Source organism: Saccostrea cucullata, unplaced genomic scaffold (genome assembly GCF_032062105.1).
Source record: "Saccostrea cucullata isolate Sc308-1 unplaced genomic scaffold, CSIRO_AGI_Scuc_v1 ctg1554, whole genome shotgun sequence".
Classification (NCBI taxonomy): domain Eukaryota; kingdom Metazoa; phylum Mollusca; class Bivalvia; order Ostreida; family Ostreidae; genus Saccostrea; species Saccostrea cuccullata.
The window spans coordinates 23,667-95,755 of NW_026921847.1; the positions used below are offsets into that span (position 1 = coordinate 23,667).

Sequence of the window (72,089 nt, forward strand, 5' to 3'; positions counted from 1 at the left end):
TATGGACTGTGGCAGAGTGAACAACAAGTAGAAGAAGGCATGGAGAGAATAAAGGACGAGAAGGAATTGATTAATGCTTTACAAGCACAACTGAAATTCCGAAAGAATGTCTTGAAACAGAAGCACAAGGATAACAAAATATTTAACTTATCAAGAAAGAAACCTGATGGTAAATATGAAAAACTATCTGTCCAGGACTTCAAGAAAAATATTTTGCTTTTAATAGCATCTGCAGCAAGTATTCACACTAATGAAATAAAATATTCAGATGCACCCCCTCTCGTTGGAAAACTAGTAGAACATACATTCGCAGACAAACAAAAGTACAAAGGAAAAGTCCAAGGAGTTGTACCCGGTATTCCAACATGGTACAACATCAAATATGAAAATGATGAAGCTATTTATGCTTATAACTTGTTAGATGATTACAGAAAACTGGAACTAAAAATTGTCTTTTCATAGTGCAACAGGCACTACATGATTAACAGATTAAGATGTACATATTTACTTTTTTATTGAACGTTTATGAGGATTTTATAGACTTTTTTTAGATATACATGTATATGGCAATGTCAAGTCCCTTTTTTATGTGTAAGGATCGTCAGTTAAAAACTTTCAGTGTTTTACATTTGTTTTATTATTGCATGTCCTCACAGGTAGTGAGTTTTTATAGCATATTTCCTCAGATGACAAAGTTTCTATTACTAAAAATCTATATTTACATTTGCAAATGTTTTCCTTTATATAACACTACTGAAAGCAATGCGTGTCTATAACTGTATAAATACAAACGTTCGACGTAATTTCTCTGTGACGTCATAAAGGGTCGACGCGCGTTCAGTGGATAAAATACATGCCGTTGGGTTTGAAAAATAACGCATTTCACACGTTAAAAGTCACAATCAGGCAAATATAAAGTATGAAGAAGTCACAAATGAGTTGCGTCAAGCGAAAAGGGACCATCGTGACCAAATGTTCGAAAATCGGTTTTTTGCCGTTTCTGAAAGAGCTACTCTTTCTGAATATTTTGATACCAAATATTTTATTATACACCTCCTAAATTCTAATATAAAATCCAGATAAAAATAATGCAATTCTAACATGATAACGCTGTAAAACGTTGAGTAACGTCACATAACGTCATTGATAATTGGATCGTGCAACGTGATTACGTTTTGTATTTATTAGAAATTATTTTTTCTATAGATATATTTTAGAATTTTTTAAATATATATTTCTCCAAATATTATCATTTTTAAGATCGTATACGTTGTAAAATAGTGATAACTTAAAGGTCGTTGATGGAAAAACCATCTAAATGTACATGTATATTGAAATAATAAAGTAAGTAGTTAATTTTCAAGGAGTATATTTAACGTCATCATCTCACCCTTTTTTCTACATCATCAACATAATCATGCTTCAACCACTGGAAATTATTATTTGAAAGGATCCTTGATCTGCGACAGATCGCTGAGCATAAAAAACCAAAAATGTTCCTACTCTGAAATCATCTCGCAAGGTATTCGTAACAACACGGCCATTTTCTAAGAGAAATTATCTATTGTTGACGAAATTGACCGAGTTACTACGATTGCTCGCAATGGGGTAAAAAGAATATCAGACATCACTGTTCATGAGTAAGGTATTAAGGATTGATCCCAGTTAGAGAATTATAATTAGTTTTCTTTTCCGGTATAATCAACAAACCAACCTCCCCGAAAACAAACCATTACCAGTAAATGTATTTTTTATGGTACTTCTCTGAACTAAATTTAGGGGGTGGATGGGCTGCAACCTTCAGGCATTGTAATTTGTTTGCCTATCAATTATTTAACACTTCTTTCAAAAATGATTTCCCTTAGTTTTATTTCAATTAGAAATTGTACTGAAATGTGGAAAATCTCTCAATTCAAAATAGAATACCCCCCCCCCCCCCAAACGATGTTACTTGCCCCTGTATGGCAATGATTTAAGATGCTAAAATTAAATTAAATATGCGGTTTACACATAATATCAATTTAAGTTATAGCTATACTCTAGGTGGACTTGACCTAAAAAAAAAATGATTCTTCTGGCAAATATACCACAGTAACATCAAAGCGAAATCTAAATTTACCATCAGTCTTGTGGCACAATTGTCACTTAACTAGATGTATATACTAGTAACAGTGAAAGAAATAAAGTTTTTGTACATTTGATAAAGGTAAGTAGGTAAATATTGTGTGTTGTACAGTGTGTTTTTTATTCTCATTTAAAAAAAAAAAAATAAGGAATTTAATATGTTCTGCACTAAAAAATACCGATAAAAATGCCTAGGTTACGTATATATCTATAGTCTTGATGCAACACAATCACTTCAAAGTCTGACGTTAAATTTGACTTTCAGAATATAGTACAATGGATAATGTATAATTTCTTATGTGTCACCTATTCACGAGTTGGTGTGTTGTTTCACGCAATATTTGTTTGACCATGTCAAGGGTCCCGGATGACAGTCTAACTTACAGATGTACAATTTAGACATACTTGAATTAACAAGTTTATGCACTGTTACATATTGTAAATTAAATAAACAGTTAAATTCAGTGTCAATGAGAACAAGAAAATATATGTTTAGATGGAGTGAAATCGGCCCCACCCCTGAAATTCAAAACATTATACATATACAATATTAACGCTGTCATCCGTAGAAATTTCTATAAATTTATTCCCAGCATGTGATTGTAAGCAAAAGTTTCAATTTTTTGCGTTTTGTTTTTATGATAGATAGATTTCATTATGCATAATGTGCACAGTCGCTAATCTCGGCTTACTCCGCTACACTCCATCCGAGGAGCTCCGAGTGATGTGTACGCCATACCATACCCCCCCCCCAAAAAAAAAATCATAAATAAATCAAAGTAAGAAATAACTGAGGATTTTAGGATATTATTCACAAAACGTACCAGTTATGATTAAAAAAAAATCCTAACTTTTTTTCTTAGAGTCAGGATATGATAGGGTGGGCAATTCTTAAAATAAAATTGTCAATTTTTTTTTATTCTTGATTGAAGAAAATTAAATCATATGCAGTAAACAGACAAGTATAGAAAGCAGCTTCATTTGTAAGAAGGGGCTTAATAATTTAAGGTTTTTTACAGAGATCAAAAAGGAGTCCACAAAACTCAAAAGACAAAATTAAGAGTTCGTAAATATAAGCATTAATTTTTACAATCGCAGAGTGAATTGAAAAGGGTTGCACAGCTTTCCAGAACTCAGATTATCTTGATGCTCTGCAAATATAATCTATAATTGAGAAAGAATACGGAACTATCAAAGTTTGAAAAAAGACAATGATCCGGTACTTCATTCACTGATCAAACATATGAACATTTTTTTAGAAGGAGGGTCGGTGATCCGGTACTTCATTCACTGATCAAACTTTTTTTCTTAGAGTCAGGATATGATAGGGTGGGTAATTCTTAAAATAAAATTGTCAATTTTTTTTTTATACTTGATTGAAGAAAATTAAAGCATATGCAGTAAACAGACAAGTATAGAAAGCAGCTTCATTTGTAAGAAGGGGCTTAATAATTTAAGGTTTTTTACAGAGATCAAAAAGGAGTCCGCAAAACTCAAAAGACAAAATTAAGAGTTCGTCAATATTAAGCATTAATTTTTACAATCGCAGAGTGAATTGAAAAGGATTGCACAGCTTTCCAGAACTCAGATTATCTTGATGCTCTGCAAATATAATCTATAATTGAGAAAGAATACGGAACTATCAAAGTTTGAAAAAAGAGCACAAAACAGGGGGTGGGGGTGGGGGGGGGGGGTAATCGAACCTTTTAATTACAATATTATGTAAGATTATAAACTCAAGATGCGCTCATATTTATTGTCGGGAACTACTGTTTTTGCCTGAAATAAGACCAGTAATGATACATGACCTATTTCGCTCTTAATTTTCGACTTCAACAACATTAGCTTACCTTTTAAAAGTTACCGTTTTTAGTTTTAATTTATTGCAATTAATTTAGGCAATGAAAACAAGACAAAAAATAATTTTGAAAATGACCACTGTTTATCATCTTCACATTTTATTGTGTCATAAAGTTAAATTTTCAAACCTTTGTTGCGCCAAAGGTGATATGACGTGTTAATTTTAGTAAATACGGAAGTCCGTAAGGCTTTTGCCGCTTCATCCTTTATGATATGGCTATAAAAAAAGTTTCTTAGCTGCTGCATTCATATTTTTTTCTCAATATTAATTGACAAAATGCTATTGCAACCATGTTAGAATCATTCAACTTGATTTGAATATTTAATCTCTGATGACAAACTTTGGGCACTGAGTTGCCAATTCTCGGGCCTTTTTGTCTAACGGAGAAACAATCTGGAATGTGTTACATGTGCCCCCCCCCCCCCCAAATAATAAAAAAAAACAAAAACAAAAAAGGCAAAAGACGCGATTGTTTTCAGAGCCTATGCACTACGTTGATTTGTTGGTAAACATTTTGTACAGCTCGCGAATAAATTAAACCATTCATAAACATTAAAAAAATAAATGAGTTTATATTATGTTTTGAACAAAAATTACCAGTAAACCGATAAATTGACGATATCGAACATTTTTTTTTCAAGACAGTTTAAGGCGTGTCTATTTTTTAAAAAGTATGTATCACGCAAATATATTTTTGTTTTGCTTTATCGTATAGTTTTTTTTTTCATCGGCAAACGCGCAGACTAGACGTCACGTCTTTGTAGCGCTATTGTGACGTAATTACGTTTATGTCACGAAGGTCCCTTTTCGCTTGACGCAACTCAAATGTAAATATAAGTAATAAGGTATCATTTAAAAACATCTATCAGGCTATAAATACTGGTTGGTACGAGATTAAATTCCATAAAGCCCGAAGGGCTTTATGGAATGTGACCAACCCGTAAATGTTTAAAAATGATACCTTATTTCTTAAATAATATACATCTCCAGAAAGAGAAAATTTACATCAAAAAAGAGTGTCTTCTGTACCCTCTTCTCTTTTATATGGCTAATTTATTATTATGTCTATAATAAGCTTTATATATATATTTTTTCATTTGATTTAAAATTCTAATATATTATTTTTATGTCAATAATGAGGTATCTAATTTTTTAAAAAGTAGAATTCTATTTGGAAAAATTTTTTTTAATGCATACTTAATGAAATTTGATCCATGTATTAAAATTTCATTCTTATTTCATGCATTAAATAAATATTTTTTTAACTTGTAGGGGCCCTTATTTTTCCATGGTTGCAGATATCTATAGACACATTTCTGGTTTCCTCCATAATTTTAGAATTACCTTGACTTGGTAAGTATTAAAAAAATAATTTTATTCATTAAAATTTTGCTATGGTTTTATATATGTATGTTATTATACTTCTTTTGAGAATTACAAGAAATTAATTAGCATTGCACTTTTCATACAGGAAATTAATTAACATTGCACTTTTAATTATATGAAAAGAGGTTGTGTATTAAAAGGAAAATGTTTAACATTAAGTTTTATTAATATTTCAGAAAGAAGATTCAAGTACCATTGACGGATTTAGGGAAAATGGAATATAAGTGGACAATTTTCGTGACAAAGCATCAGCTAATTAGCTGAATTATGTCATTTATAGACTGTAAAATCATACTTTATCAGTTTTTTCTTTGAGCTTACAATCTAATGAACAAATCCTGAAAATTGAAGAAGAAACATCCATAAATAAAAAAGTTACAGACATTGGTTACTTTTTTTCCCTTTTCTAAATACGGCTTAAAATTGGTTAGAAATATTTCAAATGTTCACTTACCCATAACTTTGTCATTTTTGAAGTTATTAAGTTCAAATATACTGTAATACGTTTTATTTGACCAACTTATGAAATATACATGCAGAAAAACTATTTTAGAAAAGGTGAAAAATTCATGTGGCATTGCTAGAATTTCTGGAAGCCCTCGAACCACTCCTTTTCAGGCCCTTCCCTTACAGTTTAATCTCCCGGGCTAACTTACTGACCCTTCGAAGTAACTGCCGCCTGGACACTCCCATTCCTTGACGGGCAGACTCCGCCAGTGCACTGGCGATTTTACTTTCTACTTTCGGTATAAGTGGTCTGCGCCCAGGCTTTCCAGGGTTCTTTTACTTCCCCTCGACGGTATTATAGAGCGTGCTTTACGAATAAACATCGCCCGATGTTACTGCATAAACTGCTCCTTTCATGTCTGCAATGTCTGGTTTCTTTTTCTTTAAGATGTATTTTCGTGGCATTCTGAAAATTTATTAACTAACAACTTTGGAAGAAATTGAAGGGGGGGGGGGCTAATTGAAAAAGAGAAAACATTTCAAACCTGGAAAAAACTTAGTAAGCAAAAGAAGAAAAAATAAATAAAGGTAAACTGCCCAAACTCGAAAATACTATATTTCGGGGTTTTTTTTTAGCAACTAATGACATTTTCCTAAGGGAATATGTTCAGGTTTGCTTTAGCTAGCTAGTTTTGAATTTAACTGTTATATACAAACAATCATGTTAAGTGTTTAGTACTCTGTGAAATCCGGCAACAATTTAAAACATTGTACATGTACAGTCGCGGATCCAGGATTTTTTTCCGGGGGGGGGGGCACAAAAGTCAAGAAAAAATTCCAACCTAGATATTTAAAAAAAAATGTAAATTTCTTTCTTAAACGTTAAGTACAACAGCTTGTGCGCGCGCGTGTGGAAGGGGGGTGGGTATTACTTCGCTCTACTTCACTTCTGAGACTTTTCTTACCAATTTAGCATTTTCTAGGGGATAGGGTAGTCCAAGGTCACTTTAAGATATAGTATATACTAGTACTTAAATACACTGCACATTCCAACTGATAACACTGGAACCTCATTGACTATGCAACCTTTTAAACAAGTAATGACGTGCGAGTGAAAAAGTCGATGTGTGGTGCTGACAGCTGGACAGACCACCGCCTTGTCAGATGCAAACACAGTTTCTTCGTTCAACCACTTAGGCGCCCCCAAGGAAAGAAACACTGAAGCGACTTAACATTGAAAATCTTGACAAGGATGATATAACAAGCAGAAAGTCGCTATGCTTTTGGACGAAAAACATTTTATTGCCTTTGAACACTGGCAATGTTTAGCAGGACTGGGCAGTGTTCAGAAACATACACTCTGTATGTGTTGACTTATAAGGTCCTGAAATGCAGGCAAATCAGGACTGGTGTGATTACAACAGCGAGGCCATAGACAAACTGCTTGAAGAAAAGAACATACTTGAAGCAAAACCTTTCAAACAAGACTCAGCCAGTTCAGCTACTCTTTTCAAAATGGATCATGAAATACAGGCGGCTGAGCCAAAAGGCCAAAGGAATAAAGGTTTATGCTGACACCAACAACTCCAAATGCTTATACCAAGCTAAAATATGCTGTTTGGACCTCAGCCTGCTGATACATCACCACTGCTATCAGCTGATGGAACCAAAGTCATTACTGACAACCCTGGTATTCTTGACATCTGGGCAAAGCATTCAAATCGGTCCTAAACAGGCCATCATCAATCAGCAATGATACAGTCTACCTCATGCAGATCCCAATAGAAACAGCACTTAATTCAAGACCTTTCTTCTGCCATGGAAACTCTGAAGGCAATATGGTAATTCTAAGCAGGCAAAGCTCCTGGAGCCGATGCTATTCCAGCAGGTTAATAATGGAGAAATTTGGCTGTCCAACAAGATTCATAAACGTGGTGCGTCAATCTCATGATGGCATGCAGGCCCACGTTCTTGATGATGGCAACCAATCCGCTCCTCTGAGGTCAAAGAGGTGTCAAGCAAGGCTGTGTTCTTGTCCCAACGTTGTTAAGCTTGATGTTCACAGGTATTTTTAAAATACCTTCCTGGATGGGGGGGGTCTTCAATCCTCAACGTCTGAGAGCGAAAACCAAGGTCAACATTGGAAGACTGTGAGAATTTCTGTTTGCAGACGATTGCGCCCTAAATGCGTAAACAAAGGCTGTCATGCAAACAATTCTGAACGGGTTTTTGAATGCTTTAACAACTTCGACTTGACATTAGACACTAAGAAAACTGAAGCCATGTTCCAACTGGCACCAAATATCTCTTGTAACACTGAGAATAACATCTACGTTAAATCCCTACGTACGTGATCTGACACTCAAGTTACCAAGATATCGTTAGTAATAAACACAGCCACTAGTACCCTTCGTGTAAAATTATGCTTTTTAGGAGACAAATGTTGGTATTCTTGAAGTAGCTGGATTTTCACATCGCAGATATCCACTGATATTGAACAATTGCACAATTTTACACAGAAGGTACTTGTAGCTGAGTTTATTACTAACGATACCTTTGTAACCTCAGTGCCAAATCATCTGGAAAAGCTGTGAGATTGTTTTTATCAGCAATATCAGTGGATATCAGCGATATAAAATTCCAGCTACCTCAATGATATCAACAAATGTATCCCAAATTGCACAATTTTGCACAGAAGGTACTAGTAACTGAGTTTATTACTAACTATATCTTGGTAGCCTCAGTGCCAGATTATGTCCTCAAGCACCTGTGCCGTTTACAGGTTTTAGATCAACAACTTAATAAATTGAGACTAGATGTTCCCGTGAATGATCTACATAATTATGTATTTTTAAAAAGTTGGATTTACAATGTATGTAATTTATATAATCGTGTTAATTCAGGATTACAACATTGTCAGTGTTGAAAAGATTTTGTAAGAGATTTTTTTTTTCATTTTCCCCCACAGGTTTTGTAGATAGCCTGTCTGCGTCTCAAATGAGAATAGGGGCGGGTCTGCCTTGCACACCAAACTGTATGGAAAATATTTTAGAACATGGTCATGCCATGTACATGTACCACCTGGTACGATGAGTTAAATGTGAAAGAACAAAGATTGGTCACAAACCTGCACAGGATTAAATCAACAAAAGTGCCAAGTGGTGTGTCCCATGTATGCACGTCTGAGTTGCACATGACTAGATTTCAATGATTTAATTATCATGTTTAGAACTCCAATTTTTTCAACTACATGTGTATACTGTGTATATCCAGAATGTGATTATAATTAACTTTTGTATATCATAACTCAAAGACAAACTGCATCAATATAAATATCAAATAATTTAATGTGACTGTAATGAAATATTATTAAAATCATTGTTATATTTAATTTTAGACTTTACCTTTTCTATAGTGAGCTTATATTGGTGAGCACTGTTTTAGATATACATGTATGGCATATTTGGGGGTGTGTGGTAGGATCGAACTTCTTGCCTACATTATAATAAAAAAAAATGGGGTGGCTATAGGCTTGCCAAAGAATACTCCTATTAGTACTCATTACTTGTGTTACTGTACCATAGTCATGCATAGGGGCCTGCGATATCAGCGTTGTCAACCACTGCTATTAAGCATAAGATGTTTCCTCTTTTAAAAATTCACGTATCAATAGGCCTACCTGTTTCTTATATATGAACTTTTTTTCATCGAGCAGCATCTTGAGCAACCTCGCATGCATTTTGACAGCTTCTCTGTGATCATGGTCATCATCTGTCATGTTAAATACTCAAACTGTATAGCTTTTTTAACACATTAAAAACAAGATAAATACCTCAAAAGCTGCTCAAAGAACTCTTTAGTGTATTAGTAAAAAGAAATTGGTACATTCGGCAAAAGTTTAATTCATTCCATGCTAAAATTTCTCGACAATGTAGATGTAAATAACGTAATCTTTGTACTGCCGGATGTTTTCTATACATCCCGGTGAGGGTGCTGCAATCGGAGGGAGATCGTATGGTGATATCTATTGTGACGTCATAGATGTCGGCGATCCATTCGCTTTAGGTCTATGGGAAAAGCTTAGAGATTGTTTTTATCAGCAATATCAGTGGATATCAGCGATGTAAAGTCCAACTACTTCAAGAATATCAACATTTGTCTTCCAACATAGCATAAAATTACACAAAAGGTACTAGTAGCTGAGTTTATTACTAACGATATCTTGGTAACCTCAGTGCCAGATCATGTGAAAAAGCTTATTGTTTTTATCAGCAATATCAGTGGATATCAGGGATGTAAAAATCCAGCTACTTCAAGAATAGTAATATTTGCCTCCGTAAATAGCACAATTTTACACAAAAGGTACTAATAGCTGAGTTTATTACTAACGATATCTCGGTAACCTTAGTGCCAGATCATGCGGAAAGCTTAGAGATTGTTTTATTCAGCAATATCAGTGGATATCAGGGATGTAAAAATCCAGCTACTTCAAGAATATCAATATTTGTCTCCCAAAATTGCACAATTTTACACAAAAGGTACTAGTAGCTGAGTTTATTACTAATGATATCTTGGGAACTTTATTGGCACGTCATGTGGAAAAGCATAGAAATTGTTTTTATCAGCAATATCAGTGGATATCAGCGATGTAAAAATCCAGCTAATTCAAACATATTAATATTTGTCTCCAGAAATAGCACATTTTTACACAAAAGGTACTAATAGCTGAGTTTATTACTAACGATATCTTGGTAACCTCAGTGCCAGATCATGTGGAAAAGCTTAGAGATTGTTTTTTTTAGCAATATCAGAAGATATCAGCGATGTAAAAATCCAGCTACTTCAAGAATATCAACATTTGTATCCCAAAATTGCACAATTTTTCACAAAAGGTACTCCCGTAAATCTGGAAATTTTTGCTGTAGATAATTTTTTAGCAAATTTGCGAGTTCATTGCATTCGCAAAAATATTTTTCTTAAAAATAAATTACCAATAAGAAAATATAAACAAAGCAGTGGTAATTCGCAAAATTTTGAAACGTAAAAATTAATCAACACCATTTTGACCCGAATTCGCAGAATAAAATCGACGTAAAAATTTCCAGATTTACGGTAGTAGCTGAATTTATTATTAACGATATCTTGGTAACCTCAGTGCCAGATCATGTGGAAAAGCTTAAGAGATTCTTTTTATCAGCAATATCAGTGGATATCAGCAATGTATAAATCCAGCTTCTTCAAGAATATTAACAATTATATCCTAATCCCATATAGCAAGACATAGTTGGGCCAACGTTGGCCCAATTTCTTTTCCAACGTTGGCCCACTGTTGGTAACCTTACGTTGGCCCACGGTAATATGCCAATCGGCCCAACGTTGGTCCAGCATGTTGGCATATTGTTGGGCCAACGGAGGTATAATTGTATGCCAACTAACAGCCAACCTTAATAACTGCTTGGCTAGGTTGGCTCAACGATGGCCCTTTGTTGAAATGTCAGATGGCATATTGTTGGGCCAAAGTAGTTACTGTATACAGGGAAATATTCGTCCCCGTTTTATTTTCGCCCCTTTCGCCCTTACATTGTTTGGGCGAATTTAAAAAGGGGCGAATTCAAAATATACAATATATTTTCTTAAACAAAACTGAGCCTGGGCGAATTTAAAACGGGGCAGAATTGATTACAAATGTGAAAGGGCGAAAATAAAACGGGCCGAAAATAACCCTGTATACAGTATAATTGTATGCCACCTAACAGCCAACCTTAACAACTGGTTGGTTAACTAGATGAGATCTCGTTGCGAGCAACGAGTAGGTTTTCCGTCCGATTTTTTGATAATATGAGATATGATTTTGACTATTGTCTTTGTTAAAACATAATGATATCAAGCTTTCTCTCTTTTGATGAAATTCTTTTGATTAAGATAACATTACCAAATAGTTATAGATGAAAGTCTTAGCCCTTCTAGGCCCCTTATTGAAGAGGTCAGACTATTAAAATTATTTTGTCTTCATATCAAATGATAAGACTCGTAATTTGAAAGATTTTTCAATAATTATTCATAAATTTCTCTTCATTTTCAAGCTATGTAGAATACAATATGAAAGGGCCGGCCCTTTAAGTCCTTAATGTGGTCCGTTTGCAAAAATTGAATGGTTGTATATTGGTAAGAATAAGATTCTAAGCATCTTTTATTCAATACTGCTTATCAAAATATTTCTCCTTTTCGAGATATGAAGAATCCGAGAATGAACATTTTGGCCCCTTATGGCCCCTTATTACGTAACATATGATCATGATTTTACAATATATTGTTGCAGATTGTTAAGATAAACATATTTTGCTTCAGAAAAGTATAACAAAATCTTGATAGTTAAAGAGTTATATATCAAAACGTTCTGGCCCCTCTATGCCCCTTATTTGAGGGGTCAAACCCTCTTTCTCCTTATCAAATGAAAGAACTTGTAATTCTGAACAACTTTTATTATACATCCTTTAACAAATTATTTACAGGTACAAAGATATCAAAGAAAACGTATTAAAATTTGCGAGATATTTATGAGTCTATTTTTCAGCTCAGGCGAGCTTCAACACCTTTTGTGCTGGAAAGATATAGACTCAAAAAAGCAATTCAGCAATCCTTCCTCTACCTTCACTGAAAATCTCAAGTCAATATCTTCATTCGTTTTTTAATGATTGCCAGGACAAGCAAACCCTCTGAAAATCAGTAAATCGTCCATATCTCACGACCAGAAGTGACATCGTACGTACAAAAAATTTCCAATAAGGTTCAGACCAATATCTATCAGTTCTGAAAGTTTCGTGAAAATCGACCGAGCCGTTTCCGAGAACTCGCGTGCACAAAATCGGTAAGAAAAAAATAATAATAGTAGGGAAAAAGAAACCGAACGAAAACAATACGGTCTTCCGTTGGAAACGGAAGACCTTAATTAGGTTGGCCCAACGTTAGCCCTGTGTTGAAATGTCAGATGGCATATTGTTGGGCCAACGTAGTATTTAGTGTATGCCAACTAACAGCCAGCTTTAACAACTGGTTGGTTAGGTTGGCCAAATGTTACAATGTCAGATGGCAAATTGTTGGGCCAACGTAGTTATTACATAGAAACATTTGACATTGGTTAAGTGATTCTTAACATAAACCTATTTTATGCCTGTTTAGAAAATTTAATACACAATTCAACCTGCATTCATAATGCATACACGGACATGTTCAATGAAAACATTACTAATGATTCACTGTGAACTGTGTTGTCCCAACGTAAAGCCCAGCAGCTAAAATTGACACCATCATTTTAGTTGGCAGTATAATAATTGGGCCAACATTGGTCCAATATAAGTATCCCATCTTTGAAACAATTAAACAAAAGAACATTCGTGCTAACATCGGCCAACGTTGGGCCAACATATTACTACCAACTTGATAAAACATTTTTTGAGGGTGTATTACAAAGATTAGGCCAACATACCACTACTAGCTTGTTAAACACTTTCTTTAAGGATGTTTTACAAACATTGGGCCAATGTTGGGCCAACATACTACTACCAACTCGATAAGACACTTTCTTTAAGGGTGTATTACAAACATTGGCCCACGTTGGGCCAACATACTACTGCCAACTTGAAAAGACACTTTTTTAAGAATGTATTACAAACATTAGGCCAACATACTACTACCAACTTGATAAGACTCGTTCTTTATGGGTGTATTACAAACATCAATCCAACGTTGAGCCAACATACTACTACCAACTTTAAAAGACACTTTCTTTAAGGGTGTATTACCAACATTGGGCCAATGTTGGGCCAACATCAACATCCCTCCTTCCTTGGAAAGTAAAGTGAATGGAAGTGAATGGCCAAAGTTGTGTCGAGAAGGTTGGCATGGTAACATTGGTCCAACGTTGTTCCCCCAACGCCAACCATACAACCTTTTGCCAATGTTGGCCCAACATATAGTCATGCTATCTGGGAAAATTGCACAATTTTACACAAAAGGTACTAGAAGGTTAAAGTCATCTACATGTACTAGTAGCCAGTTACTAGTAGCAAACTTTACTTACATGTCGTAGCCAGCTACTAGTAGCCAACTTTACTTCTTCACGTAGCCAGCTACTAGTAACCAACTTTACCCACTTGTCGTTGCCAGCTACTAGTAGCTAACTTTACATATCTTGATTACACACTATCCACAAGCGTCCACATTGACGATCAAATCAACGTAGGCATGGCTATAAAGATAGTTCTGCCACAACGCAGCGATCTACGGGTCGTCCTGGCATTACCACAGCAACAAAACTTAGCGTGTACAGAGCAGTTGTACTGATAATCTTCTTTACATATCTGAGACCTAGACGGTGTACCAGACTTCAGGAAACTAAACCACTTTCATACAGACACAATACAATATGTCTCCGGAAAATATTTGGCATTAAATGACAGGACAAAATCCCAGATACTGATTGAGGTTCTAAGGGAAGGACCATTTGATTCTGAAGGGGTAGGAGCTGGAAGGGTTTGGAAATAAATAATCTATCCTCGGAAAGGTTGAAAATAAATGATCTGTTACATACTCGACCAGAAAGAAAATAAACAAGCAAATTCAAAGAATTGTGGTTCCCTGCTTTCGGTGTCTAATTGTGGGTGAAATGTGAATTTTTATGGCATATTGTGTCAAATATGAATGCCCTTTTATATGTCATTCAGAAGTTATCACTGAAGTTGATTTTTTCAAAAAATTAGGTCAGTTGTGAAGGTCAAAGTCAAGGGGGCATTAATCAAAACATGCTCCGAAATATCTTGTCACAGGAAATGCACATGTCAAATATGAAAGTCCTATCTCTTCTCAATCAAAAGTTATAAGAAAAAATTAACATTTTTGAAAATAAGGTCAAACTTCAAGGACAAGGTCACGAGATAACAAGATGTTTTTGTGAAACACTGATGCCCACTGATGGCAACATAGCGAAGGTTAAATTTTCTCAAATGCAAATAAATCAAAAAAATTGTTGATACCCAAAGTAATGCCTCACAAGAATACAGATGTATTATAAAACCATAGAACCACCTGTTCAAAAGTTATGACCTCTGACGTCAAGGTTGTTGAATTCAAGGTCAAAAATCATAGTGTAGTTAGAAAGGTCTTGTCACAGGTAATAGACATATCTGATATGAAAATCTTCTTATTCAAAAGTTATAGCCAATTCAAAGAAATACTAGTAATTACTTTCTTTTTAAAGAATTTCAAACTTCAAGGTCAAGGGGTCAAAAATCATAGTGTATTCAGAAAGGTCTTGTCACAGGTAATATACAAGTGTAATATGAAAGCCCTATCTAAAAGATATGACCAAGGTTGATGTTTTCGTGATGGACAGAGAAAACTACAGACTGATAGACTTATAGATGAATGAGATCCCTCGCTTTCGCAAAAGCAGGGGATCGACATGCAATAATCTGTCTTTTGCTATGACTGAATCTACATTATACAATACAATATGGAGATAAGGCTGATTGTAGTCATTTAACAGTTTAAAGCAATACAAATCAGGAGCAGAGCACAGACCTCTAAAAATATCATAGGAGGGATCAGGTGCCATGGACATTTTATAATACATTCATTCAATTGCTAGATTACATGCAATTCACTTAAAAGTTAAGCTGCCACCACATTTTATGTTATCAATTCACAGCATGACATGTAAATGTTTGTTTCTGATAATAGTTTATCATTTACAGTATGTGCTTTTATTGTTGACAGTTTTAAATATAAATATACCATCAAATCATATTGATTTTAAAGAAGAACTTCAGCAAATTAGTACATCCTAATATTTTTATTGTTTCATAACAAATAAAGTGAACAAAATGTATATTTCTTGATTATGAAAATAAAAAAAATTACACTTACACAGTAACAAAAACACAAAAAGGCAAACTCATGCACCTTAATTATTAAGATACATTTTATCCTCTCATTCACAAGAATCATGCATACATAGTTTGTATCACATGGTGAAAGGTATATAATCCAAAAAATTTTTTTAAAAAAATAAATAAAGAAATTATTAATTTTAAAAAGATTAAAATAAAAGCATCCTCTGATTTCTGCTTACAGTATAACTCCAAACAAAGAAAACATTTTACATGATGAAACAAGCATGACTGATTAAAAATTGAAAGTTAACAAACTCCAGATATAAAGGCAGTTTCAAGTAAACAAAGAATTTTATATGCATAAAATGTTATTCATAAATCTAATCTTCAGTTTAAGTTTTTGCTTTAATTTGCAAGTAAAATAAGAATCGTCAATAAATAAATTTGAACAAAATTTTAGCTTAGGAACAAAAATGAAATCAACTTGAAGAGGGTGGAGCAATAGAGGTTCCTGGCATTTCCATTCTCTTGATTTCATTGGTAATGGTAGTTAAATCCTGCATGAACATTTTTATCTGAAAGAAAGCATATGAATATACATATACAAATTTATTTTTTGAATAGAGAAGAATGGAACTCTTCAACTTGAGGAGGGAGGAATGTATGTTGAAGTGTAGGTGTCTGATCTCTTTAAATCTCGAACAATGTCTGTCAGATCTTCCAAGAACATTTGAATCTGAAAAAGAGAAGAGAAATTTTTAAGTTCTTTCTGAATTTCACAAACATTTTTGATTTTAAGGTATAGTTTTGAACTTTTATCTTCATAAATAAAAGAAATTGCACAACTTTTGTTTACAATATACTCATATTTAAGTATTCCCATTTCAAAGGATGATATGCAAAGCTGCATGCAAGATTGCTTTAAAGCCGCACATAGATTCCAAATTTCTGGCTTGTAAATTTGACCTATTTATTTATGTATTAAAGATTTAAAAATGCTTTTAGTATAAACAGTAAAACTCAAGTTTATAACAAAGTCGGTGGGACCTGTTAAATTACTTTGCTATATCCGTTAATTTGTTATATCCATATTAGGAATTCATTAATTTTATATAGTTGGGGATTCAAGATAACTTAACTATATCCATAAATTTGCAATATCTGTGTTCGAACAAAACGAGTTTTTCTGTACAGTAATAAGTCTTAAAGGAATAAATGTGTATTTCCTTCATAAATATTACGTTAAAATGTCTTATTTGTCTAATTTTGCCCTAAAAATTATGCTCAATTTCTTTGCATTTTACCTTTAAAACTAATTTTCTTAATTAATTGTCCTATATATATACAAATTAATGCACTACAAAGTATGTGCATAATTATTTTTTTTCTTTCCTATATCTATGTTTTTTTAATATTACATGTACTAAACTAATACATGTAAATAGTATGTGATAGTCATATATTCAACTTCTGACTAAAAATTACTGACGATCTAGTATTTTTGTTACAATATTTTAGGCAGCATATTGCACACACTATGACATGCAAATGAACAAGCAATGTCACTACATGAAATCTCACCTGAAATAAATCTGAAATTGTGACGCCCCGATTCTGGTCTGGAGTGTGGCCAGGAGAATTAATTAGTAAGTGAGGTTATGTGGGTGTTATATATATATTGACAAAAAGCTGCACCACACTAGCTCAGACACAAAAACAACTACCAGAGGCCCAAAATTCATATACATGTACACGTACACATGTGTATGCAATCCATTTAATTGCTTATTAGAGGATCAGGTACCATTTAAATTTATTTTGGAAGCAAACAAGTTCAGAATTCAGAAGTTCAAAATATTCCAATAGGTATTAAACAATTTTAATTGAAAATTTCAGCCTTCAACCTTTTTCCATCCCAGCAAAAATTGAAATCTTGTTCCCGGTTCATGTAGGAATATTTTTAGAAAGAGACAAGCACAAGAAAAGTTTCATTCTTGAAAATATATCTATATACTTTTCTCTGAAAATGATCATCATCATCATATTCATACAAATGTGTAATTTTCACAGATAAATTGAGCAGTACATAAAATTAAAGATGTAGGTTTTGTTAATGAATTTGCAAATATACAGGTATATTCCAGTGAGAAGAAAGAAGTGTTGAATATTTTCATTAAATACTGTATACATAAAAAGCAGATACCGTATAATCCCATTAGAAAATTGCAAAAAGGGGGCTGTATTCTCCTCTTAATATTTAATGTCATTTTTTAACTTTAAAAAATTCAAAGAACCACTGAAATTATGTTGAACTATACTTTAAGTGAAGATAATTCACCCAAATTATGCTACATGATTAATTTTTCACCCAGAAAATGGATAATAGACAAGTTACAAAAATTATTTCAAAATTTTAAAGTTTTAATAATTTTAATCATAATGATAATAGAAAAAAGACATAGGGGGCGCTTATAGGGGCAGGGGCGGTTAATAGGGATTATACGGTATTTTCAAGCTGTAATGCTTTGAACCCATGCCATTTTTTTTTTATTTTGCAAAGTGCAACTGAAAACTTAAAGTTTTGATTTAATAATTATGGCTTAAAATAACGTTTTGCAGATTATTTTTGGAAAATACAGGCATATTTGATGACATACCCCCAAAAAGGTACCATAAAATTTTTAAATATATTAGCTAATAAACAATGAATTTCAATATTTTTATAAATTATTTATGATCAGTACTGGTTTTAAAAGCCAAAAAAATGTTTAAAATGATAACTTTACTGTCACTTTAGGTCACATGGGTAATGCATTAATTCTTGCAGTTATTAATTTTGCACAAATATAGCACATAAATACACTATACTTCAACATAAATACAGTACTATAGTACAAACACAGCAGTACTTTGTGAACAGTGAGTATTAGTAACCAACTATCACAATTTGTCAATATTCTGGAACTCAATAACTGAAAGAAAAACTTGAATATTAATACAACAAATATATATGTTAACAGATTTGAAGAATTATAAGCTGAAGAATATCAAAGCTTTTGATAGAATCTAATTATATAGAGACCTTAAACCTTATCAGAAAAATAAAAAAAAAACCTAGGGATGTAAATTTTCAAGAATATAACATGCATTGCATAGATTCTTAAATTTTGACTGGTATTTCATAGGAAAAAAGTAAACAAAATGATAAATAAATAAAACCGCAATAAAATGAAACATGATAGAGAAACCTAATGAACACATTGGTTGGTAAAAATCGGTGCATATTGAAACTGGGTGATTTCTCATAACAAATAGAGATTAAAAATGTTATGAAATCTGAACAGGTATTTTTCAAATTAATTAAAAAAAATATCAGATTCAAAATATTTGGATACCTATTCAGCTAAATGTATATATATGTAATGAAAAGGGGAGAACAGAAAATGTTTTGGCTTTAAAATTATTTTTGTATTACTTTTATGTTTAGTAAAATGTTATAACAAAGAAAACAAATGGACAAATATAGTGGATAATACGGGTTAATCTTATAATTGATGGAAATTATGATTTTATTCAAAAAATCTGTTCAACATAAGAAATATCCAATAGTGAAAGACAAAAGATTTTAGACACCAAACCCAAAAGAGGAATTTAAGTAGAGGGGGTTATAAGGCAGAATATGATTGGGAAAAAACCAGGAAAGTGAGTTACACAACATAGATTTGGGAACGAAAAGCTCCTTATTTTTCCTGGAGACGATCATTCAGATAAAATCTGGGATTCAGATTATGATCACAACAATATGTAACCTTGGATTGCTTACCTGATTTAACTGTTCTGAGGTTTCCTCATCATCGGCAGATTGCTTCTGGTGGCGTTTGACTAACTGGTACAAATTATGGGCAGCCCTGTATTCATAAAGATTATATGAACTTGTTAAATAGCACAAGCAGACACTGTTTTAGAATTAGGAATTAAAAAGCTTTTCAAAATCTTGAATATGGATGTCTCAATTGTGCATAATGGGAGATAACTCTGGAAAAGCTTCATTGTATACTGTGAATTCACCATAAAAAAAATAGATGAATGTTGTTTTCCTTAAGTCTAAAATGTAAACTTTTGTCCATCAAAGAACATGCAATTTATAGAATTTTTAATACTCATTCTCAACACTGTTTTTAAGAATGAAAACTTATGTCTCTCAAGGAATGTGAAACTCTTCAAATTTTAATACTTTCCCATTCTCTACACTGTGGCCTTCTTCATTCAAAATCTTAATTCTGTGCAGTCATAATAACTACATGTACTTACATTTTGATTCTTCCAAGTTCAAGGGTTTTCTCTGCAGATGTATTCTTGATACGAGTCCATTCGTTTTCCCACTTGACAGCCTCACTTTGGGCTGTATCTAACCTTGTCTGAAGTCCTGAGAGCTCATTGTTGAAAGAAAGAATTTCGTTGTCTTTATCCTGAAAGCAAGACATTCATTTTCTTGTACATGCAAATTATGCCAACTGCAACTCATATTTCTTTTAGCTATCATTATACAAATTTATTAAACATCCTTACATTGTCATTTAATTTAAAATGTAAATCAGCAAAATTTATCCCTTTCAAATGAAAATAAAAAAATCCTCACTTGATGTAAGCAACATACATTTTATGAGTTATCTCATTACAAAAAATATACTCCATGATGAAAAATATTTATGACCACACACAAACCTCTATGTATTTTAATAAACTTTGTCTCTGCTTTTCAATAATCTCCTGGTTTTTTGTTTCTCTTTCCAGCAAATCCTGTAAGCAGAGAAGGATAATAATTATAAAAATTGTGTGAAATATTTTTTAAAGATAATATAAATTATTAAACATAAAATACTTTTGAAGAAATGCATTAATCATTTTTTTTGTAGCTTGAGTTTCTACTAACTTATCATGTCTGGCTATAAATAACTACCAGTTTATATATATTTACCTCATGAGTGGCTACCAGTGTATCATGTCTAGCGATTATATCCCTCATTTCATGAAATTCCTCTCCAGCCTCCAAAGCTTTCTCCATGTATCTGTGATAAATCTTGTATTTCTCTAATTTTGCCTGAAGTTTTTCTTTGGACTTTACAAGTTCTGCTCTTTCTTGCTTCAATCTATTTTAAACATCATAGAACATGTAATAAATATTAACAAGCATGTATTGTTTTTCAAAGTCATATGTTCAACTTCATTCACTTGTGCATCATATTTCTGACAATTATAGACAGGTGCATGCAAGTAGATCATAACACTGTTCCCAAAAAATGTCATAAAAACAGAGGTCTTTTTTTTCTTTCACCGAATAAAAAGGAAAAATTATTAATCTCTTACTTTTCAATTTCTTTGTCTTTTTGCTTTTTAGATTCTCTCTCCTCTTCTGCTTTCTTCAGGGCTCTGGCCTTTTTAGAATCATTTTCCTACAATCAAACAAGTGAAACATTAAAATAGTTGTTAACTGAAAATCATACTTTTTTAAGAACTACTAAATGGATAATTCTAAATTTGTACACACATTGATTCAGAAGCAAAAATAATTCATATATACACTGTACATGAATACTTTTCAGGTTAAGAACAAACCTTTAAGAAATGATCAAACTTTAACAATGATTCCTTCAGCTGACATTCTTTTCTTTCAAGTTCTTCTCTTCTCTGTTGCAAACTTTCCATTTTCATTTGGAATTCCTGACAAAATAAACCAAAAATAAATAAATAAAAAAAATCACAGAAACAACAGAATGATGTGCTTACTTCTTAGATCATGTAGATAATACTGACATTTGTTACTAAGGATTTTGAACAGATATCAAACAATTGAAGTCTTTGCATTATTCATAGAAAAATTTACGAAAATATAAATTTGGTTTTATTATAATATATTTTCTCATAACTTGTTTAGAAGTGGTGTACAGTATCAATAAGTATTATAAAAGTCACTCTATGGTCATTTTCATTACTGGACCTCTCACATCATACAAGGATTAAGTAAATTAAAATTCATTAAACTATATGTTGCATATTTCCTTAACATGGTCTGGAAAAGGTCAACATAAATTCAGTGCTCAGAGGACATATAATGAGGACTGACATACATATCATAAAACCTTCTGTAATAGATCATCTTCAAAAAATGAAACTTTTCATTTACCAGTGTATTGTTATTTGACATATACAAACCTCTTTTTGTGCAGCTAAAGCCTGTTCAACTTCCTGCATTTCTCTCCTTTTCTCAAGGAGCCTTGTTGCAGGGGTGAGATGATCATCCTCCCTTTCAGGCATTTTACTATTTAAAATAAAAATATATATATTCATCTATGTACCTGTTAAATAATATATCACCATAAGTCTCCTAAAGCAGGTTAAAGTTGCAAATTTTATATATTATCTTTGTTCCAAAACAATGCAGTTATACAATATGAGGAATCCTAGCTATACTGTATTCAGGGTTAATTTTTGCCCTGTGCTATTTTTGCTCTTTCACACTAAGGACTTGCAAACAATTTTGAAATTGGCAGTCACATAAGTGTTGAAGGAGTTATACTGTCTTCTTTGAAATCACTCCATCTTAAATTTGCCCACTTGTGTCTTAATTGGGTGAAATGTGCAAAACTAAAACATATAAAAAAATCATCGTAAAATAACTTGTACATGTATATATTTAAAATCTAATAAGAATGAACATATTTTGCACAAGATATTGGCTGTGAGGAATTTTGAAATGAATTTTAGTCTGGGAGATCAATGAAATGGAATTCCTAGCTTCTCTGATGAGTTTGCCATATTTGATAATGGCCATGCATAAACCATAGAGGCCCAAGGCTCATCATATTAATTTTTCTTCTTTTCACTTGACCATCTCTATACCATGTACTCTGTAGAGCAGGGGTGGTCAAATAGAAAGGAACGAGCTGCTGTGCAAGTGCAATAAACAGACTAGAGTGTCATGATCCATAAGAGCATTGCAATAGAAACTTTTTTTTACAAATGAAAATATAAAGCATTTACAAAGATATAAATATTGAATCATCTGTCTTTGCTATAAAATTAAATCAAATGCATAAAGATTCATTTAGGAGGAAATTCGAACTCGTTTACAATGTTCACACATTGAATTTATACTTACACGAGGAGTTTATCCTCGAAGGTTGTTCGGAAATATTCTTCTAAATTAACTGTCATCTTGATTGTTTATGATATGCCTACTTCATAAAAAAAAAATCTCTAAGACTTTTGATTCAGTCTTCTGTATTTTTAAATTTTGTTTACCACCATAGGCGCCATTTGCAAACTGATTGGTTGTTATGGATAAGGTTAATCTAATATCAGTATGGGACAATTATCCAGAAAAGAAAACCCAAAATTTTGCGAATAGATGTAAAACAAGAAATATTCTTATTACAAAAATAGTGCAAAATAATTATCTAATCTCTTATTATTTTCATTGTTATGAATAATCAAAAGAATAAAAAAGATTTGCAAATACACATGTAAATAAAATGTTAAAACAGGAACAACCAAAAAAAAAACCAAAAAAAAAAAAAAAAAAAAAAAAACAAAAAAAAAAACAAAAAAAATAGAAAAAAATTTCAATGGAAAATGTTAATTAAAAAAAAACAAAAACAAAACATAATAATATATTCCATAGGGTCTTTTCGGGTATTTATAGTCCTATTAATTTTTAAGAAAAATTTAGAAAAGAAGTTATTTATGATAAATTAAGCAAAATTACAGATTTTGAATTAATGTGGAAATTAGAAAAAATATTTGCCGCACTTGAAGCTGTCAAATGATTTGACCTTCACTTTCGTTTTCATAGCGAGGCAATGGAAACATGAACACTCCGGTCATGGCAAGGCTACTGAGAAGTATAGGTGTTTGTGGAAAGTCCGTCCGCACAAAACAGCTGTGCGAAACATCTTTCAATTCACACAGGTAAAATGCTTAATCTTTTGTCAAGACCACCTTCAAAAAAGAACTTGCAATGTTATTTACGACAGTTGCCCCAGTCAGAATGAATGGTAGTAAATTTTTGTGGACCTGATAAATCCGGTTTAATAATAAAGGGCAGTTACATACAAAGAGGTTGTTCAAACTAAATTTTTTCATAAAAAGTACCTTTGTTTCCGATTATTTAATTTAACTTTCCAACATTCCATGTTAATTTCAGTTAAAGCTATTATCATGATTATGATTATGCACTGTTTGTTTTCATCCTTACTTGGTAAATACATAGGCATAATGTCAGGTGTAATATGTAATGAATGCAGGTATTCGGTCCATTTGCCCCATCTATGTGTTCGCATGAGTTCTTTGCTCAAGCCACAGGGACTTGCTCCCGGCGTGTAATAATTATTTATTGTACACAAGAGAATGACCTCTGTTTTGTTATGCAGGTATTCTTCTAAGACCTAATGCTAAAATTTCCCCCTTGGAGCCTCTTCAATACACATTTCAGACTAAAAATAATCCAAACCCGCTCGTCAGGACAGTTGTTGGTATGGACAGAAAGTGAAAACACATTCGGTTACCTCGGGGTTTTTCCATTATTTAAAACAACTGCTAATTATAAATTTGAAAAAACCGCGTTCTAATTCCGTATTTGAATGTAAAACGCTGAGGTTACTTTCGCTTTCTGTCCATACCAACTGTCCTAACGAGCTGGTTTGGATTATTTTTAGTCTGAAATGTGTATTGAAGAGGCTCCAAGGGGGAAATTTCAGCATAAGGTCTTACAAGAATCATTTCTTGACAGATCCGTGGCAGTGAGTCAGTAAAATACGACAAAATATAACGAAAACAGAGGGGCAAACATGGCGTCCTCCCTTGTGCAGTATATGTGACATCAGAATTCTTGGACACTGGGCGAAAAAGAATTAGGGCAAACAGTGCGACATCAAAGATGAACACATTTTAGGGCAAATGAACATACATTGATGAAAACATATATTAACAACCATTTCATTGTACATGGTTTTTGTTGTACTTTCTGATTTTTTTTTTATAAATGTATGCATCAGTAGGGACTGTTGCTAGAACACTTTTATACACTATTTTGCCTCCATGAAATGCTAAGATAAGGAGAGTGCATGGTTATATACTAATGTAGTTTAGGGGGTGGGGTGAGGGGTTGGTAGTTATTAGGGTTGGCTGTGAAAGCCTCTGCATGATTTCATGTAAGTCTGTATTATAATTGTATTGAAGTTCATTCTACTCAGACAAAATCTGTTGTTCAGTTGTGTGTTTTCATTTCTGATGATCCTCATTTGAAAAATGCAGAAAAAAAATTAATAAATTATGCTTAAAATTGTAGATGTCTCTCAACATCAGCAGTGTTACAGACTGATGACAATCATAAGAGATCCTTTGGGGTGAAACAGATACAGTTTATCAAGTCCATATTTGACAAGTCGGACTTTGGACCCTATGAAATTCAGAAGGAATCTCATTCAAGCCAGCTTTCAGACAAAGAAACTGTGTATGAAATTCAGCGTAAGTTTTGATTTAATTTGTATCCTCCATCACACATTGCAGGATGCTTTACAAATGTAACAGTTTATGGTAAAACCGTATGTGCAAGCTTTTTTCAAATTTTACTGAACATTAGGTTTAAGCCAAGACATGCATTCAGTCATTTAATACCTACTCATATTGATTATTTTTTCATGCTGAACGTAACATTTATTTCTATATTTTATTTTAATTTTTTTTTTCAGTTCATGCAGTAAAGCCTGAAAATATGGAGGAATATTTGAAACAGTTGTAAGCTTTTAATACCAAAGAAATTTATCATATATTTAATATTTTTTATAATTATATCTTTTTTCACTTTTATGAAGTGCAAAATATAAATTTAATCACTTGGTTATATTATGAACATTTGTGCAAAAACAATTGTTGTATTATCAAAATTATATGATCCAATCGAAATACAGTGTTATTTTCACACAATCAATAACTGCTTGTATATATGTCTCTCTCTCCAAAAATCGTGTTTTTAATGTGATGTCAATATGAAATTATTTTTATGTTGGTAAAATGAAAACAATATTTAATTTGCTAAATTCTGAAAACGGCAACAAAACACACTCAAAGACATGATTTAGATCGAGGTCAGGTTGAAGAATACAATGTAACTGCTTTCACGAGTACACTCACAGGTGGACATCACATGATGAATTGTAATATTTCAGTAATATCAAATTGAACATGTTTTTTGATAAATTAACATGGCTCTTCTCCTTTTAATATACCATTATTTTGTTAATTAAAAGAAAAGACATAAAGGATATTGACACCTGATTATCTATTGATTTCAAAAAACAGCAAAACAGAGTGAGCATCCTACCATGAATACACGGTTAAGATATCGGGGGTTTGTATGATGGAAAAAAATAAACATTTTATGAAACTTAAATTTACGGCATTTTTTCTGGCCATTTAAGTCCACCCATTCTTTAATCAGTCACTTATTAATTCATTGTTATTACTTATATGATCCAATATCCATGTATTTTACATAACTGCATGTATATATAGTTAATGTGTTTTTGATGGTGACATGAATTTTCAGTTATCAAATTCTACATGGTGTTAATTAAAAGATTGAGAGCCCTCTTTGAAAAGTGTCTTCTCCTTTCCCCAAACCCCATTGGCCATAATAGGTTTTTGAGACTTGGAAAAGTTGTTTTGTTTTTCCCCCATGTCTGAAATGTATTAGAGTTGATATGGGATATGATATCAGAAAAAATTGCTGCATCTGCACATGTTATGTAAAGGAGAGAGATTTTTAGAGATCTATGTGAACACACATTGCATTGTACTGTAGATTTATTTATCTGTATATTGTCAAAATTTGAGTTTATTTGGATCTTTGTATTAAATAGCTCTCAATTTCAAGAACTGATGCACAATAAGAAGACCGGTGCACATCTGGTCGGGAGTTTTACGGTGGAAATCGGGGATCAAGATGAAGCAAGTAAGTCTTAAGTAGACAACTCTTCAACTAAGATAAGGACAAAGCTAGTAGTGATAAATTGAAATAGAACTTTAACACATCAACCTTTTGTCTGTTTGATTTTCTTTGCTGTCCCGAATTTGTTCTGTCTATATTATAACATAGAAGCGTAGGTTCAGATGTCGGTGCTACCAATGTTATATTATTTCAGTTCATATTTGGGAATACAAAGGAGGGTATCCAGTTTTAAATAATGCCACAGAAATCTACAGGACTGACCAGGTAACCCTAACGAGACCAGTGAGGGTCCAGGTTTTTATGCCATAGTTGTCTGGATTTATTTTTATTTATTTATTTTTTTTTTGTTTTTGTTTATAAGATGCCATTAATATTTGTCTCTTTCCAGCTCAACAAAAGCAATTGCATGTATGTCTTGATCCTGATGGAATATTGACTTAATTCTTCACATAGCAAATATATTCTTTAAAAAACAGTTGAATTTTAGTGTGCAGACGCAGTCCAGTAAATCATAAAGTAGCTCTCAGATCCTCTCTATAAATAGAACATCTACTTACAAGATTCTAGCTTTTATATCGATATGTGTAGACTCTGCATAAAAAAAATATTAAAAGGTATTCAATATCTTTTACATGTGTGAAGCGAGACCACATATTATACAGTCATGTACAATATATATGAAACGAGACCTCATTATATACAATATCTTTGAAGCGAGACCACATTATATAGTACATTAAGGATGTATATCTGTATAACAAATGCAGATTTCGCCAATCAAAAAAAAAACTGTTGATTGAAGTAAATGAATTTTCTGACAAGGATTCAATTTTATGTATATAATTGATAAAGAGAAATATTTGTAAAGCTAGATTTTAATTACTGGTATATGTTAATTTTATCTCTTTTTTTTTAAATACAGGATTTTATTAACTTTCGAATCAGCAGAAACAAAATGCTTCGCCACAGGAAGAATCAGATTCTTTTACCCTTTAATTTCTGGCCCGCCCCAGTGCCAAGAGAAGGAAGGAATATCTATGAAATGAGAAGTTACACACTAAAGGTAAAAATTAATTGAAAAAAAAAATAGATATTGTACATACAATTTACTTGAGTTCCTAAATCCAGAGGAATTAAAAAGTATAACAACATGATCTGATAGTTGGAATAAAATGGTCAAAATATTGTTCATGTTTTCATTTATAATTATGTATTTATTCAACAAAAAGGTTTTACATGATAATTTTGCATTTTTTAAAAATGTACATTTGGCAAATACTTGTGGTAAATAAAAGCTTTATTGTCTTCATGTCCTCTGAAATTGAAAATCTTTTCTTTTTCAGCCTGGTTCAATGATAGAGTGGTCAAATTGCTGGTAAGACAAGATAATTTAAAAAAGTAAATTTTAATATATTGAACATTTTCAAGATTAGAAGTACATGTACATATTTTAAAACAGAAGGGATAATGGTTAAAAAAGTAATGGAGAATTTTCTTGAAGGGCGAAAGGTTTACGCTTTCGGCAAGAAAATGAAGTTGCAGTCTGCGGACTGTTTGCCGATCTAGGTGACTTATTCACAGTGCATCACATTTGGGGTAAGTGTAATGACCAGAGGACACCCAAATAGACCCATTTGTAATGGACTAGTCTGTTGTTTTGTAATGTGGTGAACCTCTCTCTTCCAATTACTCTTTGCTGTTGTAAATTGAAACTGCTCGACACTTTTGTTAATTGAAAGTTTTGTTTTTTGGGCATGATTGCTGCAATTTTACAATTTTTTTTTTTCTTGTGTACTAATAGTTTGCTATTACATTTAACTCTTTTAGGATTTTCCCCCTAAATTTTACATTAATTTAATTTTTTTTTTCTTTCTGTTACTGAGTATGACCAGAGGTCCGAGAGCCTCACTGCTCACCTGATTAACCCTTTTTCCCCTTTAAAAAATACTGATGCCTCTCACTGGCTCAAATGTTTCATTTTTTTTTCTTGGATGGGGGCTTTAATCTTCATTTGAACAAGCTTGAATTCCCTTTTGCCAAAGATGCTTTGTGCAAAGTTCAAATAGTATTGAACCCTGGTCTGTAGTTTAGAAGAAGAAGTCAAGAATGTAACAGACTGCAGATAAAATGACAAACAGAAGGACTGATTTTGGACAAGAAAGATTACCCAAGCATTTGGCTTAGGATAGCTAATATTAAAAGTAGTTTTTTTTTCTCAATAGATAACTGATTCATAAATAATTCAGCATCACTAATTTGCTAGTCATATTAGTTTGCTACACTTAGTATAAAAATGTATTTCAATTTTTTTTTTTTGTTTATAGCATTATGTGTTATTTAGCTGTTTAGAGCTCTGTAATGAAACATTTTTCAGTATATAAATTTTCTACAGATTTAGATTTCAAAAACTTAGAAATTAAAAAAAAAACTTTTTAATATTTGAATATTTTGAACATTTGCACAAAGGATTTTTAAAGATAAAATTTTTCAGAATCTTATTATTCATTCCTCATAAAATCAAGTCATGGTCAGCTCTTACCCCTCTATGCACTGTGCATTTGTCATCATAATCAAATTAACACATCATTAAAATGGGGAACATATTTGAGAGGATAGAAATGATTTAGAACCATTCCATGATTTTGAAACGCACTGCGAAATTGATACAGTTGTACATGTATTTCTACTGTCATTACATTTTATTATCGACTTACTTGAGGAAAATCAAATGGAACATAAAATATACATTTATATATATAATGTGATCCATTCATATTCAGTTTAGAGATGCAAAAACACTTCATGTATAATAGTGCTTTAAGAGATTCCTTTGTCTTGTTGGTGAAGGAGAAGGGGTATAGAACACAGACGCAATAACAATGAACCAGTGGCTGGATTTTTTACCCACATAGGAGAGCAAAATGTCGTACATCATCTATGGGGTATGTCATAAAGCACCAGAATTACAATGCATGGATAGGTGACAGACAGGATGTGGGAACTCTTATTTAACACTTTCCAGTCCCAATCCCCTTCCCTCTTTTCCTTTCTTTTCACAATTTATGGATGTGTACAGAATGTAATGATCATATATCTTGTAATTTTGTAGCAAACTTAAAAAAGAATGAAATTCTTTCTCATTATTCCTGTAAATATACTTGAACATATTCATTAAGAGATAAAGTTCAACTTCTCTCATTTTTCTGTTGCAATTCTAATACATGTACATGTTGATATTATATACAGAATATACATGAAGTATGTAGAATGTTATCTTTATACTGGTAGATATCAATCTCTGACTTGAAAACTTGCTTTATGAATGATATATACATGCACTAGTAAGAAGATCTTAGCACTTTAAACTTATCCTGTCTAAATGCACTATTTTATATACATGTGTATATACTTATTACCGGTATATTTGTGAAGTGTTGTATATATATTTAATTTGATTCAGAATAAGCATAAAATATATATATTTAAAAAATTCACAGAATTCTTTTCATTCAATTAGAACATGAATTTAAAAAAAATTTGTCAAAGATATGCATTGTCTATTCTAGTGCACATTAAAATAATGTAAACTAATTTACTAAAAAAAAAAAATTCATCATACATGTAGGTAGCTTATGTGATATATCAAAATACCATTTAATTTGCCTAAAATTAGTCTAAAACATCAGGACTAAATAAATTGAGATACATTAACATCTCCCAGTGGTCTCTTTTTATTTTAAACAGGATATAAAGATTTACAGACAAGGAAAGAAACTAGAGCAATGGCCTGGAGCAAACCAGGATGGGATGAATGTGTAGCCTACACAGGTTAGCTAAATGTCCTCCACACTTAGTCACCCTATACAGCCTCATATTATACCTACACTGAACATGTACAGTGAAAACTGTCATATCTACCACTTGTGGAATCCATTTCACTGTACATGTACTTGTAGTACATGTACCTCTGACTTTTGTAGTCACCCTATATTGCCTCAGACTATTAAATTACATTGTCTTATTAACTGACACTATTAGCTGTTTAAATGGATCTTTTATTTGGTAGTACCTTTAATTTCAGTCTATAGTCACCCTATCTTGCCTCCCAATTTTATACATGTACTATTCTGTACATGTGCAGTAAAATTGTCTAATTTGACACCCATATAATTTTTTTCACTGTGTTTAAGTATAAGTTAACAAGAGGCCCACGGGCCTTATAGGTCACCTGAGTATCATGTAACAACTTTCAAACAATGGAATTTGGTTTGTGTTTTAAACCAGAGGCCATAAAATTCACAATTTTAGTAGAGGCACTCTTGGTCATCATAACTATGTACTTAGTTAGTTTATTTAATATCCAGGAGCAGAGAAGAAGATATTCAAAGAAATAATGCATTTTCACAATATAATCAATAGAGCCCCGCCCTAACACCAGAACCTCTGACCCTGGGGCCATAAAATTCACAATTATTTTCACAATATAATCAATAGAGCCCCGCCCTAACACCAGAACCTCTGACCCTGGGGCCATAAAATTCACAATTTTGGAAGACACACTCTTGCTCATCATAACTATTTACTTTGTTGGTTTATTTAATACCCAAAAGCAAAGAAGAAGATTTTTTAAGAATAAATGCATTTTCACTATATAATCAATAGAGCCCCACCCTAAATCCAGAACCCCTGACCCTGGGGCCATGAAATTCACAATTTTCGAAGAGGCACTCTAGGTCATCAGAACTATGTCCTTGGTTAGTTTGTTTTATACCCAGGAGCAGAGGAGAAGATTTTCAAAGAAATAATGAACTTTTACTATACAATCTATATAGCCCCCCCCCCCCTAACACCAGAACCCCTGACCCTGGGGCCATGAATTTCACAATTTTGGTAGAGGACTCAATGATGATTACAATAATGTCAACAGTTTGACTGCTTGATGTCCAGGTGTAAAGAAGAAGATTTTTAAAGATTGCACTAATTTTCGTGGTTTTGGCCCCACCCCTCAGGCCCCAGGGGGGCAGGGACAATGAAATTCACAATTTATGTTCCCTTTCACCCGTAGATGCTGTATACCAAATTTGGTTGAAATTGGTTCAGTGGTTCCAGAGAAGAAGCTAAAAATCTTCAAAAGTTTACGAACGACGTACGACGACGGACGAAAACAGATAGCAATTAGTCACCTGAGTTTACTCAGGTGACCTAAAAATATGTATTTTTATTTTATTGCAGTACCTCTTATCCGTCATATGGAATCAAGGATTTTGATCCCCACCCCTTTTTCTCCAGTACAGTAATGGAATTTTAAGCCACCATTGCTGCAGTCCTAAAGACACAAAGTGCTGAGATATCATTGAGTGCTGTATACAAATCCGTTAATTTATATTTAAGATTAAGAATTTACAAGTGAAAGTAAAAGCAAAATAAAGTGTTATCTTTTACTCTAGTCAATCCACTCCCATTCTGTTAATTATGGATATAATGATAATTTACATTTTGATATTGAATGTACATCTTAAAATGAGTTTGAATAGTGTTATATTGTTAGGTGCATATTATATGTTCATAGGATTGAATATAATTTACACATGTATAGTTTTCTAACTGTTGGTGCATACGTGAACTTGTCAATGGTTGTATAATTAATGTTTAAACCAAAGTTTCATCAACATTGAGGAAATATATTTCCTTTGCAATATAAAGTGCCAGAGTATTTTTTATGATAACATTTTCAGTGTCTACAGTATTTTTTTTTAAATGGACTGTATACTGATTCCCTTACAAATCTCTACCTTTGTATTACCTTAATAGTCATAATATATTTGTTAAAATAGATGAAGTGTGCTGATGCAGCAATGCTATTTTGTGATTAGATTATCAACAATAAAATGGTTTCATGTACAACATGACATTTGCTGTGTTCATTCAGTCTTGTGAAGGAAATAAGCAGGGTGACACAAGTCATTGAGGTAATAACTATAACAAATTACATGTATCAAGATTTGCAGAGTTGGGCAGTTATGTGTTTCAATGGCCACAATGTGCAAATAAAAGTTTTAATTTGGAATACTGTACACAGGGAAATTTTTGCCCCTGTTTTATTTTCACCCTAACCTTCTTTGGGCGAATTTAAAATGGTGCGAATTCAAAGAATATACAGAATGGTTTCTTATACAAAACTAGGACTGGGCAAATTTAAAATTGGACAGAATTGTTTTCAAGTGGGAAAGGGCGAAAATAACCCTGTATACAGTACTTAAAAAAAACTTTTAAAAATCTTGTCAAGAAGTGCACAGCCATGATTGGTCAGATGTATATATGAAAGCTTCCTCAAGCAGTGTAGATTGAAGTTTGTTCAAACCATGACCATCCTCCATCCTGCCCCACCAGGATGGGATCACAATGGGTGATCAAAGTTTTACAAGGGATAACATAGGAAAAACCTTTTCATGAACAGCAGCAAAGTTGTGATTTGTCATACCGTATAAGTAGAAATTTTAGTGAGGATTTAATTTTGGCATTATTAGCGAGGATGCTGAGATGGCTAATATTACATAGCGCTAAGAATTTATTGCATTTTATTTGTAAATGGTTCTTTAATGAACATTTTAAAATCGCTAAAATTACATCTCGCTAAAAATAAAATACCAGTTTTTAAGGACAAATTGCTGAATTTGGGTCTCCCTAAAATTTCCACTTATACAGTATTCTAATATGGAGACATCCTCAGGTAGTGTATATAATTTTTTTTTTCAAAATTATGACCCCAGGGGGAGGGGAGGAACTAAAATGAGTGTTTAAAATTAAGTTTTACAGACAGAGTAAATGTCTTTGAAAAAATCATCAGTCTTAAAAAATAAGAAAGCATCTTTTATGTTCGGTCTGTAGTGATATTCAAGTTTGTTCAAATAATGCACTCTCCACCTTTTCCATTATTAAACTGCAAAATAAAAACCCATTTCAATCTAATTAAAATTAGATCCTTTACGCTCCTTTATTTTGTTATGTCGCCTTACAGCGACATAACAAAATAAAGGAGTGTAAAGGATCTAATTTTAATTAGATTGAAACCCGTTTCTGCTTTTTCCTGCTCAAGTGTACAGCTGAGTGATGTGGTCTTTGGGCCTTTAGTTTTAAAAATAACAAGATCTTGCAGACTTTATCAGCAGTTTTAAATACCTTCTTGTCATGGTGACCTACACATTTCTTAATTTATCAAACCAGAATATATATTTTTTTTAAATCATTTTTTTATTTAACAAAGGCTGTATTTCAAAAAAAATTTCAACTCCCCCCCCCCTCTTGACCTTGGAGTTTGACCCACTTGTGGTCAATCCTACCCCTAGGGTTCATAATTTTGACAAATTTCAATCTACACATATAATGACGGTTTTGCAAAGGTTTAAAATTTCTTGACCCAATGGTTTTTAAGAAGAAATGTCTATCTCACATTTTCATTGCAAATTATCTTCCCTTGAAAGACTTTAGAGGGTGTGGCCCCTCATTTGAACAAAATTGAATTCCCTTTACCCAAGGATCCTTTGTGGCAAGATAGGTTAAAAGTTAACTGAAAGTTTAGACAGATGTATGACTGACAAAATTTGATCTAGAAAACTCATGTGTGCTTTCAGCTGAGGTGAGCTAGTAAAGACCATTGTAAAAAGTAATATTTAATCTTCTATGTTTACACAATAATATAACAGTATATGACATTTTAATAGATGTTTATACAAATATATGAACTTGGAATACAAGATACTCTCAAAGTCAATGTATGATCTAAAACATTTTACCAAATACATGTCATAAAAATGCAAATGCACATATACAGATCCTGGATTGCTAAGGTAATGGCTTTTTGTTCACAATCAATCTGTGGTCCTTAGTCTGTGTTAATTTGCTACATAGAAGTGATTCCACCTCAAAGTATTTATGTTTATTTAAATATATTAATTACTTGCTTGAGTTTTGAACTTTAAGTGCACATATTCCAGGATTTAGGATATTTGTTAAGATACACATAGATTTTAAATACTCATGTCCAAAATTTCACGTTTTCATTTTTTTAAACTCTGAAAGCTTTAGGGAGGGTGTAAAGTCACCTTGTAGCAATGGGTGAACCTAAAAAAAGAGAAAAGTTATTTAGTTTTTGATGTAAAATATTTATCAATAAAAGGAATAAAATTCACTTGAATGAATTCTTAGAAATAAAAAAAAAATCTAAAAAATGACAGGCACCAAGTGCACATATTTATGCTTGTTTAAATTTTCAGACAAATCCATGCAGCCATCTCCAAGAACATGTGTCTTGTTACAGATGTGTTTTAAATAACATCCTCATATTCAGAGTGAGTAAGGACTTTTTTGAAGGTCCAGTGAAAAAAACTGAACTTCTTGAATTTCTCCACTGAAAAATTGTGTGTGTCAAGTATTATGAGTATTGTTAAAATTGGTCTACAAGATTTGGACAAAAATTACAAATATCATAATATTTATGCTTACTTCTGAACTTTCCTGTCTAGCCTTCATTTTATCTAACTCCTCGTGAAGTTGGTCACATGCACTGTAAATGTAAAGGGCAACATTATGAGGGCTGTTTCACCATGAAAACAAATTTCCCATCAACATTTTTTTTTTCTGGAAAAAATATTTGTTGTTTCTCTCTCTCTCTCTTTTTTTCTCAACAATTTTTGTATACTCATATAATTACAGAGGTATAAAATCAAATCATCACAATATGAAATGGAACTTTTCTCCATGTGTACTTAGCTGGAGCATTATGGTCCAATGAAAGGTGTTTTTCTAAAGCAAAATTTTGGGTTAAAAATGTAGTCATTGAGAACATTCATCATTTTAAGCAAGCTTTGCTCAAGATCCAAAGGCATATACAGGTATATCTTAATATTTACAAAATATATTAATAGAAGAGAAATAAATGTCACAAAATACTTACTCATTTTGTTTCGAAATTTTAAATTCCAATTCACATCCATTCAATTCTAACTTATCAAGATCTTCAGCTGTGGAACCCTGCATTAATGTGAAAAATTTAAAATATGCAATCTCAACCTTTTTGTGAACAGGGTGAGGGGCAATACATAAACACATAAATAAGATAATTATCAGAATTTCAGAATTCAGATGATCTAAATGACATATCAGAAGATAAACATTTATACAGTAAAACTTGGTTATAACGAAGTAATTGGGACCTATGAAATTACTTCACTATATCCATAATTTGATATATCCATATAAGGAATTTATTATATGTATATAGCTAGGGATCCAAGATAACTTTGCTATACTATATCCGTGAATTTGCAATATCCATGTTTGTACTAAACAAGTTTTACTGTATACAATTGTTCTGAAAATGCCCAGTTGCTGAATGTAAGAGGTACCTCAGAATATTGAGATGATCTGTGTCTTTGTTGATGAGGTACTTTCAGATTTTTCAATCTTTCTAATAATCTGTAAAAAAAATTAATATATAAAAACTGTTAGGCCAAAAAAAATTAATCAATAGTTTCTCAGTTACTACATATTATATGAAAAAGAGCCGAAATTGATCAATTTTATTGACATTGGAAATATTTGAAATAACTCAATTTTCTATTTTTCCAAGTTGAAAAAGAAAATCGAGTTTTTTCATTAATGCAAGATACTGTAAAGACGTTTTTATTGTAAAAACAATATATTTCTTCTAAATCTAAACTATTTTATCTGTAAACTTTTAAGTAAATGTTTGGAATAACATTATTTAACATTGAATACATATTATAACTAATTTTAGAGAACAAAACTTAAGAATTAGTAGATATTATCATTTTACTGCACAAATGACTTACAAAAAAACCTTTCCAAAAAAAAAAAAAAAAAAAAAAAAAAAAAAAAAGCCTGCCTGCCGCATTGAATTTTTTGGCCTGAGAAACTATTAATTAATTTTTTTTGGCCTTAGTACTTCAATTTCATGAACACTGATATCAAAACATCTAAGTTATACATATTATATGATAAAGAGAGTTGGAAATTCAACCACTTTTTTCTTGGAAATATTTGATCTGGAGTGACATCTTGAATCCTCAGATATCTTCAATTTATTTCTCAGTTTTTTTATTGAGCAAGATACTGTAAACCAAGTTTTATTCGTATGCGAGAAATTTTCGCGAGCTTCACGAGAGCCTCATCATTGAGAATATTTCTCGCTGCGAACTGATCCTTAAAGTATCTGTTTCTATTAACAGCAGATCCAAATAAGGTTTGATCGTGAAAATTAATCGCTGCGAACTAGTTTACCCCCGCTAAATAAAATCGTCGCAAATAAAAATTGGTTTACAGTATACTGTAAATCACTTTTTATCCACAAGAACTTCATTTTCCCGTAATTACGCGAGACAATAAGCTCGTGAAAATATCATTCTCATGTACAGTGGAGCCTCATTTATTCGGACGCTTTGGTTCCTATTCAATTTGTCCGGATATGTGAAGCGTCCGGATACCTGAATCACTAGTTAAACAAAACAATATAACATTTAAAAATTTCGTCCCGATGAGAAATCATCCGGATACTGAAGCATCCGGATATTTGGGGTCCGGATATCTGAAGGTCCACTGTATATTAGTATCCCTAATGATTTTATGGAGCAGTAACCACAATTCTTAAATTTTTGTCTCAGGGATAAAGAGTAATTGTCTATCTTCTCTAAACAACGTGTGGCAAAATTTTAATGATCAGCTACAGTAATAAAAAAAAACTTTACACAGGTGAGTTATTACTTCAGTGCAGTGAAACATCATTCACACAATTAATGCTCACATTAATTTCCACATGAGTATATGTACCTTTTCTCGGACAAATTCATAGCTGTTTTCACACTGTCATAATAAAGTCCAATGGACTTATTCAGAATAAACCTGAAAAAAGGAAGATATAAGGCTACTTTTATATTATGGATTTCGAAGTTTAAACATTATACATTGCATACAGCTCATACATCATTCCTCAGTTGATGAAATTTCTTATGTTACTGCATCTTACAATATTACTTTCATTTAACTTAATAGTATGAATTCAAAAGCACATTATTAATAGAAAGAAAGAAGTATTTAGTTTTAACTAATTACTGTTTTGAAGTTCCAATAATTTTTGCAACATTGTCAAACAACTCTTCAGACATTGGTTTCCAGCTTTCCATCTGCTCTTTTGTGAAAATGACTTTCCTTGTGTCTGCAATGTAAAGTTATTCAGCAATAAGCATTAAGAAATTGGGGTGAAACGATACGCCTCCTTCACGGTTCGATACGTATCGAAAAATTTGGTCTCGGTTCGGTTATTTTCGATACGATACATTTTGATAGAAGGAAACAGATTCAATGTTGTTTTATGCTACCTTTTACTTAATCTAGTAAATTTGGTCTCGGTTCGGTTATTTTCGATACGATACATTTTGATAGAAGGAAACAGATTCAATGTTGTTTTATGCTACCTTTTACTTAATCTAGTAAAATAATTTATGTGCAAAATGGATAGAATGTATCAATTTAATTGATTTGACTGTTAAAAATTATTTTACAAACTTCAAGTCCACACAAACTTACGTTTCTGAACTAATTATACAGAAAAGCACGGTTATACCTTATGCCAAACCCGACTGAATGACGATCCCGACCGTAAAACGAACCGAACCGAAAGCAGAGATTTTGTACCGTGTATCGAACCGAGAAAAAATACCGCGGTGAACCGATACCGCAGTGAACCGTTTCACTCCTATTAAGAAACATTAGGTTTAGAAAGCCTTCAATCTATTTTTCACATTTAAAATAATATCAGTTATGATATACATTGTAAATATAAAGGTCTATTGGCTAAATAAAAATTTGTATACTCTTTTATAACATGTTGTCATCATGGTCATACTTGGCGTAGTCCCTATAGTGGGTCACATACTATAAAATACCCCATTCAGTGCTCAAAGCTGGCCGTAACAGGCTAAGTGCCTGTTCACAGTCTTTTAGTGGCAAGTGATGGCATTTCAGTATGAGTGAAAATTTTTCAGGGGGATGTTAAACAAACAAAAGAAAACCTATTACAGGTTTTAAAAAAAATTCTGAGTGAATAATATTGCCCTAGTACCATATGTGTGGAATACATTGATTAGCACAAAATTATGTCTTCCTCATTTACAATTTGACTAAATATTAATATACAAACCTTCTTCATCAAATAGTAACCCGTCTGTTCCATAGGTTCTTTCTGCAATTTTGGTACTCGATTGGTCTCTTCCTGACTGACCAAGCACAGATTTCACACCCAAATTTGAAGATTTCCTAACCTTCGAGTCTTTTGCTAGATTTTTAACTTTCTTCTTTTTACTAATTTGATTAGACTTAACAACTGGTGGGAATAATTCTTTTCGTTTTTCGGATTTCTTTGTTATCTTTATTCTTGCCATTTTGATTCAGAAGTAACGTTTCAGCATGTTCAGCAGAAATGTTCTCAATAACTTCAAAAATTTGATTCTTTAGTGATGGACACAGAGTGTTATTACATATAAATTTCCTATCGTGAAATCATATCCAGCTCTCCATCCAGCCTACATCAAACTAAGCTGCAGCAATCAGGCAATGTTTTCAACTTCAAAACGTCAATACAAGAACGAATTTGCCGCGCTGACTTGAACAACTCGTACGAATATTTACCTCTTATATAGTAAGTCGTACCTGTATGTTTCAGGTTTTAGAGATAGGTACATTATTGAATTAAAGATAGGTACCAGGCGCGTAGCTGCCTATACGCAAGTACGCAAGTGCGTACACATCATTTTCCAAAAAAAGAAAGAGAGATAAAAAAAGAAGGAAAAAAAGAAAGAGAGAAATTTATTCGGGGAAAAAGAGACACCACCCAAATTATTTTGCGTCTTATTGTTTGACTTTCGATTCAAATTTAGTCCTTTATGAAATCAATTCCAAAAACATCTTTCAACATTCTTCAGGAGAAAAATATTGTTGAACCAAAATGTTCAACTGTTAATCCGCGTAATCCTGATTATCCGGACAAATACTTGATGAAGGAAAGCGATCTAAGGGACCATGATCGAAAGAAAAAGTTACTAAGGTCTTGGACGACTATACAAGATTTTTCATTTCCGTAGAGGTAATGAATAAATGTCGTTAAACAATTTAAAGTATGGTGAACAAAGTAAATAATAAATTAAAAATTCTTTTACTGATGTTACCAATTTAAAGAATTATATTATAATTAAAGCATTCTCGAATCGTTTCAGCTATCAAATATGAAGGTAATCAAAAGACAACAACTCCCCCGTTTATATTTTGTAATATAAATTTAAACTCCAGTGATAACGATATTGCGATTGCTACTTTTTTTTTCTTGATACACTTGGAAACTTTTTTCCAATAACATATATGCGTAAATTAATTTGATAAATTATCGTTCTCTTCCCTAAGTATCGATGGAAGCAGTATAACTTTAAGTATTTGCTCAAGAAAAGTGATTATCGTCATTTCTTTTGCAAGAAAATGACTGAAAAATTTCGTAAAATCCAGGAGCTTCCGGGGGTCTTCGTACATTATTGAATGACCATTTTCTGCGTACACTTCATTTCCATGCTGGCTACGCGCCTGGGTACAGTTGAATTGAAGATAACCTAAGTGTAAATAATTATACCTATCTCAAAAGAATTATACCTAGGTACAAATTAAATAATTACACCTATTATACAGACTTATACAGACGATGGGCCAGATATGAAAAAGAAGACGTTGACACCCTGTCATAATGGATTAAATGTATCAGATCCATGTTAAAGTCGCGAATTAAAAAATTGACGGGCAGTATGAAAACCATCTATCCTTCTGTGTTCAATAATCCAGAAGTGAAAAAAGAATTAGATAGATTACATGATCAGTTCCTGCCGACAAAGCAGGTAACAACATTGTCTTCGTTTGTAAGGCTCAGTATATAAATTGTAATTCAGAAGATTTTGGATTTCATTCTACTCATACTTCCCTTTCTAACGAAGGAATTCTTCAAAATCATATGTCTGTTTTAAATATTTTTAATATGATTCCACAGAGCCAAAATTAATTTGAACTACCGTATATATATTGGATTCCGAAACTTCATAAAAATCCTTACACACAAAGATACATTGCGGGTTCAAGTAAATGTTCAACCAAGCCTCTTTCGTTACTCCTCACTAAGATATTGACAGTAGTGAAGGAAAAACTTCAAGAGTACTGCGCAACAATTTATTCAAGAAGTGCTGTGAATCAGATGTGGATACTCAAAAATTCCAAAAAACATTTTGGACAATTTGAAATCACAAGAATTTTCCAAAATCAACAGCTTAAAAACTTACGACTTTTCAACTTTATACACGATCATTCCCCACGATAAATTAAAGTCCAGGCTTTTTGATATCATTGACAGCTGCTTTTTCAATAAAAATGGAACTCGTAAATTTACTTACCTGGTCATTGGTCATTTGCAAAATTATTTTGTTAAAACACATTCTGATTGCACACACAAGTACTCTGTAAGATGCTTGAGTTTCTGATTGACAATATCTAAGTGGTTTTTGGAGACCAGGTATTCCAACAATCTATTGGAATTCCCATGGGTACCAATTGCTCTCCGTTATTAGCAGACCTATTTTTATATTCATATGAAGCAGAATTTGTGCAAAATTTAATGCGTGAAAAGAAGAAAACACTTACTGTGGCCTTCAACTCGACATTTAGATATATCGACGACGTATTGTCAATTAAGAAATATACTGCATTTTATGTTGTAAAGAATCATAGGAGAAATTTATTGGAAATGTAAATATTTAACAATGGCCAATTCCATTCCTACGTCGATACGATATATCCTGGTGAGCTTGAGATAAAAGATGCCACAGAGTCTGACATATCTGTTTCATACTTGGATATTTTACTTGAAAAAGACGTTAATGGTAATCTAACAACCAAGCTATATGATAAACGTGATGACTTTAACTTTTCTATCTTCAACTTCCCTTACTTATGCAGCAATATTAATACCTTCATCACCTGTATACGGAGTCTGTATATCTCAGTTGATTCGATACGCAAGAGCATGCTCTACGTATGAATAATTTCTAAAACGAGATAAATTATTAACAGGCAAGTTGATGAAACAAGAATATCAGCAGTCTCGTTTAAAGTCCTCATTTTGTAAATTTTATGGTCACTACAATGACCTTGTCAGCAAATACAATTTATCATTGAGACAAATGCTGACTGACGTTTTTCATACTTATTGTTATAGTCCATTATTTATACACTGAATTTACGACGGATTTTTCCGTTATTTCCCGATCATGACAAGCAGCATGTGGGTGTGACCGGTCAGCAGGGGATGCTCACTCCTCCATGGCACCTGATCCCATCTCTGATGTTTCGGAAGTCCGTGTTTGCTCTGCTCCAATTTTGTATTGTTTTATGGACTTTGATATTGAATACTGTTCGTTATCTCCATATCCTTTACCTGTCTTCAATTCAAAGATAGGTACAATTGCTTTGTAGATAGGCTCCATTAAAAGGAACGCAAAATGAACATATATATATTAAAATATTTGTACCTATCTTCAAATAATTGTACATATCTTCAAATGAATTGTACCTATCTTTAAATCCTCAAATGAATTAGAGATAGGTACAAATCAATTACACCGATCTTTAATTCATTTGAAGATAGGTACAACTGATTTGAAGATAAGTACAAGTGCGATGAATTGAAGAAAGGTATAATTGATTCAAAGTTTTGTACAAATATAGGTTTACTACCTTTAATCACTGGAAATAATAACCACTCCCTGTATCATACGTCATTACCGGTATATGTTTTTCGCTCACTTATTCATATACATGTGTATTTAGTAAGTATATGATGCTTTTTGTACATTTTGAATTTACCTTTATTTCTCCTGTCATCCTCGTTGTCGTCGCTCTGTAGGTTCTCACTTCTGTGCGTTTCCACCCACGTTCAATATTTTCTCCAAGGGAGCGTTCATTATTTTCAAAAACACAAAACGAATGGAACCTAGGTATCATTGAGTTGTACCTATCTTCAAATCCTTTGTGGATATGTCTTAATTGAACCTATCTTCAAATCAGCTGTACCTATCTTTAAATAACTGTACCTATCTTTAAATCAATTACATCTATCTTCAAATGAATTGGAGATAGGTATAATTCAATTGAACCTATCTTTAATTGAATTAAAGATAAGTGTAATTCCATTAACGATAGGTATAATGTATTTGTACCTAGGTATAATTATTTAGAGATAGGTATAAAAATTTACACATATCTTTATTTCAATTGTACCTATCTTTAATTCAATTGTACCTTCAAAATAAATTGAAGATACAGTGTACGTATAATTATTTGAAGATAGGTACATTACAAATATTTGAATATGCATGTATATGTTAATTTGGCGTTCCATAAATTAACATATATTCAAATATTTGTACCTATCTTCGAATAATTCCTCCTATCTTCAAATGACTGTAGCTATTTTCAAATGAATTGAACATGTTGAAGACAGGTTTTTTGATCTCTTGACCTTGGAATTTGATTTGTATTTCAGAAACTTCAATTCAACCTTTGCCATATGCTGCCATACGTGGACATATATAAACACATAATGTTTATTGATATAAAATACAGATGGTGAAAGTCATATATGGATACAATATTCAATGAAAGAGTCACAGAGATTTACCTATGTTAAAGACATCACTTATAAAGTTACAAATATTTCTTATATAATACATTATTTTTCTAGATCTGAAATATGCTTGAAAGCTTCTTCAAAAAAGATGAAAATATGCATAAAAATAATATGCTAGTAACAAATGAGTAACCATTGCATTGCATTTTCAATAAATTTTACGAAAAACAATTGCATGTATAATAGATAGAAATACAAACACTATTACGTTTACCAGTTACTGATATGTTGAATAAAATTTCGTTGAATGGAAAACGTACGTTGAATAATCAACAACATTTTAGTTTGTCTTAAAATAACGAAGCATTTCAAAGTACCCTGTATCCCTCATTTAAATTGAAGATATGAATATAAATAAATGATTTCTAACATGTTTTCTATTTTTATAATTAGCATATAAAAAACATAGATTTTCCCACAATAACAATTATAATGCTCATACAATACTTAGATTCCAATTTCTAATACTAGCAATAGAATTATTAACCATAGATATTTGCAAAAATATAATCCCACTCAACATATGAAAACTTTAAATGCAATATTTTTGCGTTTAAACGCAAAAATATTATTGCGTTTAAACGCAAAATGTATTGCGTTTGAAGTCCGAGATAATAAGCACCGCCCTCGTATTTACCTGGCCTGTATTCCCCCGTCAATCAAATAAATTAAGGTCCATCATTGGCTATTTGAAATTGATTGACATTGAGCTACTAGTCCTTGTGTATATCTCTTTCACCTTCTTTGACACGCGTGGCCACCATCAAATTAACTTTCGGTCTTCTGATGTTGACCGCTAAATCACCATCGCAATGAGGAAGCCGTTTCGGTGCAAACAATTTTAGCTTGATTATAATTGATTATAATTATCTGTATTACAAACATGTCATTGAAAGATGAAAATCATCTCATAGTGTATCAATAAAATAAATCAAGATTGTATATAATTTTTTTTAATGAAAAGAGCATAGGTGACTGAAATCTTTTTTTCACTCGTAAAAACATATGTAATCAGAGATTACAGAGCTCACCTCAACGAATGATGTCTTTAAGTAAGGCAAAGTCACACAATTAACCAACAAAAAGTGCACATCCAAAAATGCAAAATTTATGCAATTTTGATTTGATACTTTGGAATAGACCTAATATAAAAACTTCAAACTACTTCTTCATCATGAAAACGTAATTAAAACCGGCATCTGAAGCAAGTTTGAGAGTTTTCATCCCTTGATGCATCATTTGTGCAAGTTTGGTTTATATAAGCCTTATAGTTTCTTGGTAATAGACCTGCACCCATAATTTTTACGAGGTCCATTATCTGGAAAATGTATGTCAAATTCAGCATCTGAAACAAGTCCATTAGTGTGCATCCTATGATGTATCATCCATGCAAGTTTGCTCAACATAGAGCTCAAAGTTACTTAGAAATGAAACCTGTAAAAAAATTCACTAATCCAGAAAATGTAGGTCAGATTCAGCATCCGAAGCCAGCCTGGTAGAATGCACCCTAAGATGTACCATCCATGCAAGTTTGGTCATTATAAGACTCAAAGTTACTTGGAAATGAATCCTGCACCAAAAACTTTAACCTGTTCAATCGTCCAGAAAATGTAGGTCAGATTCAGCATCCGAAGCAAGTCTGGTAGTATGCATCCTAAGATGTATCATCCATGCAAGTTTAGTCATTATAGGGCTCATAGTACCTTGGAAATGAAACTTGCACCAAAAACTTTAACCTGTTCACTCAACCGGAAAATGTAAGTCAGATTCAGCATTTGAAGCAAGTCTGGTAGTATGCATCCTAAGATGTACCATCCATGCAAGTTTGGTCATTATAAGACTCAAAGTTACTTGGAAATGAATCCTGCACCAAAAACTTTAACCTGTTCAATCGTCCAGAAAATGTAGGTCAGATTCAGCATCCGAAGCAAGCCTGGTAGTGTGCATCCTAAGATGTATCATCCGTGCAAGTTTGGTCAACATAGGCTTATAGTTACTCGGAAATGAAACCTACACCAAAACTGCACCAAAATGTTAACCTGCTCCAAAAACATTATCCTGGTCATTCCTTTGCTGAAACTAGAAACATCTTCCATGCTTGTCTAATCAATACAGGACATAGAAGTACTTAAAAAGAAAACTGCTCCAAAAACTTAACCTTAACCCGGGACGCCGACACCGACGCCGAGGGTATTACATAAGCTCCCCCAACTTCCTTGAGGTGAGCTAAAAATTGATTCTTGCTTTGAGACGCGGCGAAAAAATTACGATGAAAATAAAGGAGAAGATAAGCTGGTAACATATTTTTTACATGTAATGGATCGTAAGGTTGAAAATAAAATATCTGATTAGTAACAACTTGGCCTGGGCAAGTATTAAGAGTTTTTTTCTTTTCTTTTCCTTTTTTTTTTTTTTTTTTTTTTTTTTTTCATAACCGAGCATTTCTTGCTACGTGGGTTGTTACCTCCGTTCAAGGTCACAGGTGTTAAAAATAGTTGTGAAAGAAACACATAAGTTAGCAATAAATTGATATTTTGTTTTAAGTTGTTTAATTATAATCTAAAATTACTTAAAATACACACACACTTGTAAGTAATTTTAACTTTACGAAACCATCGTTATCGCGAATTTTTCACAATACACATTAATTTTGCTAAAAATGGGCCCACGCGTTTATACAAACGGGAAGTAACTGTTACTATTTGACCGTGATCGAAGCTCTAATTGCTTCTATATAATTATTTACGATAATTATGTATATTTCTTAAGATTTTGAAAGGGACAGGCAAGGAGGAGTATTTTACTTTTGAATTTATACCTGCATTTCATTCATTATTTTAATTTTTTTTTACAACGAACTCAAGTCATAGCTGCTGTGAAGCACAATGTAAGGTACATGCTGTAGATTTTTTTTTAAACAAAGTTGACCGGTGAGATTTCTGCTTGTTTGATATTAAATATATGTCTGAAATTAGGGAATTTTACAATTATCATTTATTATTCTTTATTTACGATGTCGAGAGCTACTAATTTTATGATGAACAGTAATGAGTTGGCCAACAAGCTGTACAGGTAATACTCACAGACTTCCTGTGTATACTGTTTGTGTATAGGGATTACCGCTTCCCATGGTCTGCACGACCTTCAATGCCTCGGGGTTCCACACATGTAAAATTTAGTCTCCCTCCCCATACCTGAGAAAACCGTACGGTTAAAAATCTCGGCCTTTAAAGGCAGAGATTTTTTACAGTGTGGTAAATTCCAGGTGAGGGAGGGGCTTATTTTGTACACTCAGGTGTGAATGCCTTGGGGGCTAGTAGTCTACCTGTGGGCGTCTGTCTCCTTTTCCCTATACACAGCCAGTGAAATACCCAGATGCCAAACTTTACCTGTGCTGCATGGGGATTTTGAGACAATTTTAAACTGAAGTAAAAAGTCTCTCAATAATCTTTATATATTGATTTATTTTTAAATTTTTGAAAACACCCCTACCCATTTCAAACAATTATGATGATATCAAACTATAAATTCAAATATTAAAACAAAGATTATTTTAGATGTTAATGTATGTTTTAATTAGAAAAAAAATCCAGTAACAACTAAATTAGACTTATTTTATTCATCCCCAGGATCCCACGGAAGAGAGCCGTGTTAACTACATTTCATTAAAAAAAAATCTAGGTTTAACCTATTCTTTGTCACCATTAAACATGCTAAAAAATGATTGCTTGTACATTCTTATCTGAATAACAACGAAAAAATTTGTTACAAGTGATAAGAAACATTTATAAATATTTCTTAAACTTAATTATTTCACACATTGTTGCAGGGGATTTTTTCTCCCACAAAACTTAATCAATGAAAACCAAACATTTTCACTTTCCCAAAGATTATAACAAAGACAAATTTCTCATCATTATATATAGAATATTTTCCATATATCACAATGTAGAATAATTAAAATCAATATAATAGAAAAAAAAGATTTTATGTACAAAAGTTTAAATAAAAAGGTGTTTGTGAGTTCAAATTACTGAGATAAGAATATTAGTCTGGACTATGTCGTGTCCAGAGTTAAATGTCGTACTGTTTTGTACATTCTTATCTGAATAACAACGAAAAAATTTGTTACAAGTGATAAGAAACATTTATAAATATTTCTTAAACTTAATTATTTCACACATTGTTGCTCTAAACTTAATCAATAACATTTTCACTTTAGGATACTGTTTAGAATATTAAAATCAATATAATAGAAAAAAAAGTTTTTATGTACAAAAGTTTAAATGAAAAAAATATTATATTATAATACTTTTAAATACTAAAGGTATATTTAATTCATATAACCAAGCTAACAATTTTCATGATAATACAATATTTCTCTATACTCTGTTTTATAAAGGATAAAAAGTTTATTTGAAGGTCCCCATGAGTGCAAACAAGGTGTACAGGGTATACACAGGGACCAGTAAGTAAATGTCATTCAAGTTCCAGCATCCAATGATGGACCTTCATGCAGTTGATTGACAGGGCTACCCAGACTAGGTATTTTTTAAGGCGAGGCTTAAAGTCTCTGCCTTAAACAGAAAACAATAATTGCATTTAAACGCAATCTTTTGCGATTAAACTCGGTGTACTTTGCATTTAAATGCAATGATTATTGCGATTGAACGCTGAAAAAAATATTTCTTTCTCTAAACTGACCTTGAGCTACAGGCAACGGGAAAAAGGAAAATATAGCACCTTTCCTTATTCTAACAAACAAAACTTAACTAGTCCAAATTTTGCGTTTAAACGCAATAATTTAGCGATTAAACGCAATACATTTTGCATTTAAATGCAATATTTTTGCGTTTTTGGGTATCTTCCCACTTAGCCAAAATTCTGAAATTGACACAGGTGACTGGTTTTGGATAGGTGGGAATGGTGTACAGGTAAGGGGAGGGAGAGAACAAAAGAAATTAATTACATGTTATCTGAAGTCTGTTTTAAGTTAACCACAGGAAAAATGATAGGATATACTTAAATGCTAATAAATCAATGAATGTTAAATGAAATTAATATTTTAGATTAAATTTTAGATTTTTCAAAATTTGAATTAATTAAAGCCATTTTAAAATCAAAATTATTTTGTTAAATTTTTACTGAATAAATAAAAAGAAGCTCTGTCTTCCTTTTTTTTAGATTAAAATATTTGTAAATGGTAAATGATCTGTATTTTTTTTAAATTTCTAATCATTTTTTATCTTGGTCTTTAATTTGATAATGTTCACTTTCAAATGAAATTAATACAAATTAATGCCAGTATACCTATACTAGACTGTTTTGTTTGAAAATTATATTAAAGCAAGATATTACCTATTTTATCATTCAAACATTTAATAAAATATATATATATGCTTTGAGCAACGAATTCTTCTTTGATGTATAAAATCTTCATTTTACCATCAGTATATTTTTCTTCTATTTGCACCCCTGTCAACGCGCGATCGGCAACGCAGATGCGATCGGCAACGCGGATAGCTAAACTCAAGTACATGAGGAAGATGAAGTTAAATAAAACATTATTTTTTCCTATTTCCTCGCAATTATCCTTAAACATTTCTGACTTTTTAAATGCTACTAGACATGTTCAACACCATAAAAACGCATTAAAAATCACCACATATTATGTTAAAGTTAATTTTTCCTTGAACATGACTGCCCTAACGTGACACATAAAGCTCGTTTAGGTGGTATTTCTTACCTTATTATGTATACCCGACAGTCCAAAAGGCACATTTGCATTGTAAATAGGTAAATCATAAATTTTAAATCCGATTTGAAGTTCTTCATCAAATAGAAAGCGTTGAAATAACGGTTTGAAGTGAACACATGCCAAACGTTTAGGCGATCGGCAATTCTATAATCGTACAACAAAGAAAATATGATAAACATGCGATCGTGCAACTTGAAATTTATAAAATACTTTTGATGAAATAAAGTAATAGATAGCCATGTGGTATGGGTGGAAAGTCTGTCGAAATAGAACGAGATACCAAACATTTGATTTTCGAAAGAAAGAGCGAATTTAACTGACGTTCATGTATATTAGTTGAATAATATCCGTATTTTAAGAGAACAAAATTTAAAACTCCATGGAACCCTAAAACTTGATATTATTCGATTATTGTTTAAAACAGATACCTATAGAGTGTTATAGGACCGAATTTTAGCAATATAGAAAAAAAGGTTTTATTGTCTATGATCACAGGTGCTTGAGGACAGGACCCCCCCCCCTTTCGATATAGATCCCTGGGCTTTTTCGATTTTTTTCTCATAAAAAATCTTTCATTGCCACATTTGTGATAAGATCTATACCAGCAAATCGAAAAATTACTTAAAACAAATGTTCTATTAAATTTACCCTACATTCTCTATATATAGAGAGGGTAGATATTTTTATAAAATGTAAGTTTAAGCAAATTTTCCGAATTGATAGGATAGATTATATCACAAATGTGTCATTCATATATAATTTATGTGAAAAAAATCTAACAGGCCTGGGGGTCTAAATTGGGGGGGGGTTCCTGTCCTCAAGCACCTGTGTCCATGATACGGCAGTTCAATTACAGGAGTTGGGGTACATATCAAAAACTAGAGAAAATAAAAAAAAAGATATGTACTAATACTATAAAAATAACGATCAAAGGAATTTGCATACCTACATGTAGCAACATTACCGAATATTTTCTGTGAATGTTTTCAGTAAAAATGTGTTGTACACGCACGTAATAATATAACAGCATTATGTACATGTATTACATGATATATTTTAATTTACTGAAAATTGTTACCGGTATTATTATTAGTATTATTTTTTCTAATTAATTGCCAATTTTAATATCATGCACGTACATGTACATTCTAGAATCGGGGATGGGGTGGGGTGAAAACTTTACTTTCATAGGCGTCGGAAGCAAATTAAAGGGGGGCTAATTTGAAATGGGGGGGGGGGGGGCTAAACCAATAGTCAATTCCGGGTAAGGCAGATGGTATTTTTTGATTAAAATTTGGTTGTTCAAGAACTTGAATCATACAGGCGCGGATCCAGAAATTTTGTCCAGGGGGGGTCCACCCAAATCATAAAAAAATCCAATCCCAGACATTTCTTGACAAGCAAAAAAAAAAAAAAAAAAAAACATAAACTCGCCCAAACGTGAAAAACCTATTGGGGGGGGGTCTATGTCTTCTAATGCCTCAAATCCTTACATTTTCATACCCATTTCGCACATATTCATGTTTATCAGGGAGGTCAGCGTTTTCCAAGGGGGGTCCAAAGTAAATTTTTGCTTGCTTTAGTATATACATTTCTTAACCTTGTAAATTTTGACCCCCCAAACCCCCCCCCCCCCCCCTCCTAGATCCGCGCATATCATAACACCCCCTCCCTCCATCCCACACAACACATTTCCGAAATTGAATTTTGAGTTTAGAAAATGTTCCTTTACTTACACTTTGCATGATAAACCATCTAAGATATTTAAGGGTTTTTTGGGGGAAGGGGGAGGGGTGACACTGTTATGAAAATTGAGGTAAAATTTCTACTTTACATTTTTGTTAGCCATCAAACTCTTTTTCAATTGTATCTCTTTAATCTACGCAGTTAATTTCAATTTTCTATATTGATGTAGGACAATTTTAAGAGTTAAAAAGGTACATAACAATGACTGATTGCCTAATTTAAATGTAAAATATCTATTGTATATCAAAATAAACTTTTTGACAACAAAATTCTCTCATTTGTGCTATTCTTATTTCGTGTGTTGTACGATCGCTATTTCTATGTTGTACGATCGCTATTTCTATGTTGTACGATCGCTTCCTAAAAAGATAATGTCGTTGACGATCGCCTCGCGGTTGTCAAAATTTCCAGTTCAAATTTGTTTTAAGATAATGTATGTGGTTTTAATTTTAAAATCATTTAGTTCATACTTCCAAGAACCGTTACATAACAAAAGCAGCAAATGTTCTTAGGTAATAACAACAATAAACTATTTCAAAGCATATATATTTTATGTCGATTTGATCGGTAGCATTTGCACAGAAACTGTGAAACAAATTTACTCTCGGTAAATCCTAAACTGTTGATAATTATCTAAACTAAATGTTTGCTAATTTTATTTTCAGCTGGTTACACTCCAGCACATACGAAACTATTTAAATTTACCCCCTACAATACTTTCTTCTTCAATGTTTTGATCTGCGTTGCCGATCGCATCCGGGTTGCCGATCGCGCGTTTACAGGGGTGATTTGTAATTCCTAATTAGTTCAAATATTAAAATAACTCATTTCTTTTTCTTTTCAATCTCCCTTTCTCTTTATTGTAAAGTATAGTCAAGTAATAATCCAAATACATTCAATAATTATTGTGTATTGTCAATTATTATTTATCTCTCTGTTAAGGACAGATGATACAAACATATTTTTTTTTCTTTGGAGGAGACTTAATATCATGTCACAAGTTTAGAAAAGTGGATAATTCGTATAACATTTTCTCCTAAGAACTGGAATTTGACTCGGAAAATATTAGAAATATTTTATCAAAATTACAAATATGGACAAAACACGCCAGTAAAGGTTTACAGATGAAAACAAATTTCAGAATATGTTAGATGGGTGCTAAAAGTGTAATATAAACTTTAGAAAAATATACCAAGATTTTTGCTTGCTTTCTCCGACTCAGAGTAAAATTATTGGGCCAGTAGGTAGGTGGGAAAATAATTTTTCCAGTAAATTTCAATATATTTGTTGATAGGAGAAGAGGAATTTCATACAAAGAAAAAAAACCCATCGCGTTCTGGAATGGAAAAACCCCGTTTTGAATCGGCTCAATTTTAGTCAGTCGGTCGAGAGAGGACAACAGAACAATGTTTAAGATACGAGGGCTGTTCAATAAATAATGTCCTGAACTGTATGACATACAAAACAGATATCATATGGCATTAAACTTGACTTTCTCTAATTATTGAATCTTTACTGAACTTAAAACAGTTTATGTGATCAATTTTCATCACATAGTTTCATCGTGAGAAGCTGGGAAACAAGGGCTTTTCGAGACACTGCATTATAAATGAAAGGTAAAGAAACAGTAAACTAGAGTGAAAATAAAGGCTACATTAAAGCTGCTGTAAAACTTGTTAAAAATCCCAAAGAATTAATCACTAAAATATGTGTCATTTACAGCAACCGATGTCTGTTTTATAGACAAATGAGCAGGTGAATTTCAATGATAAAAAAAATTATTTAATGGGCATCAATAATGGGTACCCTCCTTGCCAACAAAAATTATAACAACTTTTGTACTGTTTGCCAAATTTCAACAAATAATATTTGATGATGTATGATTGACTTTAAGACACATAGCAAATTTGATGGACATCATATCGGGAGTAATTTACACTGTTTTTAAGAAACGTTTGACAGTAAAAAAGCTTAGTACTCAAAGGTCACCCTATATTTTGAAAAATGAGTGAAAACGACAGTGTGAACGGAAGTCTTAACAATTATTTTAAAATATCAGTAATTGTAGTTATCCACGTTTGTTTTATATTCAGACAGATATTAGAACATGAATCTATTGCTTAAAATCATCAAAACAAAATTTACCATAAGATGTACTTGATAAAAACGGCGAAGGTCTGACAAAAGCAAAGTTATGCAAGAGCACAAAGACAGATTCATATGCAATTTTCTTAAAAATTAGTGGTATTGTTGTTCAAATTCGTATTCGGGGAGACAGTTTAATATCTGGAGGAGTTTAGAAAGTAATTTTTTTGCAAAAAAATCGAAAGCTTTATTAGAGGAAGGACCCAAAATTAGGAATCTACTACATTGAATTTCTTCATTACAGCGTCCAAACCCGCATGCCATGAAGAGTAAAGGGGTTTTCGGGATAAACGGAAAGTTAATGTTTTTTCACATTAACAATATTTGCCAGATCTTTGTCCTTTTGACTTGTTTTTATTTCCAAACTTAAAAAAAAAACACCTTTCAGAGGGAAAAAACAAGTCCAGGAAATCATTGGATCTGCCATTTTCCAGTATACTAAGGGTCATACCCAAAAATGAGTTCTAAAAACAATCAGAAATTGGATAAAAAAATATTACGGACATGTGTTTGAATTAAAAGAGATTAATAAGTAAAATCATGAAGACTAAATCATTGAAAAGCGTCGTTTGCTTCTTTCCGAGCACCGAGGACATTATTTATTGAACAGCCCTCGTTTTGCGTCATGAAGCGACATCTCAAAGAAAGCCGTTCATACGCGCTAATTAAAAAAAACTTAAATATTATCGTAATCTTAATCTGAATTTTTCTAACCTCTTCTCGAAGAATTCTAAAAGACTTTAGCCAAAGAGAATAGCAATTACGACATTCTGAAAACTTTTGACAGTTTATCTCTGAAAGATTTACTTTGACTCGCATAAATAAAAATTTCGATTGGTTTTGTAATGGCAAATATGAAGTAGACATATATCAAAAACAGGAATAGTGATGAATAAGAATGTATGTTATTGTTATTTTCAAAATGCGGTGACATATAAAGGTATGACTTTACAATAAGAATGGGAATTTCTTGTACAAGAAAAGAAGATCCCAAAAGGAAATTGACTTTCATTAGTCGGAGATACTTGACTTTACTAGTTTTCTGACCCTGCATTAAAACTTCTAAAGTAGTTATCTGTTTCTTCATAACAACATGTAGAACAATTATACTGCAACTATTAATAACGATTGGCATAAAACTAAAATAAATTGCGTTGCTTAAAAAACCGAGAAAATTGGTGCTGAAGAAAATATCCCATGTTTTGTCTCCTGAAAAATCTGCTCTGCAGGCATCGATGACTTTAAGCGGATTACTTCGCAAAGAAAATTCCTGTACAATTTTAACTGGCACCAGTGGCATGATAATCGGTACTATAAATTGTAAACTACACACAATAACATGAATAGTAACCCAAACACAAATGAACATAATAAATCTGCTAAAATAAAACTTAAATTTGATGGGAAATAAAAATAAAAGTGTCTGAGCTAACGTCGAAAGACATTTGAGATGAACGGATGTTGCATGAATAACTCTTAAAACGACAGTAGAAATGATCATAAATCTACATATCTTGTATTCTATGAATCCAAAGTTCATGTCCATGTATTCTAGAATTCCATCACGGATCCCCATAAACATCGTAAATAGAACGTCTACCCACATAACTAAAATTAGAAACTTTTGTGCCATGCCAAAAAGATTTCCTTTGCGAAGTGTATTCCACATGAAAATGGTTGCACAAAATGGCAAGACCCATAAATAAGGCGAAACAATTGTGGAAAATTTCAAACCAAATGAACCATACATAGTTGAAAATTTAAACACCTGGTCAGACTTCACTTGCTCGTTCAACAGTTCAAAAAATAAGTTTTTCACTATTTCGGAAGTATTCTGTCTCGCCATCACGCAAATCTGTCAGTAAAATGTAAACCCCTGTCTTTTCTCTTTATATAATCTGCAGATCGGTATTTAAAAAATAAAATAAAATGCTGTATCACGATATTCAGCAATCGGAGTGATAATTTACGATTATATCGAATTATCATATCAAGCTGATCAAATCCAGTAGCAAGTTTAAAATTTCATAGATTTGTACATGAAATACTAATTTCATTTGAAGCCAGATTAAATACTGTTACAACAAAATCAATAGAAAGACAACAGCTTACAGGTGTAGTTATATATAATAAACCCGAGAATAAGATAAAATCGGGTATATAGATACTGCTTAGGAACTTGAATCCATTGACTATAAATAAAAATTAATATCCGGATTTGCAAAAAATGCGATTTCCAACAAGATTAGATGTTAAGCAGAGGGTGCAATAAATATACAAAAGTAAACAGATTCGGGCACTTTGTGGAAGCTTAAGCGGATAACATGCTGTGGTGAAATATTTTCATGATGTTCGATGACAAGTTTCTGTTAAGTTGTTAATGTCAGATGAACTTTATGTCTTTATTCTTTGCTTTAGAATAGTTGTGAACTTTAAGCGTAAGACAACGCATTCGTTCCTCTTACACGTGGAACATAAAACATACTAGGGCCGTTCAAAAATTACGCGGACTGTGCTATTATTTACTCTTACAGACGTCATATAGTTATGAAATTTCACAGAAATATGTATCTTAAAGATTCCAATAAATTTTGGGCAAAATTTCTGTACTTTTAAAAAAAATCAATGAAAATTATTGGTATGTTGATATCGCTGATGGAGAGGAACGGAGAGACAAAAAATTTGAAGCAAAAGCATGCGGAATCCAAAATTTAACTCATGAATTTTCTATAATTCGCGATATTTTTCGACAGTTTTCTCAGATGTATCTTTAAATCGTTCTAGTATTATGCATTTAGATTTCTGACACGATATTGGAAAGACTAACAGAAATATAGTGATTCCCGTGAAAACGACTGTAAAAATGACGTCTCCTGAATTGACGGCGCACCACACTTTTGTTAAATTATGTGTAATGCTCAAGATATCGCCAACATAGATCCAAAATATACATAATAAAACATGTAGTAAATTAGGGTATTCGTGACATTCGTCCACAAATAGCAAATTGAAATTTTAGACCGTTAGACCTCTGTAAAAAGGCTATACGGGAGGACGGGAAGAAGATTATCGACGAAAACTTATCCGGACTGTAAAGAACGTGATTGAGAGTCATCAATATCACACTATATCTCATAAATACCTGCAGTTTTTGGTTTGAAAAAAAGAATATTCTTTACTAGTTTGATAGATTTTAAGCTTGACAAGAGATGGTGTTTGGATGTTGAGTAGATAGAATAACTCAAACTGTACCTTGGGAAAATGTTGAGAAAATGAAAGCTCAATCACATATTTTTTTAATGCCTGTGACGTCGAAGATTTTGCTGCTCCGTGACTTAATGATTTGTCCTGATAAATCACTCAAAATTGATACCAATTTACAACATTTTGATATGAAATTTTGAAGACCATATAAATAAAGATTCTTTTATATTATGTATGGCATTTTGCCCGATTAGGTCGTCAAATTTTTTTCTGTGCAACAAATCCGCGTAATTTTTGAACGGCCCTCGTTAATATAGCTAAAAAATGCATGAGTAGGTGCCAAATGTATCTGATTTCGTTATACTTTTATTCGTCATCATGGACTTGAAAATGACGTACGTATGTTGAATTTACAGGCCGGTTTCTTAAATGTAAAAGATGCTTCATGCAGCATTTCTCTATACGTGTGTAATACATATAGGTTTCTCAAACTGCAGACATCAACTTTATATATTTTTTCTTTATTGATATTTTGACCCAAAAATCAAGAGGGGTCTTCCATAAGGAGGGAGTTTGTGTAAAATTTCATTGCAGTTTTCCAGAAGAAGACTTGTCTGTCTGAGGGACAGTAGACTGGCATTACTGAATCCCCCTCTTCCGGTGACATCCCTCCCTCTGGGAGACAACCCTCCCAAGCTTCTGAGCCACATCCCTCCCACTGAGAGAGGACCCTCCCAAGCTTCTGATCATGAGCTTCATCCCTCCCTCTGAGAGAAAACCCTCCCAAGCTTCTGAGCCCCACCCCTCCTAATGAGAGAGAACCCTCCCAAGCTTCTGAGCCCCACCCCTTCCGCTAAGAGAGAACTTTCCTAAGCTTCTGAGCGCCATCCCTCCTAATGACAGAGAACCCTCCCAAGCTTCTGAGCCCCACCCTCCCTCTGAGAGAGAACCCTCCCAAGCTTCTGAGCCCCATCCCTCCTAATGAGAGAGAACCCTCCCAAGCTTCTGAGCCCCATCCCTCCCAATGAGAGAGAACCCTCCCAAGCTTCTGAGCCCCACCCCTCCCGCTGAGAGAGAACCCTCCCAAGCTTTTGAGCCCCATTATTCCTAATGAGAGAGAACCCTCCCAAGCTTCTGAGCCCCATCCCTCCTAATGAGAGAGAATCCTCCCAAGCTTCTGAGTCCCATCCCTCCCAATGAGAGAGAACCCTTCCAAGCTTCTGAGCCTAATCCCTCCCAATGAGAGAGAACCCTAGCTCCCAAGCTCCTGAGCCTCATCCTTCGCTTTGGTTAACAGAAAGCTGTCTCTGAAAGGTAGCAGTGACTAGAATTCTGTTAAAAATAAATATTTTTTTTAGAATAGCTTAAGCTTGTCATTTAGCAAAAGCTTTAGAGGTTTATATGTTTGAATAATGTAAAAAAAAGAATTGTTATCTACTAGTATTAAAAATCTAAATAAAATGCCTCTAGTGACAGGGTAAAGTGGAGAGTAAAAGGTATTGAATTCAGAATTTGTAAAGAAAACTGCTAGTACTACTGTTTGTGTGCTTTTATTATAGTTAATTTAGTTATTTTCTTATTTAAGGACCATATCACACCTAAGCGGAAGAGACCAGATATAGCCCATTTACACGTTCATGGAGACAGAAGACTATTGGCCTGACTTCCTTTCAATCCTTTTTAGAAAATATATGTGTATTTTTTATTAATATTTTTTTTTTTCAAAAATCTGTTTTGTAGTGTTCTCCAATATGGAAAAACGGCCCCTAGTGCAGATGTTAGGTGTTATGAGCATTTGAGCTATCATTAAGGTATGGAAACTGTTCAAACAATCTGGAATGATTAGATTTCGCGATGGCTCAATTTTCATGTTTGGGGATACCTCTCATCACCGAACTAACATCCTCCACGAATAACTAAACTATGATTGCAAAGTCGTATTTCCTTTTATAGGCATAAGAGAATGCACGAAATTAAGTCACCACTAACCAGTAAGTTTTAAGCAATCCTCGAAAATTAAGCCCCACGAATCTAATATTTCAGTCCCCAAACTACTTCTGAATCAATTCAATCTATCAGTCATTCCCAGGATCAATAACAGTCTTTTATATCGTTATGATATACGAAGAATATTTGTAGACTTGATAAAATAAAAACTAACACTGTCCTTAAATTATAAGAAATGTCCCTATTTTCTTGACAATTACTTTATAACACTCCCTTTATCCTCTGTGATTTTTTTAAATTTTAAAACCCCTTTTTTTAAATTTAAATAAATATATTTCTTTTATTAATTACTTCTTTTCTTAGTGTTTGTTGTCATTTTTAATTATAAAATTATCTGTTATGGTTTGATTATACTAATATTAATATAAAAATGCCCCCTCGTCCAAATTTGAAAATAAGACCAAAGAATGCCATGAATTAAAATAAATTGTTCAAATATAAAAAAAAATTGAGTCAGAATTTAAATAAGAAATTATCAGTATTAAAAAAGAATCGTGGAACTGAAAACCTTTCATTTCTATGATGGTATAAGATTTCCTTTAGATATTTAGAACCGAAAGTACATGTAACTAACTGTTTTTTCTTAAACCCTGTCCTTAGAAGATTTGCAACTTAAACAAGCATTAAACATATCAAAGGGAAAAAAAATGGACAGCTATCAATTTACACCCCCCCCCCCCCTGCAATCTGGTTTAGATATACACATACACGTCATACACCAAAACATGAATTTTCTGTAGGAAAATAATAAATACTGTATATACTTTACTTTCGATAACACAAATTCTGGAGAAATTAAGTAAGGTGTGTTTTGCTGTTGATCATGACATTAGTTTCATCGTTACCACTACAACTTATTATTGCTGACGCTGAGCTTTTAATTTTTTACAAATGTTAAAAAAACTTTCCTGACTTGAAAAATGTATGTATACATGTGAAGAGTTATCGGTAATGCATTTTAAATTCTGAAGGACAAAAATACAAAATATAAAAGTTCACTCCATAAACTTGGGTAATTAAATAACAAGAATGTTCTCTATATGTTCTTTCAAAAAAGGATATTGAATACAGATAAAAAATATTTTTAAAACAAATAGAAAGATATTTTTAATCTAAGAAACTAAATTTCTATGAAGGTAATTAAAAATTTGTTTAAATAATTGTAATTAATACTGTACAGGTTGGAGTGCTATAAATCTTGTTGAGAAATCATTCTAGAATGTAGGAGTCCCCGGTAGCTCCCCGCTATTGCCTGTATACTAACTCAGTTGCAATACACTCACCCACCACGAATTTCACACTAGTCTTAAGCAAAATAGATAATAAAGGATTCATTATCCTTCTCAGAATATGATTCATACTGGAGATAAGTCGCGACAACAGTCTGCACAAGCCAAGCTGCAGATGTTTCCTGGCGGTAGTTGGTTAAGAGTGGACCAGAACTCCCAAGCAAGTTCATATCGTCGCATGGTCATATTCAGGGACAATTTAGTATATTCAACGGATTTGTCTGCATTTCATTTTATTTCCAAGAATAATATATATATATATATATGTATATATATATATATATATATATATATATATATATATATATATATATATATATATATATATATATATATATATATATATATATAGAATCTACAACGAGCAATGATTCCAAATCTTGAAGATTATAATTATAGTCAACTTAAAACTTTGATTGCTTTTGTGTATTAATGAAAAATATTAAAATTATAATCCAGAAAATTCAGAGTAGAAATGTTCAAAAGCAAAACATACACACAGTGATATTGTCAGTCCGTGCAGTTGTAATGAGCAGACTTTAACAATTAAACACACCCGGTGAATCGTAAATAACAGAGCTCGTGTCCTGTAAACTTACAAAAACTGTGTACGTTGCACGGGTGTGTTCAATTTGCTAAACTCTGTATACAACACTATAAGCACGGAACAATGACGACACTTGTGCAGGGGTTTCGCTCTCGAACATTTCTACTCTGAATATAATTGTTTTTCTGGATTAAAGTTTTAATATTTTTCATTGATACACAACAAGATTGCTACTTTTCCTAAGTACATGTATTAAGAATAAAATTAAAATTTGTGAAAGTGCAAGGATGTGTCAATCAAACCCATCCAAAAAATTTTAAGTTTCAATAACTTTTAGATGAATAAGATTTTTAATATATTTTCGTGTGAAATGCTTTTACAATATATATGATATTATACAGAAAGTTTCAACTTCAAATCTGAGTCTATGCACCTTTAAGATTGCAAGGTAAACATTATTTACGAGGGCTGTTCAATAAATAATATCAGCTATATGACATACAATATAGAAATCATAATACATCAAGCTTGACTTTCTCCCATGATTGAATCTTTAATGAATTGATTACAGTTTATGTGACTACTTTTCATCACATTTTTTCATTAGGAGAAGCTTGAAAACAAGGGCTATTCGAGACACTGCATTAAAAATGAATGGTAAAGAATCCGTAAACAAGAGTGAAATCAAACGCTTCATGAAAGTTGCTGTAAATCTCGTTAAGAATCCCAAAGAAATAATCACTGAAATATATGAAATTTACAGCAACCAATGTCTGTTTAATGTAGACACAAGAGCAGGTGGATTTCAATGACAAAATGATGTAATGGGCATTAAAAATGGGTACCGTCCTTTGCAACAAAGACTTACAACAACTAATGTACTCTTTGCCAAAATTCAACAAATTATCAATGATGATGTTTGATTGACTTTAAAACACATAGCAAAATTGATAGTCAGCCTTTTGGGGGTAGTTTACACTGTTTTAAAGAAACATTTGACAGTAAAAAAGCTTAAATCAATGGTCACCCTATGTTTTGAAAAATGAAGAATATCTAAACAATAATTTTAAGAAATCAAAAATTATCATTATTTGTCTGAATTTCAGATAGATAGTGAAATTTAAATACATTACTTTGAACCCTCATAACAAATTTACAAGTTGTACTTAACAAAAACAGCCAAGGTCTGAGAAGAGCAAAAAATTGCAAAAGCACAAAAACAGTTTTATATGCCATTTTCTTTAATATTTAAGTAGTCTTGTTGTTCAAATTCTTTTTCGGGGAGGCAGTTCAATTTCTTGAGAAGTCTAGAAATCAAATTTTGCTATAAAAAAATTTAAAGGTTTATGAGATCAGAACCAGAAATTCACTACATTAAATTTCTTCATGACAGCGTCCAAACCAACATGCTACGAAGAGTAAAGTAGTTTTGGGGATAAACGGAAAATTAATGTTTTGTCACACCAACAATATTTGCCAGATCTTTCACCCTTTGACATGTTTCATTTTCCAAATTTGAAAAAAAAACTTTCAAAAAGAAGAAACAAGTCAATGAAATCATAGGATCTGCCATATTCCAGTATACGAAGGGTCATACTCAAAAATGTGTACTAAAACAATCAGAAATTCGATAAAAATGTTACGGACATGTGTTTTAATTAAAAGAGAATATTTAAATGAAATCGTTAAGGCTAAATCCTTGGAAAGCGTTTTTTTGTTTCTTTCCGAGCACCGTGGACATTATTTATTGAACAGCCCTCGTATCTCGCTAAAAAATAAAATCAGTAAATATATGTAAAAATAATTGGAGATATGATTAAAAATATGCATTTCCTTACTGAAAACAGCAAAACTCAGGAAGAAATTGAAATTTTCGATAACACATATTCACTATTACGTATATCAATTAATTACAAAACTCAATGTACATTAAATAAACATATTTACTATTATATAACATATACATTATTATTTGTCAGTCAAATATTCACGTTAGAACGGTTACTGTTTTTACTAGCATTGTGACTCAATGAGGTGCTGATCACTGGAATACGAGTATACGAAATTATGATTTCTAAATTCAAGTTAAAATCCCATTTCTGTAAAGATTTTTTCATCAGGCTAAAGTCGTGCTTATTACATTCAGAAATAAGATTTCTTTAAAAAAATCTCTTTTTTCTAAAATTTCATTTGAGTGAACAAAAGTTTGGTGAACCTGAAATGAAGAAATTTATCTGTTTTAACAGCATATGAACGTTTTAATATATATGTTCATCAACTATTGAATTATGAACAGTTTAATATCATAAATTGACCGCTTTTGTGTTAAGTGATTTTACAGTTTGACTTAAGATCCTACCATGATAAAATTTGAGATCTGCATTAAACGTAAAATATCAAAACCCAGTATATTTGACCTTTCGTTAGAAGACTTTATGTTCGAATATGACCAGCAGGCCTTTGCAACAACGTACTAAAGTTTGATTTTTTTAATTGTTGCAGCCCGTATATACATGTTACAATGCTGGAAGATCCCTTGCTTAAAAATAAACTATTGAACAACCTACACTGTTTAAAATTTATTTTTGCTATTTAACTTGTATGTGCAACACACTATAGTTCAGACTGTTTCGATCAATAAATCTCTTTTTGCCACATAATATTATCTTCGTAAATCTTAACTAAATACAAAGTTTTTTATTGCTTTGCTTCTTTCCATGACCTTGTTGCCTTATCAGGAAGAAGTTTTCATTGCTAAATATAGATGCACCATTACACATCTATGGAAAATCCCTGAAGAAGGATTTGTTTTATATCGTTATTATTTATTATATACAATTTACTGGGGGAATGAAATAAAGCTGAATTCTTTTAACTGTTTATTTTTTTTTAAAATAACTAAAGCACATTATGTATTGGGTATATTGCACTTGATTAATTAATGTAGATATTGAAGAGTTCAATACTTGTACCGAGTTATCGGTAATTACTTTTTATTTTAAAATACAAAAAATTAAATTCATAAAGATTAGAATCTATAAACTTTGGGAATAGAATAACCAGAATTTCCTATCTATATATTTCTATAAAAGAAATTGAAATAGATTGATAATTGGCTTTTAAAATTAAAAAGAAAAACAATATTAATGAAAGAAACATTTTTCCATTGAGTTGATCAATACTTCCTTTAAATGCAGGTAAACATCACATTTTATGCCGGAGTGCATAAAATCTTGTTGAGAAACCATCCATGGATGTAGGTGTCCCGGTAGTAGAACTATATGCAGCTCTCACTGCAGTTCGTACTATTTCCTTAATACTAAATCACTTGCTGTATATTCATGAGAAAATAAAAGAGCAAAACTGACGTCAATATTAAATGACAATTCAATTCAATGTAAGAATATGATAAAAAAAGGAACAAAGGAGATATGCTATAATAATAATAATTATATGCTCTGCACATAGACTTCCAGTTAACTATGTAGCAGTTATCTCCTCCTGACGATTGTTGGGTAAGTAGGCACAAACCCATCAACTGTTAGCTGGCACAGTTCATATCGTCATATGGTCATATTCAGGGACAATTTAGTATATTCAACGGATTTGTCGGCACTTCATTTTCATTTTCTCAAATCAATTACTAAGTAGCTGCGAAGAGGGTGCTGACTAGTGAATACTGTTTGGTGTTGTGTTGGGTTAGAACTTAACATAGGGTTAGTATCAGGCAGTATTCCTCCACCGCCAGACGGGTGTTGACAAGTGAATACTGTTTGATGTTGTATTGGGATAGAACTTAGAGAAGGGTTTACTTAGTATACTGCTTATTTGTCCCGTGCAATACAAATTCTTGACCAATTTCTGCCATTCATACAGCTATGATCAAACTGAAATACAATGTTATCAAAATACAATAAATTATTACAACCTTTTAGGACATAAATATCGACTATCAATCTCGGAAACATTCTTCTAAACATTCTTTTAATTTTCGTGTAATTTAACATATGAAAATCAATGAAGAAAGACATAATATCTATCAAACTTTTTAAATATTTTCTGTACACTGGGAGTTTTGGCGTTTACCAGTTAAGTAAGATGTTATATCTAAACATTCTGTAAGCTCAGAAACAAATTAACCACCCTGATATTTTGAATACCTTATCCCCATCCCTTTCCCTAAATTAATTTTAAAAAGTGCAAAATCTGTTCACAATTGCATTTTTAGTTCGTTTACTTAAGAATAGTTGATTGCTTAAGATTTACTATATTTTTACCCTATTTTATGAAAATCAAGATTCAAGATGGCGGAGAGGTTCTACAATTTGGAAGCTGCCACTTCATAAGTTTCTCCAATGAGGGAATACCACAATACATGTAGCTTGTGTGTGTGTGTGTGTGTGTGGGGGGGGGGGGGGGGGGGGTTACACAGTGGATGTCCACAAAGGACACCGGTCAGTCATGGTATTACTTTGTTTTAAAAATATTTCTCTTAAACAAAATATTTTTTTTTCATACCTTTCTTATCATTGAAAGTTATCTTAGCTATAACGCTCTAATGATGTAAAGCATGTGCATTGTTAACTGAACCAAACGTGGATAAGGTGTAAATAAATTCACATCTATCGGAGTTTACCTGGATGAAATTCTGCAGGTGATCCAGCAGTTTCTTATTCAATAATGTGTGAAAACTAGAAAATTTTATCGGCATCCAACTTACATCTACTTGCAATAATTAAGGTTATTTAAACTTGTGCTTAATAAGATTCATAATCGTTAACTCATCATATTATTATACAATTTTTTATAATTAACATCTTTATTCTTATATATGTTCAGCAACAAAAATAAAAGTAATATTTCGATACTTTTTAAAAATGGATAATAATAAAGACTAAAATACTTCGTTTTTATTCATTGTTTGAATTTATGTCATCGTATACGTTGCAATTCATTACCACATTAGTATTTTTAGCTGCAATACATTTTGAAAACACTGATTTCGAGTATTCCTTTCCTATTCTATCATTTCGTCCCAGATTAAGTACATCTGTAGTACAACTTTCTAAATCAGTCCAATGAACATGCTGAATGTCTCATGTAATGATTTAAATGTCCAAATTGTACCTCAAGCGAGTTCATGCATTCATAGGAGGTCATTTTTCACCCCACCATTTAAAGATCTTGTTTTGTTGTCTGTTTTGAAAAGGGATTTTATTTTTCATGAATGTTCATACATTTGTCTAGAAAAACTGGGTTATTCTCAGGATTGCTATAATGGGGCATAAAATATCACCAATTCTCTGGATATTTATTCTAATTGTGTACTCTTCTCATGCAGTGATGATAACTTACTTTGTGGAATCTCATGTATTCTGTGAAAAAAACTCGTCTGAAATCGACGATGTTTCAAAATCTATGTCCGATTTTGTTAATGAAACATCCACTTTATTTAAACATCTGCAAATAGACCATGACATAATACCTGTTTGTGATTTTCATGATTTAGATAAGGATATATCAAATAATACGGATTTAATTGGTAAGTTGTTTGTAACAAAAAAAGTATTTTAATGCAGAGCTGTTCACATTTACTTTATATAGTGGATTTTTGCATTGCGCAATCAAAATTTAAAACATAACCTGTACGTGAAAAACGCTGATATTAGAATTTCAATAATTCTTACATCTGGTATGGAAATTTTGATTTTTAATTTATAAATTATTTTAAATTACAATATTATATAATTTTTGCATTTAAACTTGATTTGAACGAGCTTAACTTGCTGTATGTACAATGAAAATGAAAGCCGTTGGTAAATAAGAGACATATCAGCAAATTATTAAACAAAACCATCACTTGTATTATTTAAAGTATATGTATTTTATATTTTTATGATAAGAGAAGAGGTAATTCATGTATGTTATATTTCCTCACTTTTCTTTCAGATTTAAGCAAATGTGTGATACTTTGTTTATTTTTTATTACTTTTTTTGTTTTAAGTTTTTATCTCAGGAAATGAAACAACGAATATCACAACAACATCAATAAAATCAAACATTCCAATAATAACCAGCATATATGATGCGTTCACCGGCAAAGGGTATGTAGAAAACACTTAAATCGTACAAAATTATATATAATTGTATTTAAAAAAAACTTAAAAGTATCAAAATTTTTACTTTAAACATATTCAAGTTGAAGCTTCGTGTATCTATGTAAACATCTGATATTTTTTAATATCGTTATTGATTATGACTATTTGATGTTTATTTTTTCAGAAATAATACCGTTATTTCTACACAATACACAACAGAAACACTGGGTAACTTCATATACAGAGTTCTAGAAGCGCTTGAATGGCCATACATCCAAGTCATTTTGCAGCCTACATCTTACTTCCTAAATATATTAAACACGTTTAAGCGATCACGTGATTCTCCATACATATGCGCAGTACGGACACTTGATGTGAATTCAACTTCTGAAAAGGACATTGAATTTTTGTTGACGTCACTTCAATATGAAACGAATACGAAAGGAGTATTGATATTGGCAGAAGATTTAGTTTTAAAGTAAGATTCGTGTTTTAGGAACAAATATAGATAAGTTGAAATATATTTAGTAAGAAATAAATCAAATTGCCCTTTGGTTGTTTGGCTATTCTCAAATAAGTTTCTTTATCTTTATAGACATATCGCACAGATCTGGACGACAAATAGAGATCTTCAACAGTTTTACTTTGTTGCTTTATTTGAAGATTCAGGAATAGTCAAACCATTTTTAGAATTAATTCCAGGTATTTTTGCTCTTCTGTACTTCGGCTAGTTTATATTACGTATGACATCTTTTAATTTGTGATTTGAAGCATCCCCCCTCTCTCTCTCTTATGTTCCCTTTTGTGTTTACAATATGATGCACTTTCATATAACCTTTACATATTGACTTTTAATTTGTAACTTCAATGTTTTCAGGTTGGGTCTTCATTCCGCGATCAAAGACAAGAGGAGACACAAACACAACAGGTAAACAAATAAAAGTGTTCTACAGGAGTCCAAAAAAATGTTCTTTGTTGCTCTGAAAAATTACTTTTGCCAAAAAAAATTATGGTTTATTTACTAATTAGTTCTTCACTATCCCTAATCTGTCTTATTTCAGAGAGTGTTATTTATAGCAATATATCAATGTCAAATATTATGGAAGATATCAGAACTACCACAACCTTCGTAATGGAAGCTTTAAGCAATATCAACATCAGTGCGTGTAATTACCAGAGCAAAGAGGAATATAATGCCTGTTTACGATCGAAATGGACTTCTGAAATGACAGGAAAAGAAGAAGAAATAAATGTTTACAATGTTCAGTTAGACCAGCTTGTCGAGAAAGGGAACATGACAGTGTCTAGATTCATTCAGGTAATTAGTGAATGATATTTAGTTTTTTAAAAACCAATTTAAAAAAGTTAAAATTATCTTCAGACTTAATGTATTTTAAAATAAAACTATCTGTATCTTTCAAAATATGTCTTAACAAGTGCGAAAAATATGTCTGTGGTTGTCCTCATATATGCAATAAATAATTTGAACAATTCTGAGTATATTTGAGTATAGGTTGGAAAGATTAACGATGAGAAATACCTAACGATTAATCCAATGAAATTATATGACAAAAATAACAAAGTCTTAAAAAGCAATGCTGTTTCGTGGAGTGAGGCTTTCGTATACATTTGTCGCTCATTTGTAAAATTCCAAAGTCTTACATCACCAACTGAAACGGATGTTCAAGTAATTGGATCTTTACCACTACATTATTCTTCATACACACCTGAGGGATGTGGGGAATTACGAGATAATTACATTTTGTTAACTGAGGCTGTCGTCTTTGCAGTCGAGTTTGTTAATAATATGACAAATATCCTGCCAAATGTGAAGCTTGGATACGATGTCATTGATACTTGTACAGTGCCTTCCAGGTTCACTCACCAAATGGACATTTTGAATTCGAGAGGACTAAGAAATACGACTATATCGAGAAAAAACTATATCGGTGGAGTGGGATTTCCTTTTAGTTCTGAGATCGAACGCTTGGCAGGGTATTTTTCTTCGAAGGAAATGCCAACTATAAGTATCAGTGCAACTAGTTCTGTGTTTTCTGACAAGATACTCTATCCATATTTCATGCGGATGGTTCCTTCTAACAAAGAAGAAACCTTAGCGATAATTGGTGTCTTGGAATATCTTTCTATTCATACTATTGGCATTGTTTACACCAACGATGCATTTGGTGCAGATCTCACAAAGAGCGTGTTGAACTTTGCAGAGGAAAAGGGAATCAGAGTAGTGTATATGATGAGAATGGAAGATCCGTATTTGATAAATTCTGATGTTCTGAACTATCTTGTAGACAGATTTATTGTCCAAAATAATGACAAGGTTCAAGCTGTAGTTTCACTGACGCAAAGCAATCACATGAAAGCTATTTTACAGCGACTTACTGAATTAAAGAACAATAACGTTTTCTGGATTGGATGCGATACATGGATGGCAGGTATTGAGGAAAGCTTCTTCAGAAAGAACATTGAAGTAGTAAACAATGCAGTTCTTATAACCTTCGAAACAAAAATTTCGGAGAAGTTTCTTAGCTACTTAAACAGTAAACAGAATCTATTGGAAAATAACTTATTCATAAAACAGCTAGTAGAAAAAATAGACAATTGCACTTTCGATGCAGATCAGCCTTGGAAAGCTCAGTGCAAAGACGAAGATTTTCAAAATATCGTTGAAGATATTGATCTTCATGGAGAAACGCATATTATTGACGCTATTATTGTCCTTGCCCATGGATTAGATGCATTAATAAGAACCTATTGTCCTTTGCTTGATTACTGTAATGAAGCAAACTTAAACAAAAACAAACTGGCTGAAATTGCTCAAAAGTTGTATGTGGAAGACATCAATGGCGACCAAATAATTTTTGATAGCAAAGGGGATGGGAAGAATATATTTTATATCATGCAGGTCAATCCGACGCTTGCAAATAATACATTCGGAAAGGTACTCTTTATCTTTTTGCATAGCTTTGACTTTTAAATACATGTACAAAATATATATTTCACATTATATATTCAAATCGCTTGCATTTTGCATATGTTTCATTTATCTTTTGTATGTAGATTGGAATGTGGATAGACGGCATAACTATCATAAACAATGACACGTTGAAATTACCACAGTCATTGTTACAAAACAAAATCCAACCCTGTAGCGGGAGAAAGTGTCATTCTTTAAGAACAGGCATGGCTGAAATGCAATATACGTTCATCCCAGGTGACGTTATGATATATGCGTTTTTAGAACTGTTTGAGGTAAACAATGGGACATGCTCAAATTCTCTTATACCAGACCATTTTGAAGTTGCGTCTTCGGTCCTATGGAGCATTGAAACCTTAAATAAGAAACAGCCAAAGAACAATCCTCGAATCGGTTTAGGAATATTTGGAGTGTGTGCCTTTGATTCTACGATAGCAAGGAATGTTATTATACCTTCATTTATTGTCCCTAAGCTTCCATCTTCTCCTTTCACAAAACCTATTCTGGGACTTGTCGGAGCTCTAACAAACCCTGTTGCCTCGGAATTGGGCGATGCAAGAGACTCAGTGTCACGAGAATTTCCAATGGTAAGTCAAATCTGTAGGATGATTTTGTTGTCAAGATGATAAAAGGTCCAAATTTTTATGAAGTACTACATGTAAAACCCAACCTACATACATTTATTTTTCCCAAAGAAAATAGTTTCACTTTACATTTTTGTCAGTTTTGATGTATTGATTTAATTAATTAATTATACAATATTTTAATTCATTTCTGTCTCAAAATTTCTTAAATTAAGCACAAAATGAACATTTATGTACCAGTGATAAAAATTAATTAATTTACATTGCATATACATGTAAATAAAACACATTTTAATTTTTTTTAAAGATAATATCAGCAACGACAGAAAGATTCAATGATAGAGAAAGATTCCCTCGTATTTTCAGAACGGCAATGTCGTCAACCTCAGATGTGTACATTGCCATAGAATTTGCAAAGAGGCTTGGCTGGACCTATTTTCACGCTTTATTTGGGGATCGTGATCAGTCACTGTTAGATCTTTTGGAAACAGAAGCATTACTTTTAAAAATTTGCTTAGCAACCAAACGTACAATAAAAATGTCAGATCAGGAAAATGAGCTATCCAGAGCGGTTGATGAAATGTTGCAATACGATGGAGCAACTGTTGTGATGGTCTTCATTCCAACCGTTGCCATTGAAGTGCTACTTAAAGTAGCACATGAGAAAGATACTTTTGGGAGGCTTGTTTTTATCATTCCAAAGCCTGTTGAGAATGTAGAAAGAATCCTTGGCACATACAGCAAACCGGCAATGGGTAATTTTGACAAAAATACATTTTATGTAACCATCCTAAATCTTAATCCGTAGACGTCTTCGTTGCATCTTGAAAATAATGTCTATAGTGCATATACTACTGATACATGTGCTGCATGATTTTTCTTGATCCCCAATTTTCGATTTAAAATAATCACTACTTTTAAAAAGAAAACGATCCCTCATACACTATAAGAAGCATAGTATACGTATAAATGTACTGAAATCACTTTCTTCAGAGTTTAAAACATAAAGTTTTCTATATCAATTAAAGTCTAAACTTTATTCAAGCAAAGTGTATTTATTTCCTTTAAAACTTTATACTTTTGAAAATTCATCCTCTTTAACAAAATACAGATTATTAGTGGACCCACATATTCTGTGAAATTATTGTAGGAATGGTCATTCTTCAGAACAACATGACAGAAAACACACAATTTAAATCATATTTCCAAAGCTTGAATATCGAAGAGGGAGATTTGTCAGATCAACTGCCATGGGGGAAAAGATTTTGGGAAGATGTTCATAAATGCAATCTACGATTTTCCAATAGGTATAACAAAGACTGTACAATGGATTTGAAGCTGAACGCAGTTAAAAAGAAACAGTCACCATACGTAGCTTCTACAATCAACGGAATATATGCTTTATCTGTGTCTTTCCAAAACTTTCTGACAAAACATTGTGATGGAACGGATTCAGTCAGTTGTGTCAACAGGAATTTCTCGCATATGTATCAGCAACTAGAGTACGAGTTAGATCATGTTAATGTAGTGCCAGATGGGGGAACGAAGTTCGCTTTCGAGAACAGGAATGCGTCAGTGCCCTTGGCGATCCTTAATTATCAGTATGGACCTAAAGGAAACCCCAGACTAGTTACAGTATGTATGGATTGTTATAATTCAAAACGAAGATGCTGTATTTTTAAAGCCTGTTGAAACAAATTTTAATGAACATAAATGATATATAGTTTAAAAGGCGTATGGACTATTGAAAACTATTTCCATGGATTTTAGTTTATATAGTATATGAACAAATTTGATGCTCAAAATTTCTCTACCTTACAAAATATAAAACTGAATGCCTTTTTAAGAATCATTTTTAATTAATTCAACACAATTTTACTTACATGTAGTTTCCATTACTATTTTTTGCATTAGATTGGAAGTATTCAAGGTAAGGAGATGGCTCTAGACTTACGAAAATTGAGTATGTATAACCTGAATGGTGCTCGCAAAATCTTCCAATCAGAATGCCCAAATGATCAGTGTTCAGAATGTTTAGACCCGAAATTTGTGTCCAGCTACAACGACAAAGTGAAAGAGCTTTCTGGTCTTCCTCCAGCAACGGTGAACAGTTTTGAAAGTGGAGTTGGTCTTACTACGATTTTTCTTATTATAATTGGTGTTGGGGTAGCAGTTGTGTGTACTTATTACCTGGCCAAATACTCCTCTCATAAAATA

The 72,089-nt window shown here is 32.3% G+C and overlaps 4 protein-coding genes and 1 pseudogene across 6 annotated transcripts in view; 3 read left to right on the forward strand and 2 right to left on the reverse strand.

The window, feature by feature from the left end:
* Positions 1-7,393, forward strand: part of LOC134260816 (uncharacterized) — a 12,716-nt pseudogene extending 5,323 nt beyond the window's left edge.
* An 8,256-nt stretch (positions 7,394-15,649) lies between these two features.
* Positions 15,650-23,050, reverse strand: LOC134260812 (coiled-coil domain-containing protein 42 homolog). 2 transcript variants are annotated; one of them, XM_062743351.1, is made up of 9 exons: positions 22,868-23,050; positions 21,922-22,027; positions 21,325-21,429; positions 21,076-21,161; positions 20,687-20,858; positions 20,434-20,508; positions 20,020-20,177; positions 19,532-19,616; positions 15,650-16,283 (listed from the first exon to the last, which is right to left on the reverse strand). In XM_062743351.1, the coding sequence occupies exons 1-9, from the start codon at positions 22,921-22,923 to the stop codon at positions 16,188-16,190; spliced, it is 939 nt and encodes a 312-aa protein (XP_062599335.1). In that variant the 5' UTR covers positions 22,924-23,050; the 3' UTR covers positions 15,650-16,187. The 2 variants fall into 2 exon arrangements, with proteins under 2 accessions (XP_062599335.1, XP_062599334.1); XM_062743350.1 differs by having other exon boundaries at positions 15,650-16,444.
* A 480-nt stretch (positions 23,051-23,530) lies between these two features.
* Positions 23,531-32,627, forward strand: LOC134260813 (protein NipSnap-like). Of its 2 annotated transcripts, none has more exons than XM_062743353.1 (10): positions 23,531-23,676; positions 25,055-25,233; positions 25,458-25,503; positions 26,628-26,719; positions 26,910-26,980; positions 27,639-27,779; positions 28,060-28,091; positions 28,218-28,312; positions 30,461-30,544; positions 31,949-32,627. In XM_062743353.1, exons 1-10 carry the CDS (start codon positions 23,576-23,578, stop codon positions 32,011-32,013), a joined length of 906 nt encoding a protein of 301 aa, XP_062599337.1. In that variant the 5' UTR covers positions 23,531-23,575; the 3' UTR covers positions 32,014-32,627. The 2 variants fall into 2 exon arrangements, with proteins under 2 accessions (XP_062599337.1, XP_062599336.1); XM_062743352.1 differs by lacking the exon at positions 28,218-28,312 and adding an exon at positions 29,564-29,658.
* A 1,954-nt stretch (positions 32,628-34,581) lies between these two features.
* On the reverse strand, positions 34,582-39,372 carry LOC134260811 (uncharacterized). Its single transcript, XM_062743349.1, has 7 exons — positions 38,931-39,372; positions 37,844-37,946; positions 37,562-37,633; positions 36,121-36,190; positions 35,670-35,746; positions 35,219-35,279; positions 34,582-34,837 (listed from the first exon to the last, which is right to left on the reverse strand). The coding sequence occupies exons 1-7, from the start codon at positions 39,169-39,171 to the stop codon at positions 34,766-34,768; spliced, it is 696 nt and encodes a 231-aa protein (XP_062599333.1). The 5' UTR covers positions 39,172-39,372; the 3' UTR covers positions 34,582-34,765.
* A 26,042-nt stretch (positions 39,373-65,414) lies between these two features.
* Positions 65,415-72,089, forward strand: part of LOC134260815 (uncharacterized) — an 8,778-nt gene continuing 2,103 nt past the window's right edge. Inside the window, exons 1-11 of the mRNA XM_062743354.1 lie at positions 65,415-65,740; positions 66,203-66,302; positions 66,481-66,774; positions 66,892-66,998; positions 67,174-67,224; positions 67,358-67,614; positions 67,810-69,252; positions 69,372-69,875; positions 70,180-70,627; positions 71,023-71,507; positions 71,787-72,089. The exon at positions 71,787-72,089 is cut by the window's right edge and continues 124 nt beyond it. Coding sequence (XP_062599338.1) covers positions 65,476-65,740; positions 66,203-66,302; positions 66,481-66,774; positions 66,892-66,998; positions 67,174-67,224; positions 67,358-67,614; positions 67,810-69,252; positions 69,372-69,875; positions 70,180-70,627; positions 71,023-71,507; positions 71,787-72,089 — 4,257 coding nt within the window. The 5' untranslated portion in view covers positions 65,415-65,475. The remainder of the gene's footprint in view (positions 65,741-66,202; positions 66,303-66,480; positions 66,775-66,891; positions 66,999-67,173; positions 67,225-67,357; positions 67,615-67,809; positions 69,253-69,371; positions 69,876-70,179; positions 70,628-71,022; positions 71,508-71,786) is intronic.

What these genes read in the sequence shown, in the direction of transcription:
- LOC134260811 (XM_062743349.1), bottom strand. Translation starts at nt 39,171, where the DNA reads ATGGCAAGAATAAAGATAACAAAGAAATCCGAAAAACGAAAAGAATTA. An exon ending in ATGAATTTGTCCGAGAAAAG is followed by an intron (nt 36,191 to 37,561) that starts GTACATATACTC and finishes TTTTTTTTACAG; the next exon opens with ATTATTAGAAAGATTGAAAA. An exon ending in CTAGACAGGAAAGTTCAGAA is followed by an intron (nt 34,838 to 35,218) that starts GTAAGCATAAAT and finishes CTCTTTTTTTAG; the next exon opens with GTTCACCCATTGCTACAAGG.
- LOC134260813 (XM_062743353.1), top strand. Translation starts at nt 23,576, where the DNA reads ATGAACACTCCGGTCATGGCAAGGCTACTGAGAAGTATAGGTGTTTGT. An exon ending in AACTGTGTATGAAATTCAGC is followed by an intron (nt 25,234 to 25,457) that starts GTAAGTTTTGAT and finishes TTTTTTTTTCAG; the next exon opens with TTCATGCAGTAAAGCCTGAA. An exon ending in CACAGTGCATCACATTTGGG is followed by an intron (nt 28,313 to 30,460) that starts GTAAGTGTAATG and finishes TATTTTAAACAG; the next exon opens with GATATAAAGATTTACAGACA.
- LOC134260812 (XM_062743351.1), bottom strand. Translation starts at nt 22,923, where the DNA reads ATGACAGTTAATTTAGAAGAATATTTCCGAACAACCTTCGAGGATAAA. An exon ending in AGTTTGATCATTTCTTAAAG is followed by an intron (nt 21,162 to 21,324) that starts GTTTGTTCTTAA and finishes GTTTGATTGTAG; the next exon opens with GAAAATGATTCTAAAAAGGC. An exon ending in CCTCAGAACAGTTAAATCAG is followed by an intron (nt 16,284 to 19,531) that starts GTAAGCAATCCA and finishes GCTTTCTTTCAG; the next exon opens with ATAAAAATGTTCATGCAGGA.